The sequence below is a fragment of the Coenobita brevimanus genome, chromosome 23, assembly GCF_032717465.1.
Source record: "Coenobita brevimanus isolate Jiangsu-jjx chromosome 23, ASM3271746v2, whole genome shotgun sequence".
Classification (NCBI taxonomy): domain Eukaryota; kingdom Metazoa; phylum Arthropoda; class Malacostraca; order Decapoda; family Coenobitidae; genus Coenobita; species Coenobita brevimanus.
Genome location: NC_136976.1, coordinates 40,486,252 through 40,558,340, shown reverse-complemented (window position 1 = coordinate 40,558,340; position 72,089 = coordinate 40,486,252). Strand labels below are relative to the sequence as shown.

The 72,089-nt window shown below is 41.2% G+C and overlaps 1 non-coding gene across 1 annotated transcript; it reads left to right on the top strand.

Annotated features, from left to right (window-relative positions):
• Nucleotides 1-55,558: 55,558 nt before the first annotated feature.
• TRNAM-CAU (transfer RNA methionine (anticodon CAU)) lies at nucleotides 55,559-55,631 on the top strand. Its single transcript has one exon. It is a non-coding gene; the product is annotated as a tRNA-Met (tRNA).
• Nucleotides 55,632-72,089: the final 16,458 nt, after the last annotated feature.

Sequence of the window (72,089 nt, the reverse complement as noted above, 5' to 3'; positions counted from 1 at the left end):
ATGGGGACACACAACCCGAATGCGTATCTCTGTAACCTTTTCCTCCCACTCTCCTGGCAGTTGCAATACATAAGTAACAGATTCACTGAGCTCAATGACACATTTTCCATTCAGACACCCGTGGGTCGTTCTCGTGTAAAACGAGGTCTCTTCGACTTTGGCGGTGAGATTCTGAGTGGCTTGTTTGGCGTTGCTACAGCCCGTGACATTTCTGGCTTCAAATCTGATCTCACTCATTTAGCTTCAGCCCTAGCATCACAACACCGAGTTATTAAAATCCAACACACTATGTTACAGAAGCTCACAACCCAACTCAATGAAGTCACGTCCACTCTAAACAATTTCACCGATATCTTACAACGCCACCTTTCAGATCTCAACGTTATCTCTCAGTTCTTCTACCTCAAACTCAACATGGATAATCTCCAACTGGCCGTTGACTCTCTCCTGTCTCAAGTCTCTACCTTGGTTCGTATCCTGGTCGATGCTACCAATGGACGTGTCACTGCCGACTTAGTACCTGTCTCGGCTCTCCGTTCTGTCCTGGAATGGGCTCACTCCACCTTCGGTCTCTCCCCAGTCCTCCCTTACTCTTCCCTTGAATATTATTATCCTGTTCTCGAAGCCACTCTTCTCACTACATACATCGTCGTCCATATTCCTCTCCGTTCTGCCATAACCTTTAATCTTTTCCACATCATTCCCTTCCCTTTCCGCCTCAAAAACTCCTTGTTCCAGGTATCTGTTCCTTCAGAATATTTCCTCCTCTCCCATGATCATCTTTCCATTGCCTTCCTTTCTTCCACAGACCTCCAGCAATGTTCCTCCCTTACTCCGACCTCTCGTCTCTGTGCTGCCCACCTTTTCGCTATCTTCCCTAGCAGTGCTACACCCTGTGAGTCTGCTTTAGTTCGCAACCATTCCATCTACTCGGCCTGTTCTTTTGTCCCAGCTCCTGACCTCCCGGTCCACCATGCTCACCTCAACAATGTCCAGTACTTCTTCTTTACTGTTCCCATCTCTGTCACAATCATGTGTCCTGGTTCTTCCGTTCGCTCCATCCCCACTAGTGGTCTCTACAAAGCACCTGACTATTGTACCGTCAAATCAGAGTCCGTCATCACTTACGCCACTCGCTATCACCAAGCTGTTTGTAAACACTCCTATGACATCTTTCAACCAATCGACATGCCTTCAACCCTACCTTCTGCCAACATTACCATCACCTCCCCTCACTTGCACATGCTCACCTTCCTCAATGACAGTGATTTCATTATGGATCAATTTTCTCTGGCCTTCATCCGTTCATGGGTTCATCCAACAGTTGTGTTTCCCCCTGTGGTTATCGCTTTCATAGGTTTTCTACTCATCATCTGTGCAGTGCATTGTTGTGTCAGAAAAATGGAATGTCGACTCCAGGAAATCAGAGTCGCTACAGGCATAGTACGCCCTACACACGACGTAGAAACTCCCTGTACTTAGTGCCCTCGCATTCCGTGACTACCATTGCCATCTAACAATTAACCAAACTGTGAACAGCACTCTGCCTACTAGACAATGATGGTATTTCTTTCATGCATTACTGAGTGACAGTGTATCCTACAGAAACTACAAAAAAAAAAAAATGAAGGAAGAACAACACTAGAACTCTCATATCTACTCCTTGTTTATCATGTATCAAACTATTATTGTGTAATTCCCGTTATGTTTATATATCCCTTCGACCCTTACTGGATTTGTACCTATTATTCCTTGTATATCTTATATGTATATATCCTTCTAATTCCCTCCCCTCAACATGGCCATGTCTCCCCTACTGCCCCTGTATCATACTTATCCCTTGTACAAACCTCCCCGGTCCTGCCTTACTACTATAATCACCCACCATTTAACTCCTGGTGTCAGGAGACACCATCTCAGCTACCCGGGGGAGTAGTGTACCCCCTCCACAATATGTCTACCCCCGATGTATATATGTCCCCCCCCAATGCATACATGCCCCCACTAATCTTGCTAGGTCAGCATGCTTTCCCAAGCCTGAAGACGGCGTTATTGCATCAGTTCATATCAGACAGCCGACACGGGCAGACTATTTTACTGTGAGCTTGTAATAAACTCCTTATCTAGCTGTTTGTACACGGAGTTTCTATCACCAAAGTATTGCAAGTTACAGATCCACCTCAAGCCAGGTGCGACGCCCTTCGCGATCCACACACCCAGGCCCATCCCCTTCGCCTTCCGGGATCAGGTGAAGGAGGAACTAGACTCCCTGGTGCAGCAGGAGATCATCACACCTGTGGGTGATGAGCCCTCTGAGTGATGTCACCCGATGGTCCTGGTAGCGAAGCCCAAAGGCGTCTGCATCACAGTGGACCTCACCCGTCTCAACTCCCAGGTCTCCCGTCCCACCCATCCCTCACCTATGCCCATTGCAGCAGTCTGCAGCGTCACTCCATCTGCAAGATTCTTCACCACAGCGGATGCACTGCATGGATACTGGCAGATGGAGCTTGCGGAGGAAGACCGCCACCTCACCACATTTATCACGCCCTACGGCCGCTTCCAACACTGCCGCGGACCGATGGGCTTCGCAGCAACTGGGGACGCATACTGTCTCCATGGGGACATGGCCCTGCAGGGTGTCACCAACTGTGTGAAAGTTGTAGACGACATCCTGCTTTTTGACGATGACCTCCCTGCCCACCTGAAACGGATCCACCAGATGCTCACCAGATGTTGTGCCCACGGCATAACCCTAAACAAAGAGAAATTTGTGGTCGCCGCCCCTCAAGTCAACTTCTGTGGTTACACCATCTCAGCAGAGGGCATCTCAGCTGACAAGGAGAAGGTCAGAGCAATCAGAGACTTCCCTACTCCGACAAACCTCACTGACCTTCGTTCATTTATGGGCCTGGTAAACCAACTGGCAGATTTCACCCCCGACATAGCAACAACAGCCCAGCCCCTATGCCCCCTTATGAGCCCCAAGCGCTCCCTGACATGGACACTGGACCACCATCAAGCGTTCAGGAATGTCAAGAAAGCTCTACTCTCACCACCAGTCTTGGCACCCTTCGACCCGACCTTACCTGTGGTCCTCCAGACAGATGCCTCCCGTCTCTACGGCGTTGGATATGCCCTCCTTCAGGATTATGGCCAAGGCCAGCGGCGGCTAGTTCAGTGTGGCTCCAGATTTTTGACTGACACCGAGACCCGCTACGCCACAATTGAGCTGGAAATGCTGGCAGTTGCCTGGGCCATGGCCAAGTGTCGACTTTACCTATCTGGTCTACAGCACTTCACCCTCATGACGGACCATTGCCCTCTAGTGCCGATCCTGAACCACTACACGCTGGATGCCATTGAGAATCCTCGCCTCCAGCGCCTCATGGAGAAGATTGCCCCCTACATTTTTACGGCCGTGTGGCTTGCTGGGAAGCAACTGTGCATACCAGATGCCCTCTCCCGAGCCCCAGTTAGCCATCCCACGCCTGATGACGAAGAGGACTGTACAACAACAACTGCACACGTCCGGTCCCTGGTCACACACACCGCCACTTCCCCAGATGACCAGACAGTGGTGCCTCTCATCGACAACGACAGGACCCTCCAGGAGCTCTGCACCGCCGCCACTCAAGACCCAGCCTACAGTCGTCTCCTCACCTACATCTCCACAGGGTTCCCTGCCAACCGCTATGACATTCACGCCTCTTTTCCTCCCCTACTGGAAGCTAAGAGACGGCCTCTACGCAGACGGAGAGCTTGTGTTGTACGGCCCCCGGATCATTGTCCCTGCCGCCCTCTGCCGACGCACCTTGGCCCGCCTCCACGACAGCCACCGAGGTGTGGAAGCCACCAGGCGTCGAGCCAGACAAACAGTCTTCTGGCCTGGCATCGATGCCAACATCAAAAGCACGGTGGAAGCCTGTGAGCCTTGCCAGCATCTCCAACCCAGCCAACAGCAGGAACCATACATGTGTGATGACCATCCGAAGCGACCCTTTGAGTCTGTGTCTGCTGATTTTTTCCATGTGGCCGGGAAATCCTTCCTGGTGATCGCTGACAGCTCTCTGGGTGGCCTGTGGTTGTCCCCTGTGGCCGGGACACCACTTCCACCAGGGTCGTTCGGATGTTTTGCAGCTACTTTCGAGAAGTCGGAGTACCTCTCCGCCTCAGGACTGACGGCGGACCCCCATTCTCCAGCAATGACTTCAAACAATTTGCAGAACGCTGGGGCGTCCATCACATCATCACGTCACCACACTACCCTCAGTCAAACGGCCATGCCGAGGCAGCTGTCAAGGCTGTCAAACACCTCATCATGAAGACAGCACCGACAGGGAACTTTGACTGCGAGGAGTTCGACAGAGGCCTCCTAGAACTCCGCAACACTCCTACCCCTGCCGGACGCTCTCCTGCACAAGTCTTATATGGCCACCCTCTTCGAACCTGTGTACCACCCCACCCCCAGTCCTTCTCCGACGAATGGCAGGCCAAAGCAGAAGAGTGTGACCGCCGAGATGCAGCCCGGACCGACCAAGCAACAAGTCGTTACGACGTCCATGCCCGCCCCTTCCCCAGGTTGACTGTCGGCCAGCGAGTCTGGATCCAAGAGCCGACATCACACCACTGGGACAAAGTCGGGGTCATTATGGGCTGTGGCAGGTCTCGGCAGTATGAGGTACGCCTCCCCAGCAGTCGTGTGTGGTGGAGGAACAGATGCCATCTCCGCCCAGTGTCCCCTCCTAGTGATGACCCCCCAGTGTCCCCTCCTAGTGACGACCCTCCACCCCAGTCCCCTGTGCTCCCTTGCTCAGGCCAGGAAAGAAGGCCGTCAATTGATTCCCCCACCATCCCTCACCGTTCTCCTCGACTCGCTGAAACGAGTAGTAAGTCCACTCGAGATTGCACTACGAGCGCATAGGGGAGAGGGAGGTGTGAGATACGTGATTCCATGAACTGAATAACCTATGCAACCACGTATTATATAGTCTGTCCATGTACAATGTCCTCATTTACTTTATTACATATCACATGTCTGTATTTACCATGTATTACCCACTATGCCTACCGAGGATGTTAAGTCCCATTAACCCCTACACCGCGGGCTTGTTTACCAATGACTTGCGTGTGCCGCGGGGTTATTTGGGCTCCGACAGACTCTCAAAAAATATTTGCCAAAAATCAGTTATTAGTCCTAGAATAATAAAATTAAATATGCTTATGGCACATACCTTCAGCTTTTTCCTGGAATGATTGTTGAGCCTTCGTCTGTTACCGTAGGACTTGTGGAGACCTCTGAAGTAGGGTAACGAAGTCTCCACTTTACACTTCCCGACAACCCGTAATATGATTACCACAGCCAGATACAAACACTATAAACACTATTCTACAATTTTCAAGTAGTTTGGGATCCATACTAAAAAAAAAAACACTGTGAAAGCAATGGAAATTACGAGCGCGTCTGATCGTCGCACTGGCACTAGTTCGCTCTTGGTAGTCTGTCATTTATTATTCATAAAACCCCTCACACTTTATATTTCTATTACTATATAACACTTATATATATCTACAGTCTTTATCCATAAGTTTCTTTCAGTAGTATTAGTTTATTGTCACTGTAGGGATTCAATTTCTTTCAGCAAAATACGTAGCATTCACTTTCTCGTCCTGTATACTGGCATTGAGAGTGAATGTCACTTTCATCTTCACTCTCATAACTCATAGCATTCAGACATGCTAGAGTGAAACTTTCACTTTCATTACTCCTAGGGTATATACTCGTATTCTTATAATACTACTCATTTACATTTCTATTTACGTTCTCTATTTTATTTACGTTATTTACATTTCTATTTTATTTACACTGTGTTGTGCACTGTCACTTGAAATAACTTATAAAACCATTTTCCATTGTTCACGTATATTTACATTCATTACTTTCACTTGCTGTTTACACATTATTTACACATTATTTACAATTCCACTTGCACTGTTTTACTCAATAGAAAGATCGTAGTCACTCTTTTATCAATTGTCAGCCCTTTACCTCTTTCCACACGAGGGTTAGTAGGGGGTAAAGGTCACATGGCCATTTGCATGGGGGTGAAAAAAGGCCTTGAAGTCAGCAAGAAGAAACATACGTACTCTCGCTTTGGAAGATGAGAGTGAACTGATAACGGAGGACCAGCCTGGAGGCCTGCTAGGGGTTATTCAGAGTTACCAATATTACTTCTTGAAACAGCTAAGTCTAGCACTGATATGATTGGCAGGAAATCTAGACAATACATTATAAATTTGGTAGTTCCAGGTGAATGTAAATATCACTTAGGCTTCTCCCTTCCCTCCTTACATGTATATTTATTACGAAAATAGATTAGAGGCCTACTTAGGAGATATATATTCAGAGCTACCAATGTTATATCTTGAAACAGCTTTGTCTAGCACTGATATGATTGGCAGGAAATCTAGACAATACATTATAAATTAGGTAGTTCCAGGTGAATGTAAATATCACTTAGGCTTCTCCCTTCCCTCCTTACATGTATATTTATTACGAAAATAGATTATACGGCATATTTCAAGGGGAAAAAAACAGCGAAAATTAGCGAACGAGTGCACGTGAGGTGTTGTCAGGTGATAATTAGCCAATTCCAGGTGTATGGCACTCTCACTTACCTTATTTCTTTCTTGTATATATTATTTGGTATAAGAATAGGACATAGGGCTTATTTCAATGGATGAAATCAGTGAAAAATTCCAGGGAAGATTTACTTAGCATAGCACGGCCGGGCAGGCGAGAGGATAGGGTAATGGAGGGGGGGTAGGGAGGGGAGTCAAGAACGGGGAGAAATGGCTAAATTGTCAACAATGGATGGGAGTACAGATGAGATTAGGAGTGCTGACTAGTGTTGGACATTGGCAGTACTGATAGATGATACAAGCCCCCACTTGGAAGCCCGGGTGAATTCAAAATAACACAGAATCACAAAAGCGACGCCCCACGGTATGATCCCTTGCTCCCAAGCATCACGAAAGTGACGCCCCGCGGTTAAAGGGTTAATCATGCATCTGGCAACTTTGTCCCACCTATCAGATCAGCACGGGACTTCCTCCCGGCCGCACGCCGGCCTGTTGTGTCCAGTTTGTCAGCCTGTAATATTCCACTAATTATACTTCTGCATCTTACTCGGAGTTTCAAGAACCTTCCTCATCATTCTAACCCTCGTCCCAGTCCCACAGGTGGAATGAGGATCCGGCAATTCTCATATTATAAGATTTTGCAGAGTCCATAATATAAGAACTATTGACATTCCTGGTGACAGAGCCATGGGGAACCAGCACATTCCTCGAAGCATCCCATGTCTGTGCCAGTAACTGCACTGAAGTCGTCCAAGACCAGTAATGTAACCCGCAAGGGTTAATATTTTACAATTAAGTTGAGGCTGGTGTAGAACAGCTCTTTCTCTTCAAGATCACTCCTCTCAGTAGAAGGATACACTACAGTAAGAAAGGTGAAACCCAAAGTGTGCTTCAGCCTCATCAGCATTATTCACTCACCAACTGGATTAACCCTGTTGACAGAAGAGGCAAAGCAGGTAGAAACTGCCACAGAAATATCACAAAGATGCGCACCATTGTCACGGCCACATCAGTTAAAATCTGTAACCATCTCTACTAATCTCGCCATGACCAGCTGCCTCATCTCAGAAAGGTAGCAGTGCCGACTTCACATAGGCAGTCATTTGTCCTCCGAGGAGCTTGGAATGTTCCAGTATGTAAAGTAGATTCAGAATGAAGGGTTGTTACGAGTGGAGTGGCTCAGTAAATGGTGCTGGGTCCCATTTCATTTCCAATATGCATAACTGACAGTGACAAAGGATGGTTTTATAAAATATCCAAGATTCTTGACAGTACAAAATTTTTCCTAGCAGAAGCAGATAATTCAGAGAGATACTGATAAATTGTTTAACTGGACACAAAAGTGGCAAATGGATTTCAGTGTTGTTAAATAGCAATTTTTTTTTTTTTATGTGCATGACTCTGGGCATAGGCCCAGAGTCATACTTACCATGCACCTCCACATGTCACCACTTCGGCACCAACATCCACCACTGATACTGAAAACATGCTAGGACTGTCTTTGGTAGATCAGCAAAGCCTACACTGGCGAAATTCAAATTCTTTAAATTTATCCTTGCCAATGCCAGAATTTGAATCTGCAGCCACTGGGAGGACAGTATACCAACTCTCTACCAACTTGGCCACTGCCACTTGCACCAGAGGGTTCATCAGGGGGTGCTAAACCAGGAGCTGAGGGCAAGGATTTGGATGAGACTGGAGCTGAAGTGCCTGGTGCCATCCAGCGATAGGCTGGGACTCCGGGCAGTAGCTGAGGGGACCAAAGCACACCAGCCTGGAGCTATGACGAAAGGGTGACAGTCGTATTCTTCAAAATCATTGCTTCCTTAAACTTTTCCTTGCCTTCGAAGGATTTTAATTTCCCTTTGGTATGCTTCAAGATTTGCTTGGAAGGGAAGGAAAAAAAAATCATGTTGGTAGCCCTGTTGAGCTAAAGAGATTCAGCATGCTGATGTTTGGTATGATGGAGCATTTGATCTTACTAATGCGTCAAAGCATGCATCTCTCGTGCTGAAAAATGAAAGCACAATACATCTGAGATGCAGAGGTCACTACCACTTCCATATTATTGGTTTGTATTCTGCCATAAGTGCCACATCTGAAATGTAGGAGGTCACCACCACATCCATACTGTTGGTTTGTATTGAGCCATAAATGCCATTCTGGCCGACACACAGCAGTGTTCACTCCTCAAGACATAATAATATTATATAAATACAATTGGGGGAATATAATTATCTTCAATTTTGTTATTTCGTAGCATAAAAATAGCTTGTTTATCAACCATTTTATATATTCGCATGGTGGCACTCACATGTTTTTCCCAGCTGGAAAACACGAGCCAAACCACTCGTGATCTTGATGGCTGATTTTCTTTTTCCGGGCAAATTACCAAACAAAATGTTTCTTGAGACCTTATGTGACCCTAAAATTAATGTGGAAGATGTATAAGTGTCAGATCAAATAAGATTTGGTGAATGCCCGAGGTAGTATGTCGTCTGCTATGTTTACGTCTGAGTAAACATCTCTGCCAACATGGGTAACACTTTTTAAAGAGATACAGATACTGCTTAAACATTTGCATATCGTTGTAAATTGCATTAATAAAATTGTATAGTAACTTCCTTCAAACTTTTATATATATATATATATATATATATATATATATATATATATATATATATATATATATATATATATATATATATATATATATATATATATATATATATATATATTTATGTATGAACCACAACAGAACCCACAAAAATTGTGAAGGAATTTTTGAAGAGACAAGTAAAATCATTCCTTCAAGTTCCAATAATATCTACTGCTCGAAGGAAATCTTTCCCTTCGAGCAGCTCTCGGAAGAAATAAATTAAGAAGAGCAATTCAGCTAAGGCTATCCCTTCCATGCCTCTATAACGGGAGGTAATGTTTAAGAATACGGCCGTGAGGGTGCCGGACCAGGAGCAGAGGGAACCGAAGCGAACGGACCCGGGGCCACTCAAAGAAAGGCTGCGCGCGCGCACGCACACACACACACACACACACACACACACACACACACACACACACACACACACACACACACACACACACACACACATTTTGCATGCTACAGCTCCACTGTGAAAGTCGATAATAGCTCCACGTATCGTCTGAGACTTCCAAAATCAGTGGCATGGCCATAAGTTATTTTTGCCCACATATTGAGGTGATTTATGTAAACACCTGTGCCTGTGTCTGTCTGTCTGTTCCCAAAATACCTCAAAATCAAGTGAGCAAATTGTATCCATACCCAGTGGGCAGTATCCCGGGATATATGGCTTGTTTGTTAATAATTTTGGTTGAAGCTGTGATGTTATGCCTCTGACTTCCAGAGGATTTTGCAAGAAAAAAAGAATACCATCTAACTTTCTTTTAGCTTGCCATTATTCACCACTTTCTACCGTGCCCTCAGTGAAGAGAACGGCTATTTTAGGGGTAACGATTAGAAAGTCTGTTAAGGCCATTTATACTCAATGACTTTCGCCACCATAATAACCTTGACTTCAGGCTTCTGAATGCTAGCAAGATACTTGACTTAGTAGGAGTAAACAGTGAAATCCTAAGACTTATATTTTCAATTCTGACGAAACCACAATGATATGCCTCTGACTGTCAGAGGATTACTGATCTAGTTTTTTTGTGATGGCAGTAATACGGATTCGTAGGCGAATGCTTTGGCTTTTATTGTTCAACAGTGGTTCTGACTGGCAACATACCGTGGTGCCATGCTCCATGAACGGAGTGAAATATCATAACATTCGTGACATTGTGACAACATGACAGAAGGGGAAAACTTTATGCATTCATTTGACATCATCAGTGTAATTCTGGCCCCATCACTAAGAGACATCTTTTAGGTGAAGAACATCGTATGGTGGTAGTCAAAATTAAACAGAAACTTGGCATCACAGAAAGGGCATTTAGTTTTGTTTTTGACCCCTCCAGTCTGACAACTGAAGATTGAAGATTATTGGATGTGAATATGAAAATGAAAAGTTATCATGGTAGGAAAGGGGTTAAGTTATAAACACTTTTTAAAATGATGTTCCGCTATCTGCTATGCAATTTTATTTTTCGTGTCACAGAACACATTCCTGAAGACACTCAATCTCGAGTTCGATACTGGATATAGAATATCGTACTGGATGAAAGTTTGGATAAAACCAGACCAAATATATATATTTTTACAGTATTACTCTAAAATCCTGCATACATGCAATAGATATTTATTACATTTATACGACTGAAATAATACGCAGTACGGCTACCTTTTAGTGTTATATTTTACCACATACTGTAGTTATGGTAAGTATATCACCTTCTCTGAGTTATCACGACCTGTTGTTGATGAACAGAATAACAGACCATCGAATGCCACCTGTGTGATGCTTTTTTCATCCATGAACAGGTTACACTAGAAGGAGCACTTAAGAAAACAACACCCACAACCATCCATTGGTCTAAAGGCAGGATATTGTGTTTGCCCGATAAAGATATAAGATCTGACCTTAACCTTCAACAGATTATTCTCAAAATCGAATCACTTCATTCTTGCCCTCATATCAGATCAAATCTGAGTAGATTTGTCCATAGACCTTGACCTTTGACATTTTCCTATGAATTTAACCTTTGACTGCCTGTTTTCAAAATCAAATATCTTACATCTTTACCTTTGTTTAACCTACACCTTTCCACAAAGTTTACTCTACATCGGATAAAAACTGCTGAAATTGACTTGCATGTGACCTTGACGTTTTACCAGTTCTTCTCAGAAACAATAGGTCAGCCATTTTGATGCCCCTTAATTCACACACCAAGTTTGATCAAAATCAGATTAAAACAGTTTTAGTTACTGTATTTTGTTCACACAGAGCAAAGTCGAATTTTCACTTTGTTCTCAACATTAAATCCCTTTAGGCTTGCCATACCCTTAACCCTTCCAAAATGTTTGATGAAAATCAGTTCAAACTGTCTGAGCTGACCTTGCTCTGTAATCTTGACCCTAGAATGACTGTTCCCAAAACTGAATCCCTTCATTCTCGCCTTATCCTCAACCCTCTCACAATGTTTGTACAAAACTGGATAAAAACTGTATACGTAGACCTTGCCATGTGACCATGACCTTTGATCTTGCCCTGTGACCTTGACTTTTGTATTTTAAAAAGATAGCCTTACTCATTGACCCTCATCCGTTCAGCTAAGTTGAATTAAAACTGGACCAAAATTGCTTGAATTTATTTTGTTAAACACACACACACCTTGGCCTTTGACTAATATATTATAAAGCCGACTCCTTCCATTCTTGCCTTACCCTCAACCCATCCACTAAGCTTCTTCAGATTTAGGTAAAACACTTAAAATTGATATTGCCTGGTCAGGCTTTGACCTAACTCAGTGGGCATGACCTATGACGTCCTTAAAAAAAAAAAAAAAAAAATCAGTCATTGACTATCCCCCAGTTCTTCCACCAAGTTTGGCGAAAATTGGATAAAAACTACACTTTTTTTTTTTTTTTTTTTTTTTTTTTGTTACTGAGGCGAAGATGCACTTGACAGGTTGGTGATCATTGGCTGAATGCAACATGTCCAAATAACACTTACAAACCCAAATGTCCCCCTCAGATATATGTTGTCAATTGATTATGCTAACAGGTCAAGTGCATCTTTGCCTTGATTAAAAAAAAAAAAAAATAGTATAAGTACTTTTATTCACACACACACACACACACACACACACACACACACACACACACACACACACACACACACACACTGATCAAAATATAACACCCGCTCTCTCTTTGCGAGTCGCTGGTTTAACTATCACGTCATATGACTGAAGGGGCTAATATAATTATGGATATCGTAATCTCCCACGTTCCTCTGTATCTTGCCTTATTATAATCATTGTCATTATCATAATCATTATCATTATTATAATCATTATCATTATCATAATCATTATTATTATTATAATCATTATCATTATTATAATCATTATCATTATTATAATCATTATCATTATTATAATCATTATTATTATTATAATCATTATCATTATTATAATCATTATTATAATCATTAGCAATATTATAATCATTATTATAATCATTATCATTATTATAATCATTATTATAATCATTAACATTATTATAATCATTAACATTATCATCATTATTATAATCATTATCATTATTATCATCATTATTATAATCATTATCATTATTATCATCATTATTATAATCATTATCATTATTATCATCATTATTATAATCATTATCATTATTATCATCATTATTATAATCATTATCATTATTATCATCATTATTATAATCATTATCATTATCATCATTATTATAATCATTATCATTATTATCATCATTATTATAATCATTATCATTATTATCATCATTATTATAATCATTATCATTATTATCATGATTATTACAATCATTATCATTATTATCATCATTATTATAATCATTATCATTATTATCATGATTATTATAACCATTTCATTATTATCATGATTATTATAATCATTATCATTATTATCATCATTATCATTATCATTATTATCATCATTATCATTATCATTATTATCATCATTATCATTATCATTATTATCATCATTATTATCATAATTATTATCATCATCATCATCACCATTATTATTATTATTATTATTATTATTATTATTATTATATTATCGTCATTATTATCCACCCTCTTTCACAGATGGATAGATAGTTTGATAGATATTCATATATATTCATATGTATGGGTACCTAGTTTTTCCTCTGCAACATCTCATCCCTTCTCCCTCCCTCCTCTTCTCGCGTCACTTCTTCTCTCCTCTGTACCCCATGTCTTTGGCTCGAACAAGAATAAGAGACTCCCATTCCTTCTCATTCCCTCTTCATTCCCTTCTACCCTCCACACCTATACCCTCCTCCTTATCGTCCATCTTCCCCCTCGTCCCCTGCATGTCTTCCCTCTCCTTTCTTTTACCTCCTTTCCTGCATATGCTTTCCCATTTTCTCTCCACATCTTCCACTTCTGTCCCTTCACACCTTCCGTTTCCTACCCTCTACACCACCCTTACCCTTTTTTCTCATCTTTTCCCTCATTTCCTCCACATCTCTCCTTCCTCTGCACATCTTTCCCCCCCAGCCCCTTCTTCGGTGAATGTGCCGGCCAAGTGTAGAGGTTCGCTTGTAGTGCCGGTAAAATGGCCGCGTATGAACCGGAATCCCACGACCGATAAAACAAAAAATATGTTCGCCCACGTTGCTATGGAAAAAGTAGGAGGTGGAGGGCTTGTGAGGAGAGGGAAGATAGGAGGGAGGGGGAAGCGAGTTGAGGGAAAGTAGAAAAGAAGGAAGGAGAGGAGAAGGGAAGGGGAGTGTGGGTAAGGGGCAGGGGAAAAAGAAGTGCGTAGAGGGAAGAGGAAAATGGGTGGAGAAGGAGGAAAGGAGAGTGGGTAGATGGAAGACAAAGTATGAGGGAAGGTGAGCGGATGAGAGAAGAAAGTAAGGCGGAGAGATGGGAGAGGAGGGGAGGGCGAAGTGGAGAGTGGATGTAGAGGACTGAGTAACAGCGCGAGGAGTGAAGAGGGAAGGGAAAGGGAAGAAGGTATGAGTTGAGGGAGGTAAAAGGGGAGGGACAGAAAAGGAGAGGGGAAGAAGGGAGAGGAAGAAGAATAGGAGAGTGGTTGAAGCGGGGAAAGGTGGTATGGAGCATCTTCTAACTCCAGTGCGTCTGACCATTCTCTAGCTCTCTCTTTACATGTTGCTTCATTTTTTTTTTTTCCCATTTTATATCTTGCTACTTCTGGTATTCTTACGCCTCCTCAGTGCTTCTCTTCCTTTCACCTTTCTCCTTCTCTTCCTCTTCCTCCCCATTATCATCCATCACCGTCATCCGTCATCGTCTTCATTATTATCGCCTGCCTAGCGGGGCGATAATGTAATCGCCTGAGAGTGTGTGTGTGTGTGGGGGGGGGTCTGTCTGTCTGTCTCTCTGTCTGTCTGTCAGTGTCTGTCTGTTCCCAAAATATTTCAAATTCAACTGGGTAAACTGTATCCAAACTTTGTGGGGTAGTATCCCGGGATATATGGCTTGTGTGCTGATAATTTTGGTGAAGCTCCGATGATATACCTCCGATTGCGAAAGAGCTTTGCGGCAAAAATACCCTCTAACTTCTTCTTTTAGCTTTCCATTATTTACCACTTTATCGTATTCTCAACAAACAGAATGGCTATTTAAAGGGTAACTATCAGAAATTCTTCAAAGGCCTGTTATACTGGATGACCTTCACAACATAATACCCCTGACTTCAGGCTTCTGAATGCTAGCGTGATATTTAATTTAGTAGGAGTTGGCAGCAAAACCCTAAGACTTTTTTTCGACTTTGGCAAAGCCACAATGATACGCCTCTGATTGCCAGAGGATTATTGATATAGTTTTTTAGTGATGGCAGGCGACAAACATACGTGTGCGAATGTTTTGGCTTTTATTATTATCTATCTATCTATCTATTGCCAGACGCCTCAATCCCGTTTGGGGTGGCCACAAACAAATCGCCTCCAAGTCGCCCTGTCCCCCGCCATTTCACTGCCCTGCTCCCAGCTCACACACCCCTCTCTCATATACCTCTCCACCCCATCCCTCCATCTCATCCTCGGCCTCCCCCTCCCTCTTCCCCCCTCCACCTCACTCACATACACTCTCTTCGTCAGTCTTTCACCCTCCATCCTCTCCACATGGCCAAACCACCTCAGTGTGTTCCTCATAAAGCTTCCTATCACATCCACATCCACACCACAACGCTCCTTTATATCCTCATTCGTCAGCCTGTCTCTCCACGTGACTCCACAGGCTCCTCTTAAATAACTCATTTCCACTGCTCTCACTCTTAACTTGTGTCCTTCCAACAATGTCCAAGCTTCACTTCCGTACGTTAGAGTTGGTATCACAATACTGTCATGTAGTAACTTTTTCACTTCCATGCTCACTTCCCTGTTTCTTATCACTGCTTTCAAGGAACCAGCAACCTTTCTTCCCTGCTGTACCCTTTCAAGCACTTCACCCTCCAAACCTCCATCCTTACTCATCACACTACCCAAATACTTAAACGTACTCACATTTTCCAATTCCTCACCATCTAACCTCGCTGTACATTCACTAACTTCACCTCTCTCAAAGACCATCACTTTACTCTTCCCTACATTCACCTTTAGGTTCCGTTTCTTACACACTCTCTCAAACTCATCCACCAAGCCTTGCAGCTCCCCTTCGTCTTCACTCAACAACACAGTATCATCTGCAAACAACAGTACAGGGAGTTTCCAAACACTATCCTCTCTCACCAGGGCCACTCCAACATCCACTACCCTACCTTGTACCTCTTTTATTACCCCATCCATGTACAGATTGAACAACCATGGAGACATGACACATCCCTGTTTCAAACCAACTTTCAAAGAGAAAAATTCACTTAGTTCACCATCCACACGCACTGCAGCCTTCGCACCATCGTACATACTCTTCACAGCATTCAACAACTTCCCATCTACTCCATATATTCTTAACACTTTCCACAATCCTTGTCTATCCACCCTGTCATATGCTTTCTCCAAATCCATGAAAGCCGCATACAACTTCTTTCCCTTCTCTAGAAACTTTTCCACTAAAGATCTAAGAATGAATATCTGATCTACACAACCTCTTCCCTTCCTAAAGCCTCCCTGTTCTTCTCCAACTAATTTCTCTGTTCTTTCTATAACTCTGTCTATAAGTATCCTACCATACACTTTTCCTATTATACTAAGAAGACAAATGCCCCTGTGATTACCACACACTTCTTTATTATTATTATTATTATTATTATTATTATTATTATTATTATTATTACCTCGGCCAAGGAGGTTGTTTTACCAAGTGTTGGTTTGTTTGTCTGCTTTGTTTGGAGGATTACTCAAAAAGTCATGAACTGATTTTGATGAAATTTTGTAAAAGGGTGGGCCTTGGGCCACAAAAAAAATAAATAAATAAATAAAATAAATAAATCTGGGGACGGATCCGTATCCGGGTCATCCCGCACAATATCTCCAAAAGTTCTCAATGAATTTCAATGAAATTTAGTGCAAAGGTGGGCCATGGGCCAAGAAAGCATTGATTAAATTTTGGGGCGGATCCAGATCTTGGTTAGGATCCTATATCCACGGATTCGGATCCAGATCCTTTTTAATGGCAATGGCATTTGGGGAAGTATGCGCTCGTTGAGTGCTTTCTAGTGGTTATTATTATTATTATTATCAATTTTTCAGGGCAGGATGGTATAATTTTTGGCACCTTGCCCTGCACCACTGCACGAAATTCAGCCACAGTGTGTGTGTTCTTACCTAATTGTTCTTACCTAATTGTATCTTTACAGGAATGAGTCAAGCTCGTACTGTCCCGTGTCTTAAACCATATTTATCGTACATATCCTTAAATTTGTGAATTGTTTTGGCACACACTATTTCATTCGGTAGTGCATTCCATTGATCAATTGCTCTGTTTGGGAAACTGAATTTCCTTACGTCTTTATCACCTCTCTTGTTATGCAGTTTTTTGCAGTGTCCTCTTCCTGATGCTTCTCCATATGTTAAGTAATCATTTATGTCTATTTTCTCTTTCCCTGATATGCACTTATATAGCATTATCATGTCACCTCTTTTCCTTCTCTCCTGTAGTGTTGGTAGATTCAGTTTATTTAGTCTTTCTTCGTAGCTTAGGTCCCTTAAGCTTGGTATCCATCTTGTAACGGCCCTTTGAACTTTTTCAATCTTGTCTATGTGCTTTTTGAGATGAGGACTCCAGACTACTGATGCATATTCCAGGGTTGGTCTAATGAATGATGTTATTATCCTTCTTAGCATGTCTTCATTTATGTATGTGAATGCTATTCTCATATTTGCAAGCAGTGTATACATGTTCCATACCTTCTCGCTGATGTGGTCAGCCGGAGATAGTCTGTTATTGATAATCACACCTACGTCTTTCTCTCTTTCTGATGTGTATAGGGTTTTATTTCCTAACTTATAATCCCAATCAGGTCTTTTTCCACTTTTACCAAACTTGATTACATGACACTTGTCCACATTGAATTCCATTTGCCATGTACTACTCCATTCATGAAGTCTATTTAATTCTTCTTGTAGCTCTTCACAAGAGTCTGTGCTAGTAATTCTCCTTTGTATTTTTGCATCATCTGCAAACATATTCAGATAGCTCTCATTTCCAGTGTTACGGTTTATATCATTTATATACACTAAAAACATGATTGGTGCCAGCACTGAACCCTGTGGTACTCCACTAGTCACTTCTTTCCATGATGACTAGCTTCCTCTTAGTACGGTTCTCATTTCTCTTTTTAGGAGAAAGTCTTGTATCCAACAAAACAGTTTGCCTCGAATTCCTCCTTGATGGTACAGTTTCCATAAAAGTCTTTGGTGTGGTACTGTGTCAAAAGCTTTCTTGAAATCTAAATAGATACTGTCCACCCATCCTTCCCTTTCCTGTATTGTGTTTGTTACTCTGTCATAGTAGCTCAACAGATTAGTAACACATGATTTTCCTTTTCTGAAACCAAACTGTCTTTCTGTTATCATACTGTGTTCTTCTAGATGATTTACCCAAGCTTTTCTTGTAAGCTTTTCTAATACCTTGCTTACAACACTGGTCAGTGATACTGGTCGGTAGCTGAGTGGATTTTGTCTATTTCCTTTCTTGAATAAGGGGACAATATTTGCTTTTTTCCAAATATCAGATAGTTTACCTTGACTCAAGGATTTCTTGAAAATTAAAAATAATGGTTTACTTAACTCCTTTGCACATTCTCGTAATACCCAACATGAAATTTCATCAGGACCACTTGCTTTTCCTCTGTCTAATCTACTTAACTCCTCCTGTATTGCTTTTTCTGCTATTTGTAGTTCTGGAAATATGTGTGGACATGCATGTTCTACATAGTCCCTCTCAAAATTTTTTTCTTCTGTAAAAACTAATTGGAAATTCTTATTTAGTGCTTCACAAATACCGGTATCTTTCTCTTGTGTATAAGTGATTCCCTCGTCCGTAATGGATTGTATTATATCTTTTACTTTGGTTTTGCTTCTGATATAGCTGTAAAACAGCTTTGGTTGATCACTCCTTTATTTATTATATCCTCCTCAAACTGTTTTTGGGCTGCCCTCCTTATTCTTGTATAATCGTTTCTTGCCTGTTTGTAATTATTATACGCCCTTTCACTATTGTGTCTTCTGTATCTATTCCACAACAAATCTCTTCTTTCTTTTGATTTTTTACATTCTGTATTGAACCATTTCTGTATTTTGTTACCTGCTTCTTTGTGCTGTGGGATGTACTTCTGGACTCTTATTTCATAAAATTCACAAATTTTTTATATACAGCATTTAAATCTTGTCCTCTAGGCTCATTTTCCCAATCAACTTCTAAGAAATACTTCTTTAGGTCTTGATAATTTCCCTTTTTATAGTTTAGGCTCTTTTTGTAACTGTCATTGCTTTTTACTATGTCATATGCTATCCTGAAGTTATAATTTAGTACTGCATGATCACTTTTGCCGAGTGGAGGGTGATATATTAAACTGTCAATATCATTTTCTTGCCTAGTAAATATTAGATCTAGCACTTAAGGTACATCAAATCCTCTTTTTCTGGTGGTTTCCCTCACATGTTGCATTAGGAAAAACTCTTGCACGAGATCCAGGAGCTTTTATGTGTGTGTGTGTGTGTGTGTGTGTGTGTGTGTGTGTGTGTTCTTACCTAATTGTATCTTTACAGGAATGAGTCAAGCTCGTACTGTCCAGTGTCTTAAACCATATTTATCGTACATATCCTTAAATTTGTGAATTGTTTTGGCACACACTATTTCATTCGGTAATGCATTCCAATGATCAATTGCTCTGTTTGGGAAACTGAATTTCCTCACATCCTTACCACCTCTCTTGTTATGCAGTTTTTTGCAGTGTCCTCTTCCTGATGCTTCCCCATATGTTAAGTAATCATTTATGTCTATTTTCTCATTCCCTGATATGCATTTATATAGCATTATCATGTCACCTCTTTTCCTTCTCTCCTGTAGTGTTGGTAGATTCAGTTTATTTAGACTTTTTTCGTAGCTTAGATCCCTTAAACTTGGTATCCATCTTGTAGCGGCCCTTTGAACTTTTTCAATCTTGTCTATGTGTTTTTTGAGATGAGGACTCCAGACTACTGATGCATACTCCAGGGTTGGTCTGATGAATGATGTTATTATCCTTCTTAGCATGTCTTCATTTATGTATGTGAATGCTATTCTCATATTTGCAAGCAGTGTATACATGTTCCATACCTTCTCACTGATGTGGTCAGTCGGAGATAGTCTGTTATTGATAATCACACCTAGGTCCTTCTCTCTTTCTGATGTGTGTAGGGTTTTATTTCCTAACGTATAATCCCAATCAGGTCTTTTTCCACTTTTACCAAACTTGATTACATGACACTTGTCCACATTGAATTCCATTTGCCATGTATTACTCCATTCATGAAGTTTATTTAATTCTTCTTATAGCTCTTTACAAGAGTCTGTGTTAGTAATTCTCCTTTGCATTTTTGCATCATCTGCAAACATATTTAGATAGCTTTCATTTCCAGTGTTACTGTCTATATCATTTATATACACTAAAAACATGATAAGTGCCAGCACTGAGCCCTGTGGTACTCCACTAGTCGCTTCTTTCCATGATGAGTAGTTTCCCCTTAGTACTGTTCTCATTTCTCTTTTTATGAGAAAATCTTTCATCCAACAAAACAGTTTGCCTCGAATTCCTCCTTGATGGTACAGTTTCCATAAAAGTCTTTGGTGTGGTACTGTGTCAAATGCTTTCTTAAAATCTAAATAGATACTGCCCACCCATCCTTCTCTTTCCTGTATTGTGCCTGTTACTCTGTCATAGTAGCTCAACAGATTAGTAACACATGATTTTCCTTTTCTGAAACCAAACTGTCTTTCTGTTATCATATTGTGTTCTTCTAGATGATTTACCCAAGCTTTTCTTATAAGCTTTTCTAATACCTTGCTTACAACACTGGTCAGTGACACTGGTCGGTAGTTGAGTGGATTTTGTCTATTTCCTTTCTTGAATAAGGGGACAATATTTGCTTTCTTCCAAATATCAGGTAGTTTACCTTGACCCAAGGATTTCTTGAAAATTAAAAATAATGGTTTACTTAACTCCTTTGCACATTCTCGAAGCACCCAACATGAAATTTCATCAGGACCATTTGCTTTTCCTCTGTCTAATTTACTTAACTCCTCCTGTATTACTTTTTCTGATATTTGTATATCTGGTAGTATGTGTGGGCATGCATGTTCCACATAGTCCCTCTCAAAATTTTTTTCTTCCGTAAAAACTGATTGGAAATTCTTGTTTAGTACTTCACAAATATCTTTCTCTTGTGTATAGGTGATTCCCTCGTCCGTAATGGATTGTATTATATCTTTTACTTTGGTTTTGCATCTGATGTAGCTGTAAAATAGCTTTGGTTGATCACTACTTTTATTTATGATATCCTCCTCAAACTGTTTCTGGGCTTCCCTCCTTATTCTTGTAAAATCGTTTCTTGCCTGTTTGTAATTATTATATGCCCTTTCACTATTGTGTCTTCTGTATTTGTTCCACAACAAATCTTTTCTTTCTTTTGATTTTTTACATTCTGTATTGAACCATTTCTTTATTTTCTTTTCTGCTTCTTTGTGCTTTGGGATGAACTTCTGAACTCCTATTTCATAAAGTTCACAGAATTTTTTATATATAGCATTTAAATCTTGTCCACTAAGCTCCTTTCCCCAATCAATTTCTAAGAAGTACTTCTTTAGGTCATGATTGTTTCCCTTTTTATAGTTTAGGCTGTTTTTGTAACTTTCATTGCTGTTAACTATTTCATATGCTATCCTGAAGTTGCAATTTAGTATTGCATGGTCGCTTTTGCTGAATGGAGGGTGGTATATTAAATTGTCAATATCGTTTTCTTGCCTAGTAAATATGAGATCTAGCATTGAGGGTACATCGAGTCCTCTTTTTCTGGTGCTTTCCCTTACATGTTGCATTAGGAAAAACTCTTGCACGGGATCCAGGAGCTTTTGGTCCCAACAGCTTTCTTGGCTTATTATATCTAGAGTATTCCAATTTATATTTGTATTAAAATCTCCAGTTAGTATAATACTTTCCGATTTCTCTTCCATTTTATGTAGTAATGATCTTAAACTCTGAATTGTATTCCCTGCCAGGTCCTCATACTCGTCTCTTTCCCATGTGTTTGACTTGGGTGGCATGTACAAATTGACTACAATTACTTTCCCTTCAGATGTATTGATCTCTACTGCAATCATTTCTACTTGTGAGGGTATATCTAGATCTATTTCTTTGACTTTTAGATTTTTCTTAGTTAATATTATAATTCCTCCTCCTTTTTTTAAGTTCCTATCTCTTCTTCATATATCATATTCCTCTAAATTTAGGATGTCATTTGATATCTTTGGTGTTAATTTTGTTTCAGTTAGGCATATTATATGTGGTTCATTTTCTCTCACATAATCATTCATCTCTAATAATTTAGATACCATTCCATCCACATTTGAGTACATCAACTTAATCATCTTGTTTATGTACTTGTCATGACTTGGTTCTACTACCTTCCTCCTTTTTATTCCCTCATATTTATGTACCACTTTCGTACCTGCAATCCTATTACTTTGTAAAAAAAAATGTATTCTTCTCCTCCTCTGATCTTCCCTCATTTTTTGTTTTTGCTTCCTCCCTCTTCTCTTTCAGTAATTCCAGTTCATCTTGTGTCAGGCATCTTTTTATCCATACATTTTTGAACTCTTCTTTTTCCATAAGATTCTTTGCATTTTTTTAGTATCTCCTCCACGGTGTTTACACACTGGAAAGTTACCTTTAGGGGTCTTGACTTGCTTTTCTCGTATTTCCCTAACCTTTTATGTTCCTCTATGTCTTTACTACAGATTTCCTCTGATACTTCTTTCAATAAACTCATTACATTTGCCATCTCCTTTTTGTCTCTTGAGATCTTGTTTTTTACTTCTTCCTGTTCTATACCAGTGATTACTATAGATTTGTTGATATCTACTGAATCTCTGACTAACTTAGGATTGTTTTGGATTATTCTTGTCATTTCCTTTTTAATGCTTTTTTCTTCCACCCTTGTTTCTAAGTCTTTCTTTACTTTCACCATTTCAGCATAAGTGGTTTCCACATCATTTTTGTAGCTTTGCACAGCTTCATTCACCTGTGTTATCTTCTCCTCAATATCACTGCTCTGGTCTATCAGACTGCTTACTTGCCTAATTGTCTCAGTATCATTTTTGAACTCTTCCATAATACTCTCGTGGTTGACTACTGTACTTGCCATTTCACTCATTTTTCTCCTAAGTGAACCCAGTTCTACTGTCAATTCATCTATAGTTGTGTCTTTCTTGTTGACTTCCTTTCCTAATTTTTCTATTTCTTCCGTTTGCAAGTGCATCTGTTTCTTAATTTCATCAATCTCATTTTGAAAAGCCATCTCTAGCCTGTGTATTCGTTCCACTAGTTTATTGTGAGTCTCCATTTCAACCAGTTCTTGGTAGAAATCATCGTCCTGCTTTCTACCTTTATCCTTTTTCTTTTCCAAATTTGCTTTACTAAAGTATGTGGTCATATTGCAGTACTAAAAGCACATATGGTACTTACATTCCCTGGGGCAATTGTAGACAAAACAAACGATCAGCTGACTGTGCGCATTCTTACTCTAATTTGTTTTCTTTTCTGTTTGAACAAATCTTGTGTGTGTGTGTGTGTGTGTGTGTGTGTGTGTGCTTTAACTCAGCCAAGTCTATTTGAAGTATGTGAATAAAACTTCCTAGATGAGTTTAACTGGTTACTGGGAAGGTCTTCCAGTATATACGGTACAATTTTCTAACATGATTTTTAGGGGGGTTAGTCTCCCCACACCAAATTAATTCTCAGAAGTAGCAAAAGAAGGGCGAATTTGGCTTTGATATCTTAATGTGAGTTGCGCAGTGTGCTCTCCTCTGCAATGCAATATTTCTGGAACATGGCCCCCCAGTGGTCCTTGGAAAGTTAGTCCCCCTCCCTAAAATTAAAATGATCAGTATTAGGGGAAAAAGTGTTGATGAAATTTCCCAGGTGAGTTCATCTGGTTACTCTGAAAGTCTTCCACTATATATAGTTAACCCGCCCCATCCCGACGACGTATGGGTACGTTGCAACGATTTGCATTTGCCAGTCCCGGCGACGTACCAGTACGTCGTGCAATTGCAATGTCCCTAATTTGCACAATTTTCAATTTTCGCATGTGATTTTTCGTATGTATACACGGGACACCTTCCTCTATTCCTGTACAAGATACCAAGCAGGGACAAAGCCTTACACTGCATAACCTCCCCCCTCCCCCCCTCACGACATTGTCTTGGCAAAGGACCTGTTACCAGTGACCTGGCTAGTAAAGTTATTCAGGGCCAGAGTGATTCCCCAATCGATGACAATGTGGAGGACAATGTTTACATGGCATTAGAAGAAGAAACAGCCAGAAATAATGATCAGGTAGTGTGGCAAAAATAGGTCAGGTATGGTGATTAGTTAGTGAGTGAAACAATGCTTATAATGCCTTTATTACTGCTTGAAAACCAATATACTCTCATACTACATATACATTCGTACCAAGTAATTAAATAAATACCGTTTATGAGTGGATAAAATAGTTACCCTCCCATAGAACTCGTTTTCTTTGGTGCCAGCATGTTAGAAAACCCACTCAGGTAAGGAGGAACTCCTACCTGGACTGGGCACTTTAAACCTCAGGTGAGCGATTTCTCTATGAATTTTCGATGTTTCTCACCAAAAGCGAAGGTTTTAGCCAAAAAAAAAATTTCGAAAATACCTCGGGACTGGGGGATGTCGGAGGTGCGGAAAACCTCGGGACGTGACAGGTTAATTTATCATGATTTTTAAGGGTCAGCCTCCCTCATCAAATAAAAATTCTTAGAAACAAGCCAATAGGTGATGATGGTCGGCTTTAAGTGGACCAAGCTATGCCAGCGACCGGAAGTGATTTTCGACACTAAAAGTCATTTCTATAATGTCACGAACGCTACAACTGCCTAGCAATGTTACAAGATAATCCATGCAGCAGGCGTGATAAGTCAAGTATGGACACCAAACGGAGTACTCAAATTGTTCATATCATGGTACCGAAAGAGGTATCCATAAGGAAACACCAGCAATAAAACGGGAAGGAAACACCAAACAATCAGGTTCATCACAGGACTGTAGTGCTAAGTGAACAATCTTCCCGCTCCTTCTGGCACCTTGCAAAAAATCTTTCTAACAACTTTACCTCATCATCCTTCCCTCCTCTTTTCTACTCTGATGGTTCTGTAGCTATTTCTTCTACTGATAAAGCAGAACTCTTCACACAGACTTTCTCCTCCAATTCCACCTTAGACGATTCTGGTGCTGTTCCTCCATCACTTCCCCCCTCTGACTTCCTCATGGCTGACATTAAAATTTCTTCAGTTGATGTATTTTCTGCCATCACTGGCCTCAGTACTAACAAGGCATATGGGCCTGATGAGGTCCCTCCTGTTGTTCTCAAGAACTGTGCTTCTGTGCTTACACCCTGCTTAGGCAAACTCTTTAGCCTTTGTCTGTCAACTTGTACCTTTCCTTCTTGCTGGAAGTTTGCTCTCATTCAGCCAGTCCCAAAGAAGGGTGACCACTCCCAACCCTCCAACTATCGTCCAATTGCTTTAACGTCCTGTATTTCAAAAGTTTTCGAGTCAATTCTCAATAGAAAAATTTTAAAGCATCTTTCCTATCACAACCTTCTTTCCGATCGTCAGTATGGGTTCCGTCAGGGACACTCCACTGGCGATCTTCTCACCTACCTTTCAGACTCCTGGTCATCCTCCTTTCGGGACTTTGGCGAAAGCTTTGCCATTGCACTTGACATCTGAAAGGCTTTCGATCGAGTCTGGCATAAATCTTTAATTTCCAAACTGCCCTCCTACGGTTTCTATCCTTCTATCTGTACCTTCATCGCTAGCTTCCTTTCTGGTCGTTCTATAGCCGCTGTTGTAGACGGCCATCGTTCTTCTCCTAGATCTATCAACAGTGGTGTTCCTCAGGGCTCTGTCCTATCACCAACTCTCTTCCTTTTATTCATCAATGATCTTCTAAGCTGTACATCTAACCCTATCCACTCATACGCTGATGACTCCACCCTTCACCTTTCCATTCGGTTCCCGCAACGCCCATCTCAACAGTTACTTCAACAAACAAGGGATGAGGCTATGGCACACCTAATGTCTGACTTGGCTCGTATCTCAGACTGGGGTAAAAATATTCTGGTTGTTTTTAATGCATCTAAGACTCAGTTCTTACACCTATCAACCTGACAAAATCTTCCACAGGTATACCCACTAATGTTTAATAATATTCAGCTTAATCCTGCATCATCCTTGAACATGCTTGGGGTTTCATTTACTCGGGACTTATCTTGGAAAGATCATATTACATCTCTTGTAAAATCTGCTTCCAAGAGATTGGGTGTGCTAAGCCGACTCCGCTCTTTCTTTACCCCTGCACAATTGTTGACTCTATACAGGGGTTTTATCCGCCCCTGTGTGGAGTACAACTCTCATGTTTGGGAAGGCTCCTCACATACAGCTCTTCTCAATAGGGTGGAGTCAAAGGCTTTTCGTCTCATTAACTCTCCTCCTCTTACTGACTCCCTTCAACCTCTGTCTCTTCGCTGCACTGTTGCATCTTTATCTCTTTTCTATCGCTACTTTAATAGTCACTGCTCCTCTGAACTGTCTGCTTGCATTCCTCCACCTCTACGACGGGCACGTAGCACCCGTCTGGCAGCAACCTCTCATCCCTTTTCTGTCCAACTCTCTAATGCAAGAGTTAACCGTTACTCCCAGTCTTTCATTTATGCAACAGATCAGCTCTGGAACTGTCTCCCTCTGTCTGTATTTCCTGCTGCCTATGATCTCCAGTCTTTCAAACGCAGTGTGTCCAGGCATCTCAAAATGATCGGATCTTGAATTTGGCTCTCTATTGTATTTTGTTTTTCTCTTGGAGGGAACTGTTACTGCGGGCTCATGGCCTTTGGTTCCTTCTTCCTCGCATAAAAAAAAAATCCAATAATAGTTAACTGATAAGTGAAAATAAATTTAGTACTTAACCAGTTACTTAGTATTCACTAATGCAAGATACACGTAGTTAATTAAGAAATAACAAACGTAAATAACAATAAATTACATTCAAACCTGTAATCATACCTCATCCCATCATGAGATACAGATATATATACCTTTACCACACTCCAACACTTCAACACAATATTTGTTACATTATATTTAGGCATGCACTACTAGGTCGAGTCCCTTTGGATGTTACTAGTAAATATAAATATACTCAGCCCATAGAAAGAAGCAACAGGGAACACGTAGTCAGAGGATGTCTAAAAATGCCCCACACAAACTCTTGTCCTTCCTCTTCCAGCTGGAATTCAACACTGACGAACGCAAACACAAATAACCTTCAAATCACTTCCTAGCCAGTCACAAACACTCCACACCACACATTGGGCCAATCAGCTGCAGGCAGGGCCATGACGCCAGAGAAGGAGAAAATGGGTGAGAAAGCTTGTTTAACAGTAATAGTTGGGCCGATAGTTTGCCTGGTTGAGCGGTAGAGGCAGGTCGACTATGGAAGCAGCGAGACAGACCACGAACGGACCAGTGAGTCTATTCGACCCCAACAGGTAGGCTAGGTTGACATCGCTGGCAGTACATTACAATAAGGAGGTACTGCAGTCCAACATTCCACCCAAAAATCATGGCTTTGGCTTTTCACGTGAGAAAGATCATAATTTTAGCACTTTTCATACTTTCTGCACTTGACCATTGACCCCCCTGACCTGGCGGATATAGGTCGCGCATGTACGAAGCAGACTTGTAATGCTCATTAACGTCTGTAAGCATACAAAGTTTCATTCGATTCCATTCACCCACTTCGGAGCTAGGGAACTTGAAATTCATGGAATAGCCCACCAGAGGTACAACTTCTAGGTTGTACTTCTAGCAACTGAACGTGCATTTCGACATTTAATATCATTTTTCTATGGAGGCACTCCAGTGCAATATTCCATCCAAAAATCATGACCCTGGCTTAATAATCTTTGGAGCCTTTGCATTTTGTGGGAGCATAGTCATGATTTTAGCTATTTTCATCATTTCTGCATTTGATAACCTTTGACCCCTGACCTGGGCCAATGTAACACATAGCTGTACAATAGAAAGCTGTAGTACTTGTCAATGTCTATCAGCATGCAAAGTTTCATTCAGCCCCACCAAGCCACTGGGGAACTAGGTGGGCATTTTTGGAAAACTGGTGCTGGTTGCTAGGGACACTGAGGCCAACCTTCGCAGGGTTGCCACTCAAAAACTAGAGGAGAGAGGGAAAAATGGATGGCACATTTCCAATTGCAAATGACCTCAAGATTGTGCCTACAGAAGTCGCAGCTTTCTACACCCATTAGTAATGCTTCTACAGTTCAAAACGTGAATGGTACGAATAAAAGCAGGTTTTCAGCCGTTGCCAAGCAACGAGCAGTTGTCTAGCAACCAAAGCCTTGCGGACACAGCTAGGTCATAGACTGGTCATTGTTTCCAGGTTTGGATGGAATTGGTTAATTCTGAAGGGTAGAAGTGCCTGCCACAATTAAATAAGAAAGAATACAAGAAAGAAAACACGACTAACAGTAAGGGCACCATGAATCTACCCAGTTATGAAAGGAGGGGAGACACAGCTATGATATCCTGGTATATGTTTGACAATGGACTGTCATCTGTAATGCGATATTTGGGGAGCATGACCTCTCTAGTCATTCTTGGAGGGGGTCAGCTCCCCTTTTTAAAAAGACATAAATTGGGGAAATTGGGCGCAAGGATTTCAGTGAAATCGGCATATAAATCACAGGCCTGCGTATGCATATTCCATGTTTTCTCTGAATGCACAGGAAGAAACTGGACATCTACTTTATAATTATAACTTCCCACATTACTGTGGGAAGTTTTCATGTTTTTGTCAACATTAGTAGTAGTAGTAGTAGTATTGTTGTTGTTGTTGTTGTATAGTAGTAGTAGTAGTAGTAGAAGCAGTAGTAGTAGTAGTAGTAGTAGTAGTATTGTTGTTGTTGTTGTTGTATGGTAGTAGTAGTAGTAGTAGTAGAAGCAGTAGTAGTAGTAGTATTGTTGTTGTTGTTGTTGTTGTATAGTAGTAGTAGTAGTAGTAGTAGTAGAAGCAGCAGTAGTAGTAGTAGTAGTAGTAGTAGTAGAAGCAGTAGTAGTAGTAGTAGTAGTAGTAGTACTACTACTACTACTACTACTACTACTACTACTACTACTACTACTACTATTATTATTATTATTTTAAAATTGCGAAAATTCGAAGGCTATTTGGCCTAGAGCCTTCAAACTTGGACATCTTAGACAGGTGTCTGCTTTTCTGGTCAAACTAGAATACCTAAATACTACCAGATATATCTGCATAGATTATCTCCTCCCAATGCTTTTTCAGAACCCAACTTATTTTATTCCATATCCACACAGTTAACCAATCTTAACCTCACCCTCATCACTAAAATTACCGTTTTGGGCGATTTTAACGTCCATGATGTAGGATGGTTATTGCATTCTGCTAGGACTGATGATACTAGTCTAGAATGCCAGCTGTTTCCAGAATTGTTTAATCTCACTCATTTGGCAAAACAAACAACCAGAATACCAGATAATCTTGACCATAACGGCTATCCCTTGGTCCTATTCCTGACAAATAACCCAGATCAATACAGGATAGAAGTATTGTCACCACTCGAATCCTCCGACCATAACCTCATCAAAGCCTCAACAGTCACTTGCCCTAAACCTCCCTATTCTCAACCTATCAGGGTGACCAGATAGCACTTCGATAGGGCAGACCGAGATGGATTTAGAAATTATCTTGATGACAGTGCACGGCAGTCTTTCTTCTCCAGTGACAACAATTCTACCCATTCCCATATTAATGACTTAATACAAGTTGGTATGGAACTGTTCATACCTAGTCAACAGTTTACCAAAATATCAGACTCCCCAAAATGGTTTGACGGCAATTGTGCTAGACTAACGACCCAAAAGTCGTTAGCATATAAGTTTTACTTAAAATGTAAAACATCTGAATTGCTCAGTCAATTTAAAATTGCCAGAAACCATGCCAGCGCAGTGACAAATCTCGTTAAATCAAACTTTCTCCACAACCAAGCATCCAAACTATTAAATTATCCTAACGACAATACAATATTCTGGTCAACTCTCAATTCATTCAGTAATACAAGTCATTACCCATCCCCCATTGAAATCTTCAGATGGTAATACTATAAATGACCCACTTGGAAAAGCGAACATCCTAACTAGTATCTTTGCCAGAAATTCTACCCTAGAGGAAGTCAGCCAGAACGTCCCTGGACTAGAACTTGACTCTCCCGAAACTGCTGCATTTAATATACAGACTAGATACATAAAATCCAACTTAGACAATTTACCAACCAATAATGCTCCAGGTCCATGTGAAATTCCTTCAATTGTTTTGAAAATGTGCTCCCCAGAACTCGCTCTTGTTCTAGCTAAATTATTCAGACTATGTATACGTACTTCTTCATTCTCTAATCATCGGAAAGAAGCCAATATCCACCCGATTCCGAAGAAAGTAAGTTCCTCTGACCCCTTTGATTACAGATCAGTAGTTATCACTTCTCTTGGTAAAATATTTGAGATTGTAATTAATAAACTCATTGTTTAACATCTTGAATCTAACAACTTAATTAGTGACAGACAATATGGTTTTCGCCACGAAAGTTCCACCGTTGATATACCCAGTCTCTTGACTCATACTACCCATTTGTCAACTGACCAACATGGAGAAACCCCTGCAGTAGCCCTTGATATTTCTAAGGCTTTTGATGGAGTGTGGCACCGTTCCCTGCTATCCAAACTCCCTTGCTATGGCCTATCATCTTTTGTTCCACTGATTTACTCATATCTCAGCAACAGAAACATAAGATTAAAAAAAGATGATGTGTATTCCAATTCTGACTCGATTAATGCCGGCGTGCCACAAGGATTATTTCTGGCTCTAACCCTGTTACTAATTCATATTAACTATCTCTTATCTGTCACCATAATCCTATTCACTCATCTGCAGATGACTCAACACTTCACAGTTCATTCACACGTAAAATCACAAATTTTAATATATTTAACAACTCAGTACAGCAATCTTCATAAATCAAGACTTAACTAAGGTCGCTGAATCAGGGCAAAATAACAGTGTCTCATTTAACCCTAGGAAAACCAAATATATACAATTAACTAATAGACAGATATTGCCTAATTCGTATAGTACCTTCAGTGCTACTATTATCCTTATCTCTCAACAATGCCCTCAGCTGGACCTGTCATGTAAGATTGCTTGCTAAAACCTCTTCAAAGAAACTTGGATTATTATACAGAGTCTGTAGCTTCTTCACTGACGAGCAGCTAGCTATAATGTACAAGAGTCATGTGTGCTCTCAGCTGGAATATTGCTCACCCCTGTGGAGTGGATGTGGAGAGGTTGCACTAAAACAACTGGACGAAATTCAGAACGAAGCTGTTAGAATTATTAATAACCCTGCTATTACAAATGAACTACCTTCTCTACAAGTAAGGAGGAATATTTTCTCCCTTGCGTTATTTTATAGATACTTTTATGGCAAATACTCAGACGAAGTTGCGTCCATTGTGCCACCTCTCCATGCCATCCCCTACGCTACACGGGCATCTGGTAGCATTCATGATTAGACTGTCACACAGCCATCTGCAGAACTTCTGACTGTTACAGTTCTTTTATTCCCCGAACCGCATCTCTTTGGAACTCGCTACCCCAGGGTGGTTGCCCCCCAAAACTTCAACCTACGGCTGTTCAAGTCCAACTGTTATATATTTTTTATGAATGAAGAACATCTGTAATCTAGTGTATGGATTATTTTTTATTCATTTGCTTTTCCTTCCTCTGTTCATATTCTGTAAAACAAAAAAGTATGGTGGCAATCCATCAACCAGATCTCCAGATATTATTCGGAACACTGAAAAGTGAGTTAGCCACGCTATCTCAAGGCCAGTCCTGTATGAGACAGCCCTAGCATGTATTCAATATGGACGGTGGGTGTTAGCGCCGAAGTGGTGACATGTAGAGGTGTATGGTATGTAGGAGGACTGCTGGGCCTTGATAGCAGGCTGTGAAGCCTATGCCCAGAGTCGGACACATAAAAAAAAAAAAAAAAAAAAAAAGGACCGTTTAAGCTATGAAGCTGAAATTGTACTGCAATATAACCTACAGGCAGACGCAGTGCAGAAAGGAGTATGGTTCCAATTAGATGATTATCCTCCAAGATCACATGGAGTCAAAACTTATTTTTTTTTTCCAGATAATCCGGATGTCACCTAATTTTCCATGAAGGATTTTAAGCTAGAGCCACCAAACCTGGTGAAATTATAGACCTAAGGCGACATGCACAGGATCAGTGACCTTGATCCCCGCCTGGAGTAAAAAACTGGGGCTTTTCCTAAATATTTCCTTATGTCACTGAATTTTCCATGAAGGAATAAAGCTAGAGACACCAAACTTGGTTGACTCATAGACTGTGATGACCTAAGGTGACAGGCACAGGATCAGTGACCCTGACATCGCTTGGGATAAAAAAAAAAAATGGGACTTTTTTTTCGGGTATTCCGCATGTCACCTAACTGTCCATGAAGGATTAAAGCTAGAGCTACCAAACTTGGCGAACTAATAGATTGATGAACTATGTTGGCATGCAAAAAATCAGTGACCTTGACCTCACCTGAGGGAAAAAAAAGAAAAAATTTATTTTTCTGGATATTCTGGACGTCACTTAATTTTCTATGAAGAGTTACAGCTCGAGCCACAACAACTCGGTGGCCTTATAGACTGTGATGACCTAACGTGACATGAACAAGATCAGCGACCTTAACCTCAAGGTCCCTTTATAGCTCGGCTTCTAGCAGGCAATGGCTGTGGGAAGTTTTTCTTTATCAAATTTGTTCTTGGACAATTTTACGGTATTTCTAGTTGTTATTATTATCATTAGTAGTAGAATAGCAGTAGCAGTATCATCATCATCAGCAGCAGCAGCATCGTCATCATCGTCATCATCATCATCATCATCATCATCATCATCATAGCCAAACACTATTCCCCTCTAAATTCGAGGAAAGAAAACTATCTTAATAATGTATTCGCGACCTTCGCCTTTGTATTCCACCTCTCATAATCGGGACAGCTGTAGTATATACTTTATTACACGGGAGCATGAGTGTTAATACTGTGCACCACTAACCGTCCCATGATTAGGACAACTTTGCTTGATTCTGGTTAACGGCAGACAACTCTACTCAGCTAGGAGTGAGTTAAAGGATACCAAGATTTAATGTACAATCACACTGGGAAATGAAGTCACAAATTCCATCAGTAAATTTGTTAATAACGAGACTGTACTTTCACTGAACTTTCTTCTCTCCTTCATGATGCTCATCGTCTAGATCGTTGTTACCATTCTACTCTTCGTATATTTTCTTTAGAGTCATTTTGCTACTTCCTTCATCTCTCCTCTTGGTTTGTGTTTTTTTATTGCTCTGCTTTTTTTTTTCTAAATGCATTTTTTTTTTCTGTGTATAATTCTTTTTCCTTCTTGCTTTTTAGCCCATCTTTTCAGTGCCTCATTTTTACTATTTGTCCTTATTTTTATTTTTCGTTTATTTACCCTCCAGAGGTCGGGACAACTCTAGTATGATATTGTACTTAGCGCCAGACGATTTTATTCAGCAAAGTGTGAATTATTGAAGCCTAAATGTTAATACCCCTACTATCACCATTAACCCTCTTGTGGTCGGAACAACTCTCTTATTCTCTAGCGCTGGACGATTTTATTCAGCAAAGAGTGAGACATGAGAGTTTGAGTGTTAATTTCCTCAGCTTCCCTCTTTTATCTTTCATGCTGTTCGAGACGTGCGTTAAATTTTCGACACTGAAATACGCCAACTGCTTCACAGTTACGCCAAATCCCAGTAACGCCAAATTGGAGCCCCGTGCTTGAATTTACGCTCAATGTTAATACTCACTCAGCCGGCGGTATTTCCTCGTGATAATCCTGGCGGCAGAATTTCGCCTTGATTTGCTGTGTGTACCGAAATGCTTAACACTCTCTGGCTCGCGTGACTTTCTCTCAGCTGACTAATATCGTCTGGGGTAACTTGGAATAAAATACTAGAGTTATCCCCACCTTGAAAGGCTTGGCCACTTCAGCCCGATGACGTGCCAGTGTATTTCATTCTTGTTATCTCCAGGTCATTATATTCATTTTAGTGAAGAATTTTCGAACTGGAGGAGGTAGGAATAGGCTTCACTAACTCCTTCAAAACTGACTTCTTCTCTAAGGCTAACAAAATCTCCTAGAGGCAGGAGGAATAAAGCAGGAATAAACTGATCTAATATGGCATCGTAGGGAAGTGAATAATTCTCTCAACTGGCGGTAATTCCTCGTGATCATCCTGGTAACAGAATATCACACTGATTTGCTGTGTATCGTGCAATGTTTCATCGCCTCAGCCTGAAGAAGCAATTTATCCAGCTGCTACCAAACTATTAGGGCAGGTCCTTAGGGGAGTACAAATTACTGACGGATCTAACTGACTCCACTAGTAAGAAGAAGGCATTATAAGGTAAAAATAATTATCTGGAAATGACATATTAAAATGCATCAGTACAATTAAAATACATCAATGGATTGCATGGGTTAACTACTTCAGTCCCAGGATGTACTAGCTGACTTCATTCTTGCTGTCCTCAGACATTTTTACTCATCTATGTAAACTTCCATAAATCCCTTCCCTAAATAATGTTGCGGTAAGTGTAGTTAAATCCCTTGATAGTGGGTTGAATTATATTAAAAATGCAGGTGGTCATCGTACTGAAGGCTATAACCACTTCAGCACGATGATATCTATTTGATGTTTATTCTCTCCGACAAAGAGAGCATGTTTTCACCCCTGTTTGTTTGTTTGTTTGCTTGCTTGTTTGTCTGTCTGTTAGCAGGATTACTCACAAACTAAAAGAGAGATCTGGACCAAATTTGGTGGGTAGATAGTCCATGTCCCAGGGAACAATCGATTAACATCTCGGATCGACCCGGATCGTTTTACAGATTCTGGATCCGGAAAACACTTTCTGTGAAACCCTAGTCAGTGATGAGAAAACCTAACTCATTATGAAGATGGTTTGGAAATTATGTTGCCCTTGTCGGAGAGATGCGCTCCGTTGAGTGCCCCTCTAGTTATTACTGCCATAGGGCTATTTCGTTCGCCTTAGGAAGCACGTCTCGTGGTGAATGCGTTTGGTGGAGCGTTCCTAACCCCTTCAGTACAAGACGTCTTTTATAAGCAGTATACAATCCCCTAGCTATGTCTACAGATCTTGACTTTGGCTCACTATTATCTTTTTTTGCTTTTTCTTGGAAGGAACAGTCTTCTGACCTTTGGTTCCTTCTTCCCTGCGTAAAAAAAGATAAATAAATAAATAAAATAAAATAAAATGACGTCCTCGTGTTCACAGGGTTCGTTATACTCGGATATCTTTAATTCTTGCCACCACCGGACATTTTTACCCTCCATCTGAAAAGTCAAAGGAGGGTGTTGTTATCATCGGGAGCAATAGGTGGCCGTCCGTAGAGTTGGACGGCAGGGCGACAGTTCAACTGGCCTGTATTCATTATTGAATCACGAAATTTCACCTGGTTATGTGTCATATATCGAACTGGTGCCCTTTTATAGGTGGAATGCTGTGTTTAGTAGCTTTTTTTTTTATGAAAAAGTAAAAAAGAAAAAATCGGAGATTTCAATGCTTTTTCTTTAAATGAAAAAGTAAAAAAAAAAAAAATCGGAGATTTCAATGCGACCTGCGCAAGGAATCTGACAATGTTTGTGTGTGCTCATTATCAAATGATTCTATAAACTTATTGACAACTGACACTTTGGTTTTTTGTTCTCTTTCTTCCAGTGGGCTTTCTGCCAAAGCATATGTATAATGAAAAACTAAGTCTCGCCCCCACCTTTAAAAGAAAAGACTGGGGGAGGGATATGCGAATGGTCAGGTGCGCAGAGAGGTGGAGGGTATGCGCCTGGTCAGATGGCAGGTTGCAACAGCGTAGCGTTGCCTGTGTTTTCGGTTTGCAAACGAGATTTCGAGCTAGAGGGGTTAGATACACTTTCATTATCCACTTCACTACAAGAGGTCTCGCCTAGGCTGTATTATATTATCCGGTGGTGGTAGTAGAAGCAGTTGTACCCTCTGAAAGTGAACCCAGTTGACTGCGGGTTGAGGTTACCTCCCCTCCCTCCTCCTGCAATCCACTATCCTCTTTCAGGGGGTGGGGAAGGAGCTGAGGAACGTTTTCATACCCAAGCAGCGGGACCATCCAGCTCTGCCAGTGCCACCCCGCGAAGGCACCCTCTCCAGCACCTTGTCTGGAGGTAACAAGAACAAACAAAAGTAGATCTTTGTATAGCAAGGCTTAAGCCTTCACCAAGTCCCAGACGTCTTAAAAATGTGCTACCGTAATAAATTGGAGGGTAGAGATAATTGCTGTAAACTGTTCAAAACTAGCTTCGTTAAAACACTGCTTCACTTAGGTAAATGCAACACAAGAGGCTCTCTCTCTCTCTCTCTCTCTCTCTCTCTCTCTCTCTCTCTCTCTCTCTCTCTCTCTCTCTCTCTCTCTCTCTCTCTCTCTCTCTCTCTCTCTCTCTCTCTCTCTTCACTGGTAGGGTAGGGTTAGGTGAGAGGGGGTAGAGGAGGATGGGATTGGTTGGGGTGGAGAAGGGTAAGGTGTGATGTATAGGGTGAGGCAGGTTGGAATGAGATGAGATGGGGTGAAGTTAAATGGAGTGGGGCAGGATGGAATGTGGTGGGGTGGGATAGGTCAGAATGAGCTGGGTTTGGACATGGCGAGGTAGGGTGGGATGGAATGGGGTGTGAAGGGGTGGGTTCAGAATGAGATGAGGTGTGGTATGGTGAGGTGGGGTAGGGAAATGTGAATAATATGGGGTAGAATGAGGCGGAGTAGGAAAGGGGTGGAATAGGTAGGGGAGGGTGAGTGTGTGGCAAGGTGAGGTAAGGTACGACTAGGGGGGGTGGAGCTGGGTGGGGTAAGGTGGGACGAGGTGGGGTGGAGCAGGGTGTGATAAGGCAGGTCGGGTGGGGTACGGTGGGGTGAAGTGAGACGGGGTGGGATGCAAGGTGGTAGGATGAGGTAGGATAGACCAAGATCTAAAGATGTTTAGATCTTTAGATCTTGGGATAGACAATGCAGAATGAGGTAAGGTTGAGTGGGGCAGGGTGGAAAGTGGTGAGGTGGAAGAAGGTAAGAGGTGGGATTGAATGAAACAGATTAATGGCTGTCAACTACACAGAGGGCCAGTAAAGCAGACAATCACTTTTTGCTCAGTCTGTCTTCAAGAATACGAAACACAGTAACTGAATTTACATCCATGTTTCCATTTATACTTTTGGGTGAACAAAGACTAGAGGGAATTAACTTTCTCCAAGATTCTGACCGGCCCAAGAATCGAACTCGCGGTCTGTCTGTTGTGGTTGGATGTGCTAACCACTGCACCACCGGCTTCTTCTGTGAAGAGAATGAGACGAGGTTGGGACCGGGTGAGGCGCAGTGGATTAAGGCAGGGTGGGGTGAAATGAGATTAAGTTGAGCGAGGTGAGGTGTCGCAGAGTGGAGAGTTGGACTGAGCTGGGGTGAAATGAGGTAGAGTACCGTAGGGTGTGGTGTGGTGGGGTGGGGTGGGGCAGAGGGGGTTGAGGTGGAAAGGGGAGGGGTATGGTGGGGCGAGATGAGGTGGGGTGGCGTGACGTGGGGTAACGAGACCAGTTATCCTGGTTAACGCGTCGGACACCTCACTCACGTCCCAAGTTGGAAGAAGGAATAAACAACTTCACTACCATGACGTATGTGTATTCTATTCTTGCCATCTTCAGATTGTTAATTTCAGCTTAGGAAACTATTCCAACTGGAAGGGATAGATGGAGTCTACCTCATTCAGTACAGACAAGAAAATCGTGAAAAAATCACCGTACTGAAAATGTTAACATGAAGAATTTTGCCGTCGGTAAATTAGTCCTGACCTGAATAAAATCGTCTACGGTCAGTGGAAATGAGGTGCAAAACTGCTGATAAGTATACCTTGACTTAATTTAGGTAGCCTGTTTACACTGCTGCGAGTTTTCCTGATATGCATAAATTCGTCTGGAGATATTCAGAATGTATTACCTTAATCACAAGTCACACCAACAAAGATCATACAGTGCACTTTTCACCTCTTAACTCCTCTTAGTAACCTTCTGTTTCTTTTATAGATTTCTCATCATTCAGAAGAAGCCACAGCACTCTGGGAAACAATGTCACTGAAGTTCAAGAAGGAATGGGTAGAAAACAGCAAGTAAACAAAACTGTAAACGCAGATTGAAATAACGATGTTGATAAAGTAGAACTACGGTACTGTAACTGAGTAATCTGGTTAACATGAGAGAACATAAGGTTAGATGAGCGATAATGAGAAAATTAACGAAACCTACCACTACAAATGATTAAAAAAAAGTAACGACCTTCATCGGTAAGATAACAACAGAAAATAGTTTAGTAATCGTTCCCATTATCTGTCGCTGACTTAAACTAATCACCTATTACCTATAACCGATGATATAAAAGATTTCTTCACGCAAAATGTGGAGAGCTCTAACCTTTACAGCATTGAGTTTCATTCCTGTCTAACCTATAACGTAATATCCACCTTCCACTCATGTTCAGGTTGCGCTAAACAATGAAAGGAACGTTATGGAGTAACACGAAAACACAAGAGCTAGGAAAAATCGCTCGTGATACAGATGATACAGAGTGATATAACCATTTTACTGATACTCTCAGGCTTCAGACATTTACTTAAACACAATCATCTGTCGTTAGCGGGAATAGAATAATAGAGTGTTTCCAGTCATGATATAATTTACGGTACCATTCTCATGTTCCTATGAATCACACCAGGGTGAAGAAAACAGGCAAGAAATAGCAGCGGTGTTGTAGTAGAGTAGCCCCGACCACAGAAGGGTTATGGGGATATTACTAACACCCTTAGGCTTCTATGACTGACTTTCAGCTAAATAAAATCATCCTGGCGATAGCTGGAACTTGGTACTAAACGTCCCAACCTTGTGAGTTAAGACAGTCCCTGCTGACGCTCACCGATCTTTTACTTTCATCTATATTACAAAAGCAGCAGTGCTCTCTCTCTCTCTCTCTCTCTCTCTCTCTCTCTCTCTCTCTCTCTCTGTGTGTGTGTGTGTGTGTGTGTGTGTGTGTGTGTGTGTGTGTGTGTGTGTGTGTGTGTGTGTGTGTGTGTGTGTGTGTGTGTAAACATCCAAGTCATTATGTTGGAACCTGGTGGCCGGGTGAGTCGAGTGAATAGGGTGGTGGGCGTATAGATGGGTGGATGGGTGTGTGGGGAGGGTAAGCAGAGTGGGTGGGCAAGGTGAGCAATCAGCGTGGATCTAGTAGGTGGGTGAGCAGAGTGGGGTGGGTTAGGGGAAGGGTCAGGTAGGCTGGGTGAGTAGGTGAGTAGGTGGGGTGGATGGGCCGAGTTGATTGGGTGGGTGGGTGGGGCAGGCGAGTGGGGTGGCTAGGCAGATGGAAGCGGTGGCTGGGGGATGGGTTGGGTTGGCTAACTGGGAAAGGTGGGGTAGATGGGGTGAGTGGATGTGTGGGTACTGGGAAAATAAATCCATGGGGTGAATAGTTCCATGGTAGGATGAGGTTCCTGGGGAAATGGACCCAAGTAGGAACATACTTTCAAGTCCAGTGGGTACAGAAGAATCCATATGGGAAACAGGGCCATGGAAAAAATATATATATAGATCCATGTGCAATTTCAGCATTTCTGCGTGGGAAGAACGTAGGTCCATAAGGGTAAATAGGTCCATGAAGGAAATAGGTCCAAGGAGGAAATGAGGTTCACGGTGGAAATAGGTCCAAGAGGAAAATTAGGTCCATGAAGGAAGAACAAGTTCATGAGGAAAATTGGTTCATGCCAGAATATAGGTTGAAAGGGGAGAAATCAGCCCACAGTGGAAACATGTCCATGAGTAAAAAAGGTCCATGGAAATCAAAGTATATGGAAAGAAGTAGGTCTATGTGGAAAATGTCCATGAACAAATATAGATGCATGGGAAACATAGGTTCATGACGGCAAATAAGTCCAGAGGAGAAAATAGGTTCATAATGAAAGGAAGATCTTTGGGGGAAAATAGATCCATGAGAAAACAGACCCATGAATAAAATAGGTCCGTGGAAAAAATAGGTTCATGGAGGTAGAAATAAGGGCATATGGAGAATAAGTCCAAAGCCAAGGCAGGTCCAAAGGGAAACAGATCAAGGGGGGAGAAACAGGTCCAAGGGGAAAAAGGTCTATGTGGAAATATTTATCAATATGGGAGGAGGTCCTTAAAGTGACGATAAGTGAATGGGGGTTGACACTCAAGGGTGCAGTCGGAGACGGGTTTACATGCTGGCTTGTTCTGTTGGTTAAGTATACAGATGAACAACAAAATCTTTGAAAATTTCTCCAGCCTGTCACCACTCTGCCCTGTCTCTACCCTGACCTTGTAAGGGAGGGTGCAGTGTGTCAGTGAAAGGAGGGTGAAACAAGTAGGCCGTCAGTATATGACTGGCAATGTGAGTTACGAGTGTACACAAAATAGTAATGAACGTACCCTAGTGTGTGTGTGTGTTTCCTTAGAACTGACAATAATATCCTTTAGATTCATGGTTACCTTTTGTCGACCAAAAGCTTCTGTCACCTTTATTGCTCTTGGTGATCGAATTTCGATGAAGGGCAAAACTAATATTTTGAGGCAATACTTACACTGCCTCGCTTGTTAATGCTGGAAAGATATTGCTCTCTTTTCTTTTCTTTTTAATCATTGTTAGCGCGCAACACACACGTATTCATTTATTTCTTTACCCATTGCACCTTTTTACCTTATTACCATTCATCACATCCAGCATTTCTTGATATCAGTCCGCTGTTCCTTCAGTCCAAAAGTATATGTGATCGTGGTGACACATTGGCCAAGGTCACAGTCCACTAATCCAGAGGACCAGGGTCAGAATCTATGCACTAGTGTATATTTTTGTCAACTCCAAGTAGACCTGAGCTTACCCGGTATGCCTTGAAGAGTACCTGCCGACTTGTCCATGGCGGGTGGGAAGGAGTTAGTTCTCTCAATACGCCCTTCATCATAGGCTCTGTCCATAACACCATAGCTAGAGTAAGGCAGCCGCCATCCCCACTTGGGATGTTGCTTGGAGCTCATTCCTGAGTGTATATAGAAGCCAACATCTTTCCTCTTCCTGCATGATGTATTGTGGCCCACGGCTTAAACCTTTAAACTACAAGTACATTTACTGATCTGTTATTCTCAGTGATGGACGGGTTCTAGAAACACTGAAGAAATATGGAGATAGGTTCATTTACATAATTTTTACAAGAACGTGGAGACAAGATAGAAAATGAATAAAGGAATTTTTTTTTTTTTCATATACATATAACAGAACAGAGGAAGGAAAAACAAATGAATAAAAAAAAAAAAAAAAAAAAATCCATGCACCTGATTACTGGTGTCCTCTGTTCATAAAATATCTGTAACAGTTAGACTTGAACAGCAGCAGGTTGAAGTTTGGAGGGAAACAACTCTGGGGAAGCGAGTTCCAGAGAGATGCAGTTCGGGGAATGAAAGAATCCTGATAGGCAGTAGTTCTGCAGTATGGCTGTGTGACATTCCAGTCATGAGCGCTGCCTGCTGCCCGTGTAGCACCAGGGAAGGCATGGAGAGGTGGCATCATAGATGCAACTTCGTCTGAGCATTTACTGTAGAAATATCTGTAAAATAACGCAAGGGAGGCAACATTCCTTCTTACTTGTAGGGGAGGTAGTTTATTAGTAATAGCAGGGTTATTAATAATTCTAACAGCTTTGTTCTGAATCTTGTCTACTTGTTTTAATGCAACCTTTCCACATCCGCTCCACAAGCAGTATTCAAGCTGATAGCGCACATGACTCTTATAAATTATAACTAACTGCTCATCAGTGAAGAAGTTACGGACTCTGTACAATAATCCAAGTTTCTTTGAGGCGGTCTTAGCAAGTGATCTAACATGAGAGGTCCAGCTGAGGGCATTGTTAAGCGAAACGCCAAGAATTTCAATACTTTTGGAAATGGGGATATTTGTAGCACTGAAGGTAATATACGATTCTGGCAATACCTGCCTATTAGTAAATTGTATATTTTTAGTTTTATTAGCATTAAATGAGACAAGATTCTTTTGTCCCCATTCACTGATCGTGGATAAGTCTTAATTTAAAGAGATGGCTGTACTGAGGTGAGAGTTAGAGATATCGGACTTTGTAAATGGATGTCTGAGTGTGAATGAACTATGAAGTGTTGAGTCATCTGCATATGAATGGATGGGATTGTGGGTGACAGATAAGAGATCATTAATATGAATGAGGAACAGGGTTGGTGCCAGAACTGATCCCTGCGGCACGCCAGCATTAACTGAGTGGAAAGTGGAATATACATCATCTACTTTTACTCTTATTTTTCTATTGCTGAGATATGAGGATATCAACGGAACAAAAGAGTTTAGTCCATAGCATGGGAGTTTGGACAACAGGGAACGGTGCCAGACTCTGTCGAAAGCTATAGAAATATCCAGGGCTACTGCATGAGTTTCACCATGCAGGTCAACTGATTGATGGATGGTATGAGTCAGGAGATTGAGTATGTCAATGGTGGATCTTTCTTGGCGAAAACCATATTATCTATCACTAATTAAGTTGTTGGATTCAAGATGTTTAACTATGTGCTTATTAATTACAGTTTCAAAAACCTTACCAAGAGAAGATGTGACAGCTATTGGTCTGTAATCAGAGGGGTCAGAGGAACTTCCTTTCTTTGGAATTCGGTGGATATTGGCTTCTTTCCATGAATTAGGGAATGAAGAAGTACGTATGCATAGTCTGAATAATTTTGCAAGAACAGAGGCAAGTTCTGGGGAACACTTTTTCAAAACAATTGGCAGAATTCCATCTGGGCCTGGAGCTTTGTTGGTAGGTAAATTGTCTAGGATGGATTTCACGTACCTTGTCTGTATTTTAAGTGGGGCAATTTCGGGAGAGTCAAGTTCTAGTGCTGGGACATTCTGGCTGGCTTCCTCTAAGGTAGAATTTCTGGCAAATGTACAGGCAAAGATATCTGCTTTCCCACACGGGTCATTTGTAATGTTGCCATCCGAAGATTTTAGTGGGGTAATGGATGATGACTTGTTAAAGTTATTATTGAGAGAATTGAGAGTTGACCAGAATATTCTATTGTCATTAGGGTTGTTAAGTAGTTTTGATGCTTGGTTTTGAAGAAAGTTTGATTTAGCAAGATTTATTACAGCTTTTGCATGGTTTCTAGCAATTTTAAATTGAGTTTTTTTTTTTATGTGAGGAAGAAGGAACCAAAGGCCATGAGCCCACAAAACTGTTCCTTCCAAGAGAAAAACAAAATACAAGAGAGAGCCAAATTCAAGATCCATTCATTTTGAGATGCCTGGACACACTGCATTTGAAAGACTGGAGATCATAGGAAGCAGGAAATTCAGACAGAGGGAGACAGTTCCAGAGTTGGCCTGTTGCTTAAATGAAGGACTGAGAGTAACAGTTAACTCTTGCATTAGAGAGTTGGACAGAAAAAGGGTGAGAGTTTGCTGCTAGATGGGTGCTATGCGCCCGTCGTAGAAGTGGAGGAATGCATGCAGACAGTTCAGAGGAACAGTGACCACTGAAGTAGCGATAGAAAAGAGATAAAGATGCAACAGTGCGGCGAAGAGACAGAGGTTGAAGGGAGTCAGTAAGAGGGGGAGAGTTAATGAGATGAAAAGCCTTTGACTCCACCCTATTGAGACGAGCTGTATGTGAGGAGCCTCCCCACACATGAGAGTTGTACTCCACACAGGGGCGGATAAAACCCCTGTATAGGGTCAACAATCGTGCAGGGGCAAAGAAAGAACGGAGTCGGCTTAGCACACCTAATCGCTTGGAAGCAGATTTTACAAGAGATGTAATATGATCTTTCCAAGACAAGTCCCGAGCAAATGAAACCCCAAGCATGTTCAAGGATGATGCAGGATTAAGTTGAGTATTATTAAACATAAGTGGGTATACCTGTAGAAGATTTTGTCAGGTTGATAGGTGCAAAAACTGGGTCTTTGATGCATTAAAAACAACCAGATTATTTTTACCCCAGTCAGAGATACGAGCCAAGTCAGACATTAGGTGTGCCATAGCCTCATCCCTTGCCTGTTGAAGTAACTGCTGAGATGGACGTTGTGGGAATCGAATGGAAAGGTGAAGGGTGGAGTCATCAGCGTATGATTGGATAGGGTTAGATGTACAGCTTAGAAGGTCATTGATGAATAAAAGGAAGAGAGTTGGTGATAGGACAGAGCCCTGAGGAACACCACTGTTAACAGATCTAGGAGAAGAACGATTTCAAGTAATAGTTATATGCTGATGATTCAGATGTTTTTGATTTCAAGTAATAGTTATATGCTGATGACTTTTGGGCTGTTGCTCTGGCACAGTTGCTATCAAACCATTTTGGAGAGTCAGATCTTTTATTGAATTGCTGACTTGATATGAATAAATCCATACCAGCTAGTATTAAATCACAAATGTGGGACTGATTAGCATTGACATCACTAGAGAAGAAAGACTGCCATGGAATATCAGCAAGATAATTTCTAAATTCATCCCAGTTTGCCCTATCAAAGTGCCATTGGGTCACCCTGGCAGGTTCAGAATGGGAAGGTTTGGAGGGGCTAACTAATGAGGCTTTGATGAGATTGTGGTCAGAGGATCCAAGTAGAGACAATACCTCTATCCTGTACTGATCTGGATTATTTGTCAGGAACAGATCCAAAAGATGGGCGTTATGGTCAGGATTATCTGGTATTCTGGTTGGTTGCTTTACCAGTTGCGTGAGATTAAACGATTCTGCAAACAGCTCACACTCTAGACCAGCATCGTCAGTCCTGGCAGAGTGCAATCACCATTCAACATTATGTATGTTAAAATCACCCAAGATGGTAATTTTGGTGTTAAGGGCAAGATTAAGGTTACTCAACTGTGTGGAAATGGAATCAAATACACTGGGTTCAGAAGAAGCACTGGGGGAGCAATAAACTACACAGATATATTTGGTGATATTTTGACAGTTTAGTTTATACAGCGAGTAATCAAAACTGCGTGAAGTGAAGTTTAAAATGGTGTCAACTGCATATTGGGATTTAATATAACAACAGGTGCTACCCTTATTATGGAAGTTTGTGAGGAAATGGTAACCAGGAAAACAATATGGGGATATTTCGGTAGACAGTGAGATTTGTGGTTCTGTGAGGAATAGGGCCAGAGGGGATATGGACTGTAGGAAAAAATGGACTGAATTTAAGTTGGTACTAAGCCAACGGATGTTGGTGAAGAATAAGGAGGCATTTTTACTTCTCCGCTGACGAGCATGGTCGGAAATTGCACTAGTCGCTGCTGGCACAGTCGCTTGATGGTGACCGGGAGGACCCTGTGCCGCCAGCCCTACCCTGCCGGTGGTGACAATCCGAGGTACAACCTCTTTTGAAAGTAAAATTGCAGTGGCCATTGCTAAGAGAGTGGAATAGAGGTGTGATATCTTATGTGCATACCAGTTGTTCAAGGTACATGGTGGATACACCAAATACAATTATGGCCAAAAGAATTCCGTTTAGAGTGTCGGTACGAGTGTAATGAAAGTGCGGAGAAAACCAAGGAGGGCTCGATGGATCTGGGGAAGAGTTTTGAAAGACATGAGGGAGAGAGAATTCGGTCGTGGGCCAAGAGGAATGTCAGTATTTGTGAGTGTTTGATCTCAGATACAGTGGCCACTGCTAAGGCATCTCCTGACATGTTCCTTCATTCACAAATCACCAAAATTCAGAGAGAAATTTGGATCTGGAGCTGACCATCGCCCTCAGACAAAGGAGTTTGAAGATGGAGGTGGCAGGCAAAGTGGTGTTTCTTGAGATGGACCGAGAGGGAGATGTGCCAAATCCTAAGATGGAGTAAAGCAAGGTTTAAGATCTTACCTGGTATCCTTAGATGGACAGACAGTGGGCTATGCCGGCTACTGAGGAAGGGAACAGCAATCTGTAGAACTGCTGTCAAGGAAGTCTGATTGTTACCGAGCTGCCTCGTGTATAGACAAGTTTGAGTAATACTCATACCTTGCAGCAAACTCCCTGCAAGACAGCAAGTGTATCCATGCTGATCACCCAAAAGTTGGAGGGTAGACTGCACCAGCTATCACTGTCATGTGTTTTAGCTTCTCCAGTGTCTTCTGTGCCATCGGTAGATCCGTCCCTACCGTGCAATAGAGGGCAGCAAAGTCAAGTACATTTTCATTCTCGAGGTCATAGGAGTCGAATCGGGTGCCCAGGGGATGTAAGATAATGTGACGCGACATACACTGTCCTTGTATGATCATTCCTACTTGATGAACTTCGAGGAAAATGCTTGACCACGCTGCAGCAACATTTGTGAAATTTGTTCTTCACTGTCAGCTACAACCTCGTGGCACAGATTTATAAAGGCGCACCATGGTGCTTCCTCTGCAGGATCAGTGACAGCAAAGACTCTGCCAGTTTGAGGTGGGTAATGGATTAGGCTACCCCTTGATTACTGTGATGGAAAGGCAGACAGAGAGTACAGGGGAGCAGGTGCTTGAGGCATGAGGACCTCGTTAGCTTGAAGGACTAGGCATTAGTTAGAAATCTGCTCCTTAGACTGTGTCATTGGCCAAGCTTGCAGGTTGTGTTTGATGTTTGGCCTCCTCCAATTGTATATGCATGTTAGTACTGAGGTCTTACTTGGCAGATTCTGCCAGTAAAACAGTCAGGTGGTCTGATGACTAAGCCTGATCTTAAGACCTATAGATGAAGGGTGGGAGATATGTAAGATTTAATGTAAGACAGACAATGTCTGTCGATGTGTTAACCTCATGGTGTCTTGGACTTGTGGTACGTAAAGGAAACATGAGGTGGGCAGAGGTGAGGTGATATCTGATGAGCGTGGATCATCGCTTTGATGTCCTGCTTTAACCCTTAAACAGTACACCTAGTTGCGCCTATACACCATTAGGACACCTGGGTCTCACAGACCCACCAAATAGAAAAAATACAAAAAAATACTTGTGTTTTATTTACTGAATCTTTGACCAATCTACAACCTTTTTGGTTCAATTTACTATGCAATAATGAATATATAATTAAAATTAACATATTTAAAGCATTTTAGGCAAATTTTTGAAAAAAATCTGTACCGCTTCTGTTTACATGGACCCCGTAAGAAAAGAAACGACACAATGATGCTCACACTGCTGTCAAAGCTAGTGGCATGAAGGGTCTTCGTGGTGTGGAGAGGGCAATTCACAGGGTGAAAAAATTTGCATCACACAACAGTAAATTTCAGCCCCCCTTATCCAGGACACCTGGGTCTCACAGACCCAGTGTTATTCTTTAGTGTGTTATACACCAAAACAGAAGGAGACCTGGAAAACTACACAGCCACCTTTAGCATGGGCATCCAAACTTAGGAAGCTATTGGGAAGGACAGGAGTCCTTGGCATATAGTAGTTGCTGAACCAGTAAGTGGCAAAAAGTGGCCGGGTCTCACAGACCCAGGTGTACTAGTAGTTGTGAGGGATGTTAGCATGGTTTTGAAAAGTATTTTTGGTGTGGGTTGAGGTGCCTAATGGTGGCTCTGAAATGTTGTTCAGGTCAAGCAGAGGAGGGAGTGGTGTGAGAGTGGTGTGTGGTGGGTGTGAGTCAGGTGGCATATGTGGTGCTAGTTTGAGGTTGGGATGTTCAATGGGTAGGTTGTTATTTAGAAGAGTGCAGACGGGGATGAAAGAGGCACTCACACTTGGATACCTCGTTCAGTGGCTGGAGGGTCAGGAGGAGAGGGAGTAGTGGTAGGGGAGAGTGTACAGGGTAGGGAAGGAGTATAGGTGGGGATAGGAGAGAGGGGTGAGGAGGGTGTGCGAAAATAGGAAAGCCAAAATGTCAATATACTGTGCAAGCTGCTACTGAAACAATACTGGACACGTTCACCTTTCATATTTTTCCTTCACTGTCCCCAAATCCTCACTTCTCAGCCTCCCTCAAATCCATAGCATCAGGAACTGTCCATTCCTGCTTATGCCAACTTCAAAGGGGCTAAAGAGAGGAGTGACTGTGAAGAAGTCGGTGTGGCATGAATATAGTTTATCCTTGGATGTCCATAGTAGGTTGACCTTCATCACTTGCTAATCCACTCTGAATGGGAAGAGGCAGATGCGCATCCAAGTGCACATTCTGGAGGTCCTGTAAATTTTGCAGTCTTATGTGAAGGTTGGGGAAATTTTGGTTTTGTAACACAGGTGTGCTGTAGGAGTTTTGCGGGCGATGACTCAATGAGAGATGAAAATGGGTGACCTTTCAAAAGGGAGAACATAGGGTGATAATTCTATTGCCTTGTTTGATGTACTAATGTTGTCTAGCTGGGCACGTGTCTGGTGCTGTAGAAGCCAGCACTGTACCTAGTTTAGGAGTTTGTGGTGACTGTGCTTACAGATGGAACTGCCTTGGAGCCAAAATGGGGAAATGGCAGATTTTGCAATCTAGAATGTTGCTTAAGTTGTTCCAGATCTCCCTTTTAAACCCATGGTATTCCTGGAGTGCAGTGATTTTGGAAAGCTGTAATTAGCGATTAACTGAATGGAAAACGATTTCACTAGTGTCTGCTGAGTGGTCAAAAGTGGGTACAGTAATCAGGAACCTTATACAGCAAAGATGTCCACAATTATAACCATGAACCTGCATCCACTATACCAAGGACATGAAGCAATAATGCCTTTGCCCCAGCAGTTTGTATTGTCATTCCCTGATGTGCATGCTGAGCAGGAGACTACGACTTGCCTGACAGTGGTTACCATTTCAGGCATCCTGTAGCTTTCTCTGAAGATGGGTGACCAGATTGTTAAGGCTGACACACTGTACGTTCCTTTGTCCCAGTGAAGATGAAGTGCCATCTCTCGGCCACCGGTTACTGGTTTTATTAACAGTTCTTACATCATTCCCTTGTTATTTCAGGCAGAAATGTTTTGATATCCAGTTCGTCGACTGCATTAATGAGGTAAAAGAACATCCTAGAAAGAGTGTTAGTGGTTATGTGGGATTTGGGCAGCGCAGGATGTTGTAAGAGAACTCCTCCAGTATTTCATGCAAACATATGACCAGGGAGTCCTAAGTATTCGAATATCGCTTCCACTGTGGTCACTGATTGGCAGTGATGACATCCAATGAGACTCCTGTCATTTACAGTACCAGTAGAGGCATTTCACGACCTAGATTAATGCCAGACATACCTGTTTGTTAGTGATATAGTTTGACTGCACTGATAATTATGCTGCTGCCGAAGGTGATGATGTGTTCACGTTTTTACTTAGAATGGATGAGGACTTCTCCCACACTCACCTTGGGCACGTCAGTGTAGAGGCAGAAAGGAAAGTCATGACCTGTGTATGGTATAATCAGGTACTGGAGTGGGCTAAGACCTCTTTCAAGATCTGGAGGGACTCCATGTGAACAGGATCAACATGGGGAGACTTGCCATGTATCTGTATAAGACCTGGTGCTCACGTATTATGCAGGCAATAGGCTTGACTCATTTTACAGAGAAGTCTCTCATTACACACCCACCCATACCAGCAATATCACATGATCAACTGAAAGCACGTATTACCAAAGAAATTAATTTGCTGATCCAAAGCACTATTTAGTATCCATGCCCCCACAGCCATAAAGTAAGAGGGAGCACCACTTCTTGATAAACATGAATCTTTGTTCTTCTTTACAAGAAATGAAAATAACTACTTGAACCGAGACAGCCCATAATGCAGTAAGCCATACCATTGCAACGGGAATTCTCATCATCTCACCCACACTTGTTATGAATCACAATTCCTCCAAGACCTCTACTTCTCCACCACATACCTAAACAGACTCTACTATTTCATTTTTAAAAAATGCCTGGATCCTGGTCTTGAGCCTTCCTCTAGAGAACCCAGGAGTGGCTCTAGCAACTCTGCTAAAATAACTGCATCATCAGCAAAGTCAAGGCTAGTAACCATAAACCTGCCAAATGATATTTCACAATGACTCCTACTCACAGCCCACGCCTGCATCCAGTCCATGCACATGCTGAAAAGTAGGGGGACAAAGACACATCCCTATCTTATCCCACAAGTTACTGGGAGGGAACTGGATTTTTCCCAGCTACAACTGACAGCATTTTCAGAGTCATGGTACAAGTCAGCTTTGAGCTGGATAATTCATTCAGTGACCCAGGGAGTCACAAGAATTCCCACAGTGACTCCTGGCTAACAGAATCAAACACCCTCTTGAGATTGACGTAGATGGCTAGGAATCCTTCCCAAAACTCATGCTGGTGTTCCATGAGAACTCACAGTGTTAGAATAGGCAACTCTAGATTGCTCAAGCCTCTGAAACTTGAGCAACTTGCCATGGATTCACATCAAAAGCACGTGAACAAGAACGTTACCTGGCCTGCCAAATGGCTTCCATGACTGCACATATTCCCCACATCATGGTTTCACTCCTGTCTTTGATAGCTCTACAGGGATTCTACAAGCACCAGTCGCCCAAGCACTTTTCAGCCAAGGCACTCCTTTCCTGCTTTCACCAAAAGCAGGCACGGCATCATCGGCTGGTGTAATGGCAGCCAGTGGCTGCACACAAACCAACAGCTCTCCACTGGGAGGCTCTGTCATATTCAGTTGCCCAGTTCCATGGTGCCCTTACTGTTAGTCGCGCTTTCTTTCTTTCTTTCTCGTATTGTATTCTTTCTTCTTTAATTATGGCAAGCATTTCTACCCTTAAGAATTAACCAATTCTTACTAAACTTGGACACAACGACAAGCCTATGACCTAGTTGTGTCCACAAGGTTTTGGTTGCTAGGTAATTACTCGTTGCCTAGTAACGGTAAAAAATGCCTTTTCGTACTTTTCACATTTTGAGCTGTAGAAGCATTACTAATGGACACAGAAAGCTCAGACTTCTTAAGGTGTAATCTTGCAGTCATTCCCTATCGGAATTGTGCCAACCATTTCTCCCCTCTCTCCTCTAGTTCTTGAGTGGCAACCCTGCAAAGACTGGCCTCAGCATCCCTAGCAACCAGTACCGGTCTTCAAAAATGCCCACCTAGTTCCCCAGTGGTTTGTTGGAAGTGAATGAAAGTTTGCACACTTATAGACACAGAGTAGTACTACAACTTTCTACGGTACACCTATGTGCTACATTGACCAGATCAGGGGTCAAAGGTCATCAAATACCAAAACGGTAAAAATAGCTAATATTGTGACAATGCTCATGCAAAATGCTAAGGCTCCGAAGATTATTAAGCCAGGGCCATGATTCTTGGGTGGAATGTTGCACCAGAGTACCTCCATACAACTGACAGTGTCAAAACTCACTTCCAGTTGCTGGCAGCACCACCTAGAAGATGTAACTCAGGTGAACCATTCTGCGAATTTCAAGTTCCCTAGCTCCAAAAGGGGTGGATGGAGTCGAATGAACCTTTGCACGCCTATAGACATTTATGAGTATTGCAAATGTGCTTCGTACATGCATGACCTGTATCCGCCAGGTCAGGGGTCAAAGGTCATCAAATACAATAAATATGAAAAGTGCTAAAACTATGACCTTGCTCATGCAAAATGCTGAAGCACTGATGATTACTAAGCCAGGGCCATGATTCTTGGGTGGAATGTTGCACTGGAGTACCTCCATATAGAAAATACTTTTAGTGTCAAAACTCACTTCTGGTCACTGACAAAACCTGGTCCACTTAGAGCTGGCCATCGTCGCCTAACGGCTTGTTTTTCATATTACTCAGCCCGGTGAGCCCTATACTCACTTGTCCCTGACATAAGCCATCATCTGCTTGCTAACCTGGGAGGTGGACCTGGAGCAGAGTTTTCTTCTCAGAGCTCAAAGGTCATTTGCATGAAAACAACCCTCTACCTCCGTGATTATTTCCCTGTCTCTTCTCAGTAAAACTCTTGCCCAAAGTAGCAAGTCTGTGCTGCTCCCAAACCAGATAGTCTGGCAGCACAACTCTCACCAACTGGAGTCAGTGCCTCAGTGAGCTGTAACCCATCTTTGGACTCGGGCAATCTCCAACAGAGTAACTCGTCTACAGGTATCTCATTGTTCAATGGAGCCCTTAAGAGCATTAAACACCTTAAACCTGCACCATACTGCCATTGCATACTCATGAGCACACTCTTTATACCTGAGTTTCTCAAGATGAGACTGTTTTGTGTGGCATCTAAGAATACTCTAAAATTTCGTAGCTTTTGTGAAGCAACAACAAGCCTGTTCTCTGTAGCAAAGGACTCTACTTCAAAAAATCCTCTAGTTCTTAAGGATCCTCCACCAGTCTCCTCAGCAATCCCTCCTGTATTGGAATACCAAGGCTAGACAGCAGGGCCAGTTGAAATGTCGTCATTGGGGTTAAGAGTTGAAACAAGTGTTTCAGGAGATGTTGGGGTGACTTGAGGCCAAGTCTGTTGCCTTTGTCTAAATTCTCCTCTGCGCTGAGCATCAAGGAAAGAAGACTTAAATTGACCACACTGCTGGTAGATTGAAAAATTCTTTTTTCACCATCACACCAATAGCATGTCAGTTTACCGATGCATAATTAAACATTACGTCAGCCCGTTTTTTCATCAATCCAACATTTCTCCAGTCCATCAGTAGATGAAGTTAGCAATTAATCAGTCCATCAGTGTATCAGTCCAATATTGCACCTCATCAAAACACTAGTCCAGGGCTATTCAACTGGCTGCCCGCGGGCCAAATTCGGCCCTTGAATCGTTTTCATTGGCCCTTCGACAGACTGAAAATGCAAATAAACAAATAAATAAACATAAAAGAGAAAATTTTGCATTTTTCTTTTCATTTATCTGCTTAGTGGAAAATGTAAACGCAAATTATATACTAAATGAAATTTTTGTTTCGTTCTATGTTTCAGTGTTTAGATAGAGGAAAAAACTGAAGCTAAAACAGATAACTTATGGCCCTTCTATCAATCTGAGTTAAATAATCTGGCCCTACTCCTACGTACTTGAATAACCTTGCACAAGTCTATCAGTCATTTCCAACACCTTCCAACAATTTTAGTATCCCTTAAGTTAAAAATAAATATAGTAATACAAAGCTACTCATACAGAGCTCATCCCATTGCCTTCACCACCACTATCACCATCACTGCTGCGGGAGGGAGAGGAAGGAGGAAAGGGACGGTATCAAAGGTTAAGTATTCATAGCCTCGTATTCTCCGCCTGGAACGAACTTATCTCTTAGGTTGTGCGGGATGGGGAGTGCTATGTTGCCTGCCTGGGGAGATCTTGTACGATTCTGCCGCTTCCTACATCCCAATATCCTTCCCCCTTTCCCCCGCCGCCCTCTTTCTGCTCTACGGCCGCATCCACACAATGAATATGGTAATGGTACCCGACTGGTGTGCTATTTACATAATCGTGGATCATTTTCCCTTTTTCGTGAATTGGTCTAGGGTTGTTGCTTTTTTTTTTTTTTTTTTTTTGCGTTAACTCCTCCTCCGTGGGTATATCTGTTTTTCTTTATTATCACACTGTTTGACTTTGTTTCAACGTTAACTTGAGTCATAGTGCTGTATATCTTCCTTAGTACTCAAGTATTCCTCTGCCACGTTCATATTTCAGTCATAATTTAAAAATAATAAATAATCTTCCCACAGAAGTGACTTCCTAAAGACACTTTACATCGGATGCGAACGCACGCTGACATGGCCAAATTCAATGATAATTTGATAATCACTGTCGTCATTTCAGAAGTCCCTTAAAAAAGTTTCAATCTCGCTAACTCGACAGCCAAACTTTCCCTCAGGAATTCGCAGTGCGAAGTTAAACAATGCAGGGAAGTCCATAATTACTGGCCGGGAATTTACAATGAATGCCGGTTTTGCTGGCGCCCTCACTGCCCCCGATAACGCAGCGTACTGTGTGTTCCGCTCAGGTGTTCACTGTTTACTCGGTCCTTGGGTGGAACTCACTCGCGGCTGGTAGGTCTGTTTTCCTGTGCAATTAGTGTGTCATTAGACCGTAATATAAGGAGGAAATGGCTGTACAGAACAATACCAGAACTCAGGGGATAAGTTTAAGTAAGGAAAGTGCTGCTATGGAACTGCTGTAATTACGTGTAGCGAGTGTGGGCCACGAGAGGATGATAGTGATGCTGATGCTAGAGGCAGTGGTGGTGATAATGCTGGACGCTATGGTGGTGGAGGTTTTGTTGGTGGTGATTGTCGTTTAGGATGGACACATCACTTGCCTCATGCCGTTGTGATGAAGGCACAGAGTCAATGGACACATTTTAAAATTCCTACTTGACGGTTTTATTTGACTTCTTTCATGTCAACAGACTTTTTCATGTGGAGAAGCAGATAAGCAAAAGTAATTCCTCATAATCATTAATGACTGTACAAACGCCTGGACTCATCTGTATCTGCACTGCTTGTGTATAACAGTTCAGTCTGGCGGGGGTGAAGATGAACTTCATCATTCTGGCTATATGCTAGTTGAAGGTCTTCACCATCCACTCATTCGATGTAGTGCAGCCTTAGGGTCATACAACTTACTCTCACCAAAATAAAATGTTGTCTCGACCATGAGAGGGCTAACTCTGACGGCATTACGACTCTCAGGCTCCTGTGACTAACTCTGCTGAGTAAAATCACCTAGCATTAACTGTGAGACAATACTAGAACTGTCCTCAGCCATGAAAGAGTTAAACGAGTATTCAGAATAAAGAGCAGTCGTTCTCTTCTAATTAAGCCATCCCAAACGATGGTGTACAGGGTTAGTCAGTTCGAGAGGGACCTGTTGCATGGGTTACATTACTACCATGTTTAATTTCCTTATATACAAAGTCCACTGCATCTTCACCATATCTTATCAGTAACACACACACACACACACACACACACACTTATTGCATGAATGTCTGAAAAACTGACTGATAAGTGATAAATGTAGATAAGACGACAGGACAACACGAGCCTTGTTCACATCCTGTATACTACAACTAAGTAAATACTCGTACAACTGAGCAAATACACACTTTCTCACACCACATACTCTCTCTCTCTCTCTCTCTCTCTCTCTCTCTCTCTCTCTCTCTCTCACGTAAAAGCTGTACAAAATTCATCCCTTTCTATTATAAATGACTACCAAACGACATGTAGCCAAAACTGTATGGAGATGGACAAATGTACACAGAGAATTGAAGTTATAGATGGTTCTGTAGTTATATACAATTTGAACAGAGCCTCGATGGCGCAGTAGGCAGCGCGTGAGTCTCATAATCTCAAGGTCGTGAGTTCGATCCTCACTCGGGGCAGTTGTTTTCTGAGTGGGGTATCTGTCCTGAAGCAAAGATAATGAGAGTTTTACCAACAATATGGAGAGATGCATTTTCGACCCGACTGAAGAGAGGAAACAAAGAATAATAGCAGGGTAGCAGGGAGGAGGAGTGGGTGGTAGGATGGGGTGAAGAGGAGACCAGAAAGGAGGATAGGATGAGAAAGCAAAGAGATCATGTGTTGGATTTATATATAGCAGAGTCTCTGTAATAACACAAAATAATGAAACAAAAGCATTCGGGGACCGAATGGCAATGGCTCGACAAAATATGTTGGTGGATAAGGTACGAGCTACCTAGAAATCAAAATTGAAGATGAGATTCTTTTGGCAACACACACACACACACACACACACACACACACACACACACAATAAAGGTGATAAAAATTCTCAAAACTCTACGGAGTTCTGTCACAGTCTTTCATAAAAAGCCAATCGATATTTAAAAATATATGGCAGCTGGCGTTCCATCTTTGATCAAATCCTCATCAAAAGTAATAGGCTTCTGTACATCCACATAGTTGCTATTTCCTGAGGGTTTGTTGAAATTTCTTTCGCAACTTTTCGAGATATTTTGGCAACACACTCAGACACACACTGACGAAAACTATATCATCTCTCCTTGCCAAAGGCGGGCAAAACTATGCACTTATGACCAGAATTTAGGAAGCAGAGGGCAGAAGGAGACAGGCCATAGAACAGGCAGGTAGTAGGGAGAAGGGCTTAGCAACATGGGCGAGAGGAGAGAGAGAGAGAGAGAGACAGGGAGGTAGCTCGCGGGACTCTACTTAACTTCACTCGTGTGTGAGAGATTTTGTTAATATTTCCAAGACAAATAAAAATAGTCCCATACTCATCTTTACCTCTCCTGTCATTGCATGACAAAAGGGAACCAAGATTATCTACTTACAAAGCAACTCACGTATAACAACCGCTCATCCACAAGTCTAATATATATATAACTAAACTACAAAACTCCACTACAAGATGTTACAAAGTTATTGTGAGATATGGTGGCAGCGGTGGGATGCGGTAAGCTGGTACGAAAATTGGTGGTGTTTCTGGGTGCACATTAATCATGTGATTAATCAAGTTAGTACACCCTAATTGTTCTCCGGGTAATGCTACAGTGTTCCTGTGTGTTTCCAGCAGGGTTAACAAATCATTTTCTTCATCAAATTCACCTGAGTGAATTAAATTCTCTTTTATGCTTTCTCTATCCGTAGATTTTATCTCACTTGTCACTCCAGCTATAACCATTTCCTTCACAGGGGCCGGACATTTTTCAATATTAACTATGCAAGTCCCCTTTTTCAACTGAACTTCCCCATTCATGTGATTAATTATGAATATCTGAGTTTGCCCTTTGTCATTCATCTGACATAATGCGTTTTCTACTGACAATCCCTTTACTTTACATAATTCTTCTAAGACAAGAACAGTACTATTCCGTAATTTGCTCTTTATGGTAACTTTCATGTAGGAATTAGGTGGTATAACTAAATCATTGGTGAGATGGGCTGGAAAAACTGATAAATCAGTACTGTTATCTGGGTCACTAATTCTGGAGGATGGGGCTGGTGGTGGGAGTGGATCTATACACTCATCTGTTTATGTTTGTTTAAGCCTTTAATATTACCAATTCTTTTTGGTTCTCTTTTACTAATCGGTGAGGGCTCTGATGGTATTTCCTCTATGAATTCATTGTCAAAGTCTATTCCATTCATTTGTGGGAGTATAGTTATGTTCTCTGCTCTCTTGGATCTTAAGCCCAGTAACATATGAGCTTTAATTGCTAAGTTTTCAACGATATAGAAAAATGCAGAGAATGGTCTTGTAGTCTCTGTGAAACTGATATTTAACCTTATCATACCTTTCACTGTAATTTGTTTTCCATCTACCGTATATAAATCTAAATCAGCTTCATCCAGAAAAGTTATTTTCTTCTTATTTTTCAGAAATCTATTTATTTCTTCATGTGTTATTAAGTTCACTGGAGAGCCTGTATCTAAAAATAAGGAAACGTTTTGATCCTCACATACAGCTGGTATCAAGATACACTCATTTCCCAACATGCCTCCTATGTGAATTTTAGACTTGTTTTTCTTTACGTTTGTTCGTTTTTTGTCATAACTTGGTCTTTCCTCTTCTTTACTTGCTTTGTTTTTTATTCTTCTTGCTGCTGCTTGAAGTTACGTGAAGATTATAGAGTTGTTTTGTAGACTTGTAGGCTATTTACATTGTAGGCTGTATAACTTTGTAACTTCTTGTAGTGGAGTTTTGTAGTTTAGTTACATATATATTAGACTTGTGGACGAGCGGTTGTTATACGTCGGTTTGTAAGTATATAATCTTGGTTCCCATTTGTCATGCAATGACAGGAGAGGTAAAGATGAGTATGGGACTATTTTTATTTGTCTTGGAAATATTAACAAAATCTCTCACACACGAGTGAAGTTAAGTAGAGTCCCGCGAGCTACCTCCCTGTCTCTCTCTCTCTCTCTCTCTCTCTCTCTCTCTCTCTCTCTCACTCTCTCTCTTTCCTCTCGCCCATGTTGCTAAGCCCTTCTCCCTACTACCTGCCTGTTCTATGGCCTGTCTCCTTCTGCCCTCTGCTTCCTAAATTCTGGTAAAGCAGGGGTCGTGTCACGTGTGTTACACTGTGGTTGGAAAGTTCTAGAAGCCTGTGTGTGAGTATGTGTGTATGTGTGTGTATGGTCACGAGGCGCTGTCGTGTTCCTATAAAGCATTCCTTGAGTTAAGAGTGTGTAAGCATGTTTAGCATTGCTCGATTCTCGCAGACACAATACCTTCTCATCATCTGTCTTCCTGCTTCTATCTGTCTCTCTATCTATCTATTTATCTATTTATTTATTATGATTTGTAATTATAATATGGAGTCCTGACATATGCTCGGCCATGCCGCTGAAGGTCCTCTGACAGCAATCATTATTGACATATGCTACTCTATTAGTACATAATATTGATTATAATATTGTATACATATAATATTCATAGTAAATTGCAATGATCTAGTATATTATATTTTAAACAAGTTGTATACATATTTGAATAAATGCAATGGTTGTTGTATGACATTTTGTAAGATGTGTATGTATAACAGACATACACATATAACTGTGCTATAGTAATACTGCTAGGTTATTACATTACATATTGAGTTATCCCTTTAGTCATGTCTAATATTTCACCTAACTTGTAAGATGATTCTGGTAATACAGAATTGTGGTATAACTGTATGACTTATAATATTGTAGTAACATTGTGGTAATACATAATTGTAACACTGTGAATTGTTACATAATTATATTGTAACAGTTACATTGTAGTAACACTGTAGTAATACATAACTGTAACATTATATGAATTGTTACATAATATTGTGGTAATGCATAATTGTGTTGGCCTTATAATTGTAGTTACTTTTTGTTAATGCAACTGTTACATAATTGTGTTGGCCTTATAATTGTAGTTAAAGTTACATAAAAGTTACATCTTGTTAATGCAACTGTTACATAATTGTTACATATTATTTGTAGTTACATAATTGTAGTTAAAGTTACATAAAAGTTACATCTTGTTAATGCAACTGTTACATAATTGTTACATATTTTTGTAGTTACATAATTGTAGTTAAAGTTACATAAAAGTTACATCTTGTTAATGCAACTGTTACATAATTGTTTCATATTGTTTGTAGTTATATAATTGTAGTTAAAGCTACATAAAAGTTACATCTTGTTAATGCAACTGTTACATAATTGTTACATATTGTTTGTAGTTACATAATTGTAGCAAGTGTAACATAATGCAATCGTTTGTCGTTACATAACTGTTACATATCGTTTGTAATTACATAATTGTAATAATTGCAGTCCTGACATTGAATCCGGTCATGCTGCGGTCGATGATATGATGTGCCATGCCACTAGCTTTTGGAGACAACAATTCGCTTTTTTGTTTGTAGTTTATGTGGTATTTTGGCATTTGTAGTAACACTTACACTTATTTTCATTTGTTTGTTATGTGATCTTACTCTATTTCTTTTTCTTTTTCTTTTCTTTTTTTTGTATGTGTTGATTTTCTATAGTTTGTTTTTCTTCGTTTGTCTACGCTTTTTCTGTGTTGTTCATGGTTGCATAATTGCTGGCTAATTTCCTAGGGACCCTTTTCTAAGGTTTAGTTTATATTGCACAGATATTACTGAAAATGATATTATATAGTCCCATTTTTGTTATTTTATATAAAAAATATATATACACTATATACAGTATAAACTATATATACTGACTTGATCTTCATTTGTACCTATCGTGGGCAATATATGTGTCAGCACTGTGTGGAAATCATTGTCTTCACGATTGTGTTGAAGATGTTCATTCTTGCTAACATCATTTATGTTGGCCATTTTTTTTTTCTGATTTTCCTTGTAACTTAATTTACCTGTTTCCACTAGGTAGCTTTAATTAATAAATGTTTAATACAGTTCTTTTAATCGCTCACTGAGTAACTGTGATGGTATATTTTTTATCACTTTGTAGATGTAATAATGTATAGCTGTATGTATGAAACACGTATTTTATGTAGGTATAAATGGTAACACTCGTTGGTAGTAAATAACTGCTATAATAAATGAATGAATATATACAGTGTAGAATATTTATTGTTGGTGATTATTTAGTGTTTGAGTTATGCAGATAACTGAAGTATGTGTATGTAAGTTGTAATTATGCAGCAAGTTTTATATGTTTGTGCAGCATTTTTATGTCTATCACTGTGTATTGTGAAAATGAAGTAACTATGTAACTCACTAATTTTTTCCGTGGTGGAAATGGTGTGAGTGGTGTTGCACGTGGTGATAGCGTTGTCCTTCACGGGTTGATTGACGTGGCGTCTTTTCAGCAAGCACGCATGATGACGTCGACTTCCCACACTGGTAGCTGTGGTGAGTAAACGAGTAGTGACGAGTAACTTGAGTGAAGATGAGTGAGTAAGATGAGTTGTGAATATGGGCTTGGTATTTGCTTCATCGTCTTGACCTCTTGACTCCTGCGTCAGCGGTGGAGGTTGGGTGGATGTAGCAGAGAGAGGAGGGTGAGGTCTGGTGGTTGTGAGTTGTGAGTCGTGTCTCACTCTTCATTTGTTTGTTTTGTTTTTCTTTCTCGAGGTATTCGTGTTCCTTTTTTCTTGTGATTTACTCGTTGTGGGATGAAGACTGTTGCTACTTGTAGGTGCGTGTAGATTATACAGACGACTCGTAGAGTTGTTACTTGTAGTTGATTGTAGATGGTTGTAGTTCGTTGGTTCGTCGTAGAAATTGCAAGACTGTTTGTATTAATACTTTGTTAAACTACTGGCAAGACGTCGTGTGATCACTTCTAAATCAGCGTGATGATCGTGGAGACGGAGGGGGCTGGTTGGAGAGAATACTGTCAGGAGCTGGTTCTGAGTTGTTGGTTGTGAGAGGTATTTTTTTGTTTTCAATCTTGATATTTTATAGGAATTCACTGTTGATTCGTAGACGAGGTTCGTATACGTTCGCTGCCAACCATATCTCACAATAACTTTGTAACTTCTTGTGGTGGAGTTTTGTTGTTTGGTTGTCACTCTCGATATCTTGTAGTAGGAATTAAAGATGAATACAGTGAGTTGATCTTAATTTATTATCTTCAGAGAAATCTAAGTTGAGTAGGGTATGTCTTACAGAGACTATAATAAGTAAGTCTAGTTGAGTCCCTCTTTCTTGTTCACTCTCTCCACTACCTGTCGGTTCTATTGCTAGCCTCCTTCTCCCCTCTGCTTCCTAAATTCTGGTGAAGCAGGGGTCGTGTCACTTGTGTTACACTGTGGTTGGAAAGTTCTAGAAGCCTGTGTATGAGTATGTGTGTATGTGTGTGTATGGTCACGAGGCGCTGTCGTATGCCTATAAAGCATTCTTTGAGTTAAGAGTGTGTAAGCATGTTTAGCATTGCTCGATTCCCGCAGACACAATACCTTCTCATCATCTAACTTCCTGCTTCTATCTGTCTCTCTATCTATCTATTTATCTATTTATTTATTATGATTTGTAATTATAATATGGAGTCCTGACACTGTCTTTGATCAAATCCTCACCAAAAGTAATAGGCTTCTGCACATCCACATACAGTAGTTGCTATTTCCTGAGGGTTTGTTGAAATTTCTTTCGCAACTTTTCGAGATATTTTGGCAACACACTCAGACACACACTGACGAAAACTTTATCACCTCTCCTTGCCAAAGGCGGGCAAAACTATGCACTTATGACCAAGCGCGCCATCCAAGCTCCACACCCCATTTGGGTATACCTCAGTTTATATCGTACAGTTTGTGATGGAATCCAGTTAGGGATGCTGCATTAGTGATGAATGTAATATGGTGATGGTCGTTTACTGGCAGGTTCTACTGGTGATGTGATAAATCTAATAAAGCTGCTGATGACATCTGTAGTTGCCATTCGACCTACGCAGCTTTCATGTTTGAATATAATCAACCGACTTCCGACGACTGAACTTGACACACACAGAAATGAACGAAAAAATAGATGCATCTGGATTATTTAAAAATTATTGATAATTAAATAAGTGAGAGGGAGCAGTACCAACAATCCTTAGGTATATTAACCCCCTGTATACTGTATATTCAAAAAGACCATGCACTACCATCGATTTCCCTTTTTTTTTTTTTTAAGTTTCATAAGATAGTCACTGGTCACAGTCCATTCTTTTCTTTTTTTCTTTCTGTAGGAGTTTGGAAAACTTTTATATTTAGTTTACCTAAAAGAAGAGGACTCCTTATTGTATATATACTCGTATAATTAAAGATATTAAACTTATAGGGAACTTTATATTAGACTCAGCAACGAGTGAGATGTATAAAAAAATAAAATAAATAAATAAGTGCAGAGACGAAACTTTGGTGTTTTTCTACAGAGGACTTTATAAAAACATAATTGTTATCAGATAGGTCTGTGTGTGGTTCGGAGAAAAATGATATAGCAGGGAGAGTGCATGCTTGTGAAGAGAGTGTCAGTAGGCATTCTGAGGCAAGAATACAAATGGCCTATTTATTACAAAATGTATGGAAAGTCCTTATTTACATTGGAATAGCAAAGAAATTTCATATGTTGAATGAATACAATAAAACGTATTGTACCTGCATATCATTCACCACGTACTTCCACACGACGGTCCACCTACTTAGTCCTTCCTTGTTTCTCAGCATCACTGGCGTCTCTTTTTCTCCTCGTCTGTTCTGTGAAGAGTACATTACTTCACTTTTTTTTTTTTTCGGGGAGAGAGGGGTATACATATCGCATACAGAACGTTAAAACATAAAGCAAACGGTGCATCATCTAGCAAGCTTCCATTGGAGGGACTGCCTTCACTGGAAAATTTGTTTTACAAAGGTCAGGTGAGCCGAAGCAACCCCATGCTCTTGTTCACTATTTAACTGTTGAATGTTCGGTGGCCTTATTTTCCCATGTGTGGAGAACAGTTGTCGCTGAGTGGTTCTCTCTCTCTCTTTCTCTCTCTCTCTCTCTCTCTCTCTCTCTCTCTCTCTCTCTCTCTCTCTCTCTCTCTCTCTCTCTCTCTCTCTCTCTCTCTCTCTCTCTCTCTCTCTCTCTCTCTCTCTCTCTCGTGTGAGTATTGGGGTGGGAGGGGGAGGAGTCACAGCTAACCACAAAAAGCACTTACAGCCAGGCCGTAATAAAGGCTTCTCGTCTCCTCTCCTCTCACATACTCCCTTCAGCCTCTCTCTTTTGTCATTACATATCTCCCCCAACAAAGTTGGAAGTGGTTATGTATTCACCTAGGTTTGTCTGTCTGTCTGTTTGTCCAGACTATATCTCAAAAGTTCTCGATGAATTTCAATGAAATTTTGTGGAAGGGTGGACCATGGCCAAGGAAGAAGTGATTAAATATTGAAGAGGATACGGATCTGGAGTATCCCGCAAAATATCTGCAAAAGTTCTCAATGAATTTCAATGAAATTTTGTGGACGGTTGGGCCATGGGCCAAGAAAGAATTGATTAATTTCGGGAGCAGATCCGAGTGCGGATCCTATATTCACGGATCCGGGTCTGGATCCTTTTTTAGTGGCAATGGCATTGAGCGCTTTCTAGTTACAACTGTGGTCTTTGAAGTCTGTTTTCATTTCTTTCTCATTACAGTGGGCGGACGGCACCCGTCTAACTACACACTTCATTCCATCCTTTTCCGGTAAGGCGAAAATTAAGTGGCATTACTAGCCCTTCATGGACACAAGTTTTGGAATGTCTTTCTCAGTCTGTCCCTCTGTATATGACCTCCAATATTTCAAATGCATCTCGAGATTAACAAGTCTTAATTATGCTTTTTTTGTTGTTTTACTTTACAGCTTCAAACTCTGATTCTTTCCTTTTTACATAATCGATAATATAGTTCCATGCTTAACTGCTGCATTTCCGAATGGGATTTCTTCACAAAAACATTTCGTCAGGTAGACTGAAAGATGTGTTGGCATAAACAATGGCAATGCTTTCCTCCGATTCCTGCAGGTTGATCGGTTCCCTGGGTTTGTCTATTTATATATATATATATATATATATATATATATATATATATATATATATATATATATATATATATATATATATATATATTTATTTATTTATTTATTTATTTATTTACTTAGTGTGGCATACTCTTACAGGAAAAAAGACACAAAGCGTTAAGTCTGGGAAATGGGGAGGCCATTCCTGACCGCAGTAGTTCCCAATAAATCTTCGTGGGAAATGATGATGTAGTCATCATATGTATAGTTCACAAAAAATTATCCTTACGATGCTGTGCTAAACAACATGACGCAAACAACGATGACAATTGAAGTATAGGCAGGGGCCATGAAAACTGTTGGTAACCCTGAATATGCACTGGTTATGATTTTTCATGGGATGAAGGAGGTATCTCCTGTTATTTGATGCAAATAATGCATCAATATGGATGTATATAATTGTATGAATACAAATGGCACATCCATGACATAATGCATCCATACTGCATCAAACGCACACTTCAAGCATTGTGTAACATTTAGGAAACATCTGAAAACTCTCCTCAGACGTAGCTCCTATACTAGTATATGATAAATAGAAGTATGAGCATCTTGCGCTTGTTCTCAGAGGTGGTGCCGGAAGCCTTTGTCGAACGTATTCACGTGTACAGTCATGGGTGGTGGTTTATGACAACTATAAGTGTTTTTCCAGCGTGCTCAATGTCATGTTTAATACACCAAGAATATTATATTTGTATCTTTTAGTCACAGTCTAGATGATATACATCACCGTTTCTTTGGGTTATTGCCATATGGCAACCATCAGTTCTTACACGGCAGTTCCTCCCAAGACGTAATTGCTGTCAAGTCTTACATGAGACAGCCCTAGCATGTATTCAATATGAATGGTGGATGTTAGCGCCGAAGTGGTGACATGTGAAGGTGTAGGAGGACTCATGGGCCTTAGGATAGGCCACTGCCCCCGAGATTTGCCCTGAAGCCTTTGCCCAGAGTCGGTATACTGTACTGTATATATATATATATATATATATATAGATATATATATATATATATATATATATATATATAATTTTATAGTTTGTATCGATAGAATAAGCTTAATTCCTTCAAGCCGATGACATACTTTCATAAATACTGCTACCTCCAGGTAGGTTAAATCAGCATTGTGGAGACTCGACCTACAGGGATTAAATACTGCATTCATTCATATGGAGCACTCAGAAAGTGCAACACTTGCGCCCACCAACTAGTCTAAGAGCCGAACATTTTACTTTACCCTGTGGTCTCGATCTTCGACCAATTGCTCTCAAAATCGAATTACTTTATTCTTGCCCGAGTCTTAACATTTTTACCAGGTTTGGTCCAAATCAAATTAAAAACCACTAAGTAGACCTTGTCCTGTGACTTTGACTTTTGACCCTTCTCTGTGACCTTGTCCGTTTATTTAGTGCACTTAGAAATTATTCTCTTTATCCATGCCTTTCCCTGAACCTTAATACAAAGTTTGGCATAAATCGAATAAATTTGTTGATGCTGACCTTGCCATGTAACCTTCACCTTCGATCTATTGTTTTCAAAAACATTAGCTTAACCCCTTGGCTACTCCTTGGCTCTTCAGTCAAGTTTAGCCCAAATCGGATCAATCAATCAATCAATCAATCATTTCCTGTGGCACCCCACGGGATGCATAGGGCCTCAATGAACTCTCTCCACCAATATTTGTCTCTTGCCATCTCCTTCAGGTCCCACCAACACTCCTCTCCTGCTTTTTTTTTCATTGTCCTCAACCAGGTTTCCCTCGGCCTACCTCTACCTCTTCTTCCTCTAGCAGTCCACTCTGGCACATCCTGTATTAAACAACCTTCTTTTCTGTATATGTGCCCCAGCCACTTCCAGCGAGACAGTCTCACATATTCATTAACTGGTTCCACTCGTAATATCCCTTACTCTTTCATTTGTAACTCTGTCTTGCCACTTTACCCCAAGAATCCTTCTCAGTATTTTATTCTCAAATCCTAATACTTTCTGATCTGTTGCAATTGTACTGTACCATGACTCATCCCCGTAAATTAAAATTGGTCTAACCATGGACTTGTAAATTTTCACTTTAGTATGTACCGAAAGCATATTATTATTCCAAACAGATTTCAACATTCCAACAGCTCGCCAAGCCTGTCTAATCCTCTCCTCAATTTCATTGTTTAATGATCCATTAGATGATACAATCGTTCCCAGATATTTAAAGTTTTCTACATTCTTCACCACATTATTCCCAATTACACAATCGATTTGGTTCTCCACGTTCATATTAATAATTTCAGTCTTTCCACAATTTATTACCAATCCCACTTTTTCTCCTTCCTCCACCAGACAAATCGGATCACACAACTCAAATTTTAACTTTGCAATATGACTTTGACTAATTGCTCTCAGAGTCGAACCTCTTCGGTTCTGCAGAATCCTCAACCCCTCCACGAAGCTCGGACTAAATTGGATGAAACTATTTAAGTTAACTTTCCTAGGTCAAAGTTTGAGCTAGTCCTTGCCCTTTGACCTACTGTCCACGAAAACAGTCATCTCCTGGCCGTCCCTCTAACCCTTCCACAAATTTGTCTAAACTTGGATAAAAACCGTTTGAGTTATTTCTCTCTCTCTCTCTCTCTCTCTCTCTCTCTCTCTCTCTCTCTCTCTCTCTCTCTCTCTCTCTCTCTCTCTCTCTCTCTCTCTCTCTCTCTCTCTCTCTCTCTCTCTCTCTCTCTCTCTCTCTCTCTCGTGTGTGTGTGTGTGTGTGTGTGTGTATGTGTGGCACAGTGCTGGTTTTTCCTACTGCTAGTGAGTCTGCTGAGACACACTGCACTGGATGTGTGGGTTGGGGGTTGGGTGCGGGGATAAGAGTCACTGGCTGCGCTAAAGATTAAACTGAATGCTTTCCTAAATAATCTTCGTCAGTAAAGTGCCTGAATAAAAGGGTTAAATATTCCTACCACGCTATTTGTAAGTTTCATTTTCACTCGCTATTGACACTACATTCAACCATCACAATAATACTGAAGACCTGAAACCGACCAACCTCAAGAAACGGAAGTAACCAGCATAGAGGATGAATGGTGACTGTGGCAGTGGCGAACTTGCAACTCATTTTTGCTTATCTTTACAGCCAAGATAATGTGTAATGCGTTTCATGTTCGATATTCCGGTGGAGGTGGGTAGCCTTAACGTGTGGCTTTGCTTACAGTAGACAGGTCAGGCATGTTAATCGAATAATTTTTATTTTTTTCATCATCGCAACTGTCATTTACAAGTTTATTTACAGGTATATATGTTACTGGCTGCTCCTACCTCAATCAATGACTATTTATGAAAACAAACTTTGCACATGAACACCCATACACATTGACAATTGAAAGACAGTACAGTAACTGGTTTCAACAGTTTATTATCATCATTCTAACTCATTTTACCACCTGTAAGATGCCGTGGGAAATTCGTATGCAAAATAACACTGCAACTCAGTGTTAGGTGAAGTAATTTGTACTGTGAAATATGAACAAAGAAACTGTAATCTATATTTTGAACTATTTTTTACCCTCCACAGTAACACCAGGTTTTGCTGTTGTAAATGATATTATTCAGTGAGAAACAGATTTGTCTACAGCACTGTTCCAACTATGTATATAATATTAAGATCAACACTAACAACAACAGCAACTACAAAGGATGCACCCACCGTCTTCATTTAGCCTACCACGTTGCTTACGACGTTTGAAAAATACAGATCGTTTTGTGAAATGTTGCCAAGACTGAAAACGGCTTGGCTGTGTGTGAATGGCTGTGTGGTGCATTTTACTGAGTACGGTATTTCACATTTACACTTTTGCAGGGCAGTGAAAAGGCGGGAGACAGGGCGACATTGAGGCGATTTGTTTGTGGCCACCCTTTACGGAATTAAGGTGTCTGGCAATAGATAGACAGGTAAACTTTTGCTTTCTCTTGGATGCTCTTTCACCCCATTTCTTAAGCCCAGCAATGCCACGACCCTTCTTATCATTATGCTGCCGTTAACACAGAAAGAATTTACTCTGCTCAGAAGCGATTTTCCAACTTCAGGCTTTAGATACTTCATTAACCCTCTCGTAGTAGGTAATCTCTCCTTAATAAAATTAAGTGGGGTGATAGTAAGAATACTATAGAGAGAGAGAGAGAGAGAGAGAGAGAGAGTATACTCTGCGTCTAAGATTTTTTTATCAATCTGTATGCTAATTGCCTGAGTCCTTAGCATTCACATATGAAATAGATAAAGTGTAATAAAGATATGCTTCACCTGGCGGAACCTAACAACTCCAGTGCATTTTATTTTGGTCACACTGAGCTCGCTGAGCCCTTGATCATAGGTAGTAATGAGTCTCCTTTACTACTAGTTAATCATCTTTATATTCAGAATACACTTTGCCAGTAAGCGAGCTAACAAAGATCTGGGATCTTTACTTTATTACCATATTGTAATCCTGCATAGTCTTGAGGTAAGACTGATTTCGGCATCAGAACATGCCAATACCACCCCTATGATAAAGATACGCAGAGTCCTGATTTACTCATGCCTGAGCATAAGCTCACAAAATTAAGACATTAATTTGTCGTGTCGGTGCCAGTTTACATAATCACTTCGAGACCTAAGCAAGGCTTTTGCACTCTGCTGGTGATCCACGAGTAGAGCTAAGTATGTCTGAGAGCAGTTAGATGGATTCGTTATCTGGAAAGAAAAAAAAGTTTTGTATCCATAATAAGTAACTATGAGCTAATTTTCTTGTATAGTTGTCATGCTCAGTGAGCCTGTCCTGGTTTCCCACGAACAAGGATTAAAACGACAGAAACAAAGAACACCCCAAACCAATTGTAATCTAAAATAAATTCAAAGCTATAACTCGTGGGAGCCGGTACCGACTATCATCCACTCACTTTTTTTTTTTTTTTTTTTTTTTTTTATGCGAGGAAGAAGGAACCAAAGGCCATGAGCCCACAGTAACAGTTCCCTCCAAGAGAAAAACAAAATACAATAGAGAGCCAAATTCAAGATCCGATCATTTTGAGATGCCTGGACACACTGCGTTTGAAAGACTGGAGATCATTAGGCAGCAGGAAATACAGATAGAGGGAGACAGTTCCAGAGCTGACCTGTTGCATAAATGAAAGACTGGGAGTAACGGTTAACTCTTGCATTAGAGAGTTGGGACAGAAAAGGGATGAGAGTTTGCCGCCAAGACGGTGCTACGCGCTGTCAGAGGTGGAGGAATGCAAGCAGACAGTTCAGAGGAGCAGTGATCTATTAAAAGTAGCGATAGAAAAGAGATAAAGATGCAACAGTGCGGTGAAGAGACAGAGGTTGAAGGGAGTCAGTAAGAGGAGGAGAGTTAATGAGACGAAAAGCCTTTGACTCCACCCTATTGAGAAGAGCTGTATGTGGGGAGCCTCCCCACACATGAGAGTTGTATTCCACACAGGGGCGGATAAAACCCCTGTATAGAGTCAACAATTGTGCAGGGATAAAGAAAGAGCGGAGTCGGCTTAGCACACCCAATCTCTTGGAAGCAGATTTTACAAGAGATGTAATATGATCTTTCCGAGATAAGTCCCGAGTAAATGAGACCCCAAGCATGTTCAAGGATGATGCAGGATTAAGCTGAATATTATTAAACAATAATGGGTATACCTGTGGAAGATTTTGTCGGGTTGATAGGTGTAAAAACTGAGTCTTAGATGCATTAAAGACAACCATATTATTTTTACCAGTCAGAGATACGAGCCAAGTCAGACATTAGGTGTGCCATAGCCTCATCCCTTGTTTCTTGAAGTAACTGTTGAGATGGGCGTTGTGGGAACCGAATGGAAAGGTGAAGGGTGGAGTCATCAGCGTATGAGTGGATAGGGTTAGATGTACAGCTTAGAAGATCATTGATGAATAAAAGGAAGAGAGTTGGTGATGGGACAGAGCCCTGAGGAACACCACTGTTGATAGATCTAGGAGAAGAACGATGACCGTCTACAACAGCGGCTATAGAACGACCAGAAAGGAAGCTTAGTGATGAAGGCACAGATAGAAGGATAGAAACCGTAGGAGGGCAGTTTGGAAATTAAAGATTTATGCGCAGACTCGATCGAAAGCCTTTCAGATGTCAAGTGACAATGGTAAAGCTTTCTTCGCCAAAGTCCCGAAAGGAGGATGACCAGGAGTCTGAAAGGTAGGTGAGAAGATCGCCAGTGGAGCGTCCCTGACGGAACCCATACTGACGATCGGAAAAGAAGGTTGTGATAGGAAAAGATGCCTTGAAAATTTTTCTATTAACAATTGACTCGAAATCTTTTGAGATACAGGACGTTAAAGCAATTGGACGATAGTTGAGGGTTGGGAGAGTGGTCACCCTTCTTTGGGACTGGCTGAATGAGAGCAAACTTCCAGCAAGAAGGAAAGGTACAAGTTGACAGACAAAGGTGAAAGAGTTTGCCTAGGCAGGGTGTAAGCACAGAAGCACAGTTCTTGAGAACAACAGGAGGGACCCCATCAGGCCCATATGCCTTGTTAGTACTGAGGCCAGTGATGGCAGAAAATACATCAACTGAAGAAATTTTAATGTCAGCCATGAGGAAGTCAGAGGGGAGAAGTGATGGAGGAACAGCACCGGAATCGCCTAAGGTGGAATTGGAGGAGAAAGTCTGTGCGAAGAGATCTGCTTTATCAGTAAAAGAAATAGCTACAGAACCATCAGAGTAGAAAAGAGGTAAAGTTGTTAGAAAGATTTTTGGCAAGGTGCCAGAATGAGCGGGAAGAATTCGAGTTGGAGAGTTGAGAGCAATTTAGTATGGATGAAATTATTTTTAGTAGAGCGAAGAACAGAGACTTGGGCTGCATTTGATTCCGGGCAGAAACGTAAAGATGATGTGATTCAGGGGTGGGTTGGCTCCGGTACCTATTGTAGGCCTTCTCCTTGTTGCGGACAGCATTAGAGCAAGTGTGATTAAACCAAGGCTTTCTTGCGTTAGTCAAAGGATATGAGAAAGGAATGTATGCTTCCATGCCCGAGAGAATAACCTCTGTAATGCGCAAGGCACACTCAGATGGCTCACGGCCATGGAAGCAATAATCATTCCAGGGAAAATCAAAGAAGTACTGCCTGAGGGCCTCCCAGTTCGCAGCTCCAAAATGCCACAGACGACGTTTCCCTGGAGGGTCCACAGGCCGTACCGGAGTGATAGGACAGGTTAAGGTAATAAGGTTGTGATTGGAGGAGCCCAACGGAGAGAAAAGATTAACAGAGTAAGCAGAAGGATTAGTTGTGAGGAAGAGGTCAAGTATGTTGGAGCTCTCTCCAAGGCGGTCAGGGATACGGGTAGGGTGCTGTACAAGCTGCTCTAGGTCATTAAGGATAGAAAAGATGTAGGCTTGTTCACCAGGTGTTGTGCTGCCTACTTTTTCCTTTACTTCTATCATTCTTTTTCAGTCTGCCCTCCTCTCTTCCTATTTCTCCCATCTTTCCTTTTCTGAGTGGATTTACATAGAATGACAAGCGTAATGGTTTCCAGCAAGCCAGGAAAACATTAACAGTACTGAGTGGTAACCATACAACCAACCCATACGTGCTCCCTATGTGTCAACAAGTGGGCTGGCGGAGTGTTAGTGCCCCTCCCCATAAAACAACTAACTCAAACAGCCACCCCTTATGGGATTATGGAGTCTAGCTATAGACAGATGGATAGAAATTCATACTGTGTTACTAATTAACGTATAGTCATACAAGTTGGAAAAAAATATAATTCGCTGCAGTTACCTGAATTATTGTATAAGCCA